The 72,089-nt window shown below is 41.3% G+C and overlaps 1 protein-coding gene across 1 annotated transcript; it reads right to left on the reverse strand.

Annotated features, from left to right (window-relative positions):
* Positions 1 to 8,992: 8,992 nt before the first annotated feature.
* On the reverse strand, positions 8,993 to 39,922 carry LOC148032436 (ankyrin repeat protein SKIP35-like). Its single transcript, XM_087683106.1, has 3 exons — positions 38,872 to 39,922; positions 38,212 to 38,656; positions 8,993 to 10,134 (listed from the first exon to the last, which is right to left on the reverse strand). Exons 1-3 carry the CDS (start codon positions 39,531 to 39,533, stop codon positions 9,283 to 9,285), a joined length of 1,959 nt encoding a protein of 652 aa, XP_087539232.1. The 5' UTR covers positions 39,534 to 39,922; the 3' UTR covers positions 8,993 to 9,282.
* Positions 39,923 to 72,089: the final 32,167 nt, after the last annotated feature.

The raw sequence follows: 72,089 nt of genomic DNA on the forward strand, positions 1-72,089 counted from the left end.
TTAACATAATTCAACACGTAGTACTGCACTTGCAATTGTGTAAGTGTGACGATAATGTGGTATGTGAATGACGCATCCGCATATATTAACATAATTCAATGCGTAGTACTGTACTTGCGATTGTGCATAAGCAATATCGTAACTTGTATCCATACGTATTACTACTTTTGATGTGTTCGTACGTTAAACAAAAATTAAGAGTCATGCGTTTCAAGAAACAAAACAAAACAACTTTACTCAATATTTGAATTCAGTACACATCACATGAGATATTATGTATATATAAATAAATATTCCAATGTGGCAGACTATACAAAATTTTTGAGCTTCCAAGATGTTATGGTGCTATAACACTCATTACAAACCTTGCATAATTAATCTAATAAACTATGGTGGGGCTCCTTGCCGTGTCAAAGCCAAATGATAAAGTTCATGTCTTTATCTGTGATTGTAACACGCTTTGCATGGATGGCTGCAAGCTGTGTATCATCGAACAAATCGATGAGAAACCCCTCTACAACGGTTTGTAGGGCCTCCATGGCTGCAACAATCCACCTTTCTGCCCTGGTGGGCCATCCCGCACTCGTGCCCAAAATCTTCCAATCCCTTTCAGCTCCAAGTCTTGCATGACTTCTCGAACAACTTTATGAAAAGAACTTTTCGGGATGAGAAGCTTGTATCCGCATTGGATTCACCTTATCTCTCGAAGGGCGACAGTACCCGGTTTCCATCTCCTCTTCTTCTATGGTGGTCCTTGTGCTCTACGGGGGAGCACCTGTTGTTGCACTAGAGGAGACTCCACCTTGTGCTCCAGGTGGTGGGCCTTGGTGTGATGTCTTCCCGAGGCCAAAATGGCGACATGCTTGCTTGGTCCGTGCCATACAAGCTCAAGGAGGGCAAGATGGAGAAGAGACAGAGGTTGGGGATGTGAAAATGGAGGAAGTAAAGAAATCAAGATGTGAAAATGAGAAGAAGAATGAACTTTTAACCCATTTAAACCCCAAAACCAGGTTAATGCAGCTTCATACGCATTGTCCATCGTGTGATTGTAAATCCATAACCTTGTATCGGAATGCGGCGAAACTTCACACGCACACTCGTTAGGTGGCCAAGACACCAGACTTCGGACCACAGATCTGCACGCACTTTTTTTCAAAAAAAAATAATTTGGGCTCTTGGCGACCTAACGAATGTGCGTGTGAAGTTTCGTCGCATTCCGATACAGTTTAGTATTTTAAAATTTATCCCACACCAAAATTATGGATGGATTGATAATTGAGAAATCAACATCGCGACTACTGACCCTTAGAAACTTTGCACCACATAAACTATATAGAGACATTAGGAGTAAAGTCCAACAAGAAATGGCTTCGCATGTATTGCACAATGTTGAGCATCAGTCATCAAGTCAACTAAAAAGGCCTCTACAGCACACTGTAGAGCATGAAGACATTCTTTGTGAAGCGATCAAGTCTATCCTGACCTTGTGCCAAAAACCACCTCCTGCTTTCTGTGCGGTAGAGGTCTTGCACAATCTCGCGAACAAGTCTCGAGAAGCTCGCCTTTGGAATGATCAGATCAAAAGAGCGTTGATACCTTCTAATTTCTCTCAATGCCACTGTATTTGGCTTCCACTTGTGTTTCTTATGGGGATGCTAAGGAGGACCCTTGTGAGGGAGACTTGAGGAAGGTGGATTAGGTTGAGAAGGGGGTGTATCTGAGCTAGTAGATGCTCCAAGGGGTTGAACACGATATGGGGCTCTGAGTGGAAGCTTATTTGCAACTACCTTAGACCTAGCCATCTTTCCTGCACAAGAGATGTGAGAACTCAATTAATAAGATAGAAAGTGAAACCCTCTTTTATATAACCCTAAACTGTGAGACTCATTCACATAGATGCACACTCTCTCTTTCTCTCTTAAACTATGAATTGCATTCGCACTGACTCACATTATTCATCTTACTATCTTAGCTCTTTTCGAACCCATTGGTTGCCTTATCGAAGCCTTGTTTCTAGCCACTTGGCATGGTTTTCTTTGAGGCTTCATAACGCACTCTTTTAGTGACACGACGTGATTCCATCATGTCTGCAGCCGATTCATCAGCACTTTCATTTGCTCTCTTTTGCAAGATTTTAGCTTCATCCGCTACTATAATCCTATACCACCAAGATAGTAATTGGATCATTGGATTGCTACCATTCACCCCTCCACCATGATCAGTTTTTCCTTGGTATGCACCATACGCTATCCAATGTGAATTTTCCATCCCTTGTGTGGACCAATTTCCGATGCTTCCCTTTTCTGCAAAGTATGGCCCATGTGCCTCAAGGATATGCTACAAAGACACATATCACACATGAGTAAAACTATGCTCAATAGTTTATACAATTTTAAAATATTAACTTAGTACACACCATATAATGTGTGATAGAGCTTTTGCCCCATGCTTCCACCATGTTTTCGTAGAAGCTATGCACAGCATTGATAAGTTCTTGCTTATCTTCATTGTTAAACACCATCTTGCAAAGTAAGGGAGCCAATTTGCTAAGACTTATCCAAACCTTAGCTTTGGCCAATCTTGTTATTCCTCCATTACTTCGATCAGGAACTGCAAAATGTAACTTTTTCCACCCATCATAGTCCTACGGCCTACAAACCATGGCATTCCCTTTCTCATTGATGGGTACTGAGAGAAACTTCCTAGCCTTTGCTCCTCCAAAGCAAGGCTTTTTTTGCAAGTGACCAGATTTTCCTGATCTCTTCTCATCTTTTTCAATCGTCACTTGATGCTTGTGTAGCCCAATTTCTAATAGCACTTGCTCCACATTCCTACACGTTGCAATGGCTTCTTTTTCTGGTTGCATCCTATAAGCAAAGCAAATGTATTCATATACAAGTTTCTCCATGATTCTGACAAAAGCATGCAATGAACAAATGTGAATACAATCCAAGGGAATGTTGAAGATGGGCTTCCAAGTGGAATCTTCTCTATTGCACATCGGTGCAGCACTTGTCACCTTTCACCAGTTCTTCTTTCTGTCCTTTTTTCCTTCACAGCCTTAAACTTACGATTGCTCAAAGTGTTTTCCAGTGTACTTTCCTTCAACAATCTACTAATACACGATCCAACCTCACCCTCACCTAGGCTCTCTTTCTGAGCTACCTTACATGCTTTGATACGTCACTTCCACTGGCCACTATTCACAATTAACTCATTGATTGGCTTCCTGAGAAAGTTGAAGGCCTATTGTTTAAGGGGTCAATTGGGTAGATTCCCCCATCAACCCACAAATCCACATGTTTCAATCCCATTTGCCTGTAACTCTGCAAAACCTGAGGGTTGACACTGGTACGTTGGGTTCTTTTGAATAATGGGGCATATTCAATCTCTACCTCAATATGCAACTCTTTCTTTCCTGTATTCATTTTACTATTATTAGAAACGGGGAGCCTACTTGGTTGTCACAAGAGGTAGAGTGGAGATGCACAGAGAGGCACACAAAGGTGCCAAGGAAAAGGAGGGTGTAAGTAATTCACTCTGTTAATGAAGGTTGCATAAACACAGAGAAGAGGTCACAATAGAGCCATGAGAGAGTATAGATATGGGGGGAAATAGCTCAGAGGGTAGGGATGTCCAAGATTTTTCGTATTTTAGATATGTCTATTTTGCCTCCAAAAACATCTCCAAAAAACACGAAATTTGACTAGTTGGCTTGTTTTTTGACCAAAAGCTAGGATATAAAAAATCCCCAAAATATCTTAAAAGGAACTTTCGAAATTTTATTTTCCTTCTTCTCGATTAAAAAATCAATTACCTCGTATCTGCTAATCATTTTGCATTGAAAATGAAGCACCACACTCCCGTAACTAACTCCTTTTTTAATATAAAATTTGGTTGAAAAAGACTTCTTGAATGAGGAGAGAGAAGGAATCTGAGTATATCTAGGCAAAACAAGATTGCAAAAGTGGAGAGAGAGGAGGATTATTTTACTATTCTTCTCTCCTCTTTTCCTTGTTTTAAGGAGGAGAGAGGGGGGGCTAAAAGGCCCATTTATGAGCTCATTTTTTTCCTAATGCAATTGTTAGCCATGGATTGACGAATTATTGTTTTCATGCAAGTTGGATTCAATCAATCCTAAGTGAAAGAGACAAGCAAGGAAGTAATTACAATTGAAAGAAGTGATGGTAAGTGTGTTGTCAATTTAAGAAAAAATGGCATGATTTTTCCTTCATTGATTTGTCTATTCTTTTAACTAAAAGTCCAGGCTCAATAGCAAAGTGCATCTAGCCTTGTTTTTCTCAATGATGATATTGACGATTTCATGGTCATCCAAGTAAAAAGCTAAGTGAATCACTTACATGAGAGGGATATATGTTGTGATTTAAAGATTAAAATGTTGTATTTTTTGGGGTGCTTGTTTTTTCATACTTGTTTTTTCATATAAGTTCTCAACTAGAATACAATAAGATTCTTGCAACATGTTTGGCATGATCAAGCCGAAATAAGAAGGGAACAAGTAGATATTTAACTAACATAGTGGAGATTATGAAAGGTGGCGATGTGTTATTTAAATCCAGGTTGAATTCAAGGGCCCCTAAGCAAAAGAGATAGGCAAGGAACCAATTACAATTGGAAGAAATGATGGTAAGTGTATTCTCAAAAGCAAAAGTGGCATGATTCTTCCTTTCTTTGATCTGTCAATTTCTTTCAACGAAGAGAGTCCATGTTCAAGAGCCAAGAGAATCTAGCCCTATTTCTCTAAATGATGATAATGATGATTTCATGGTATGGAATCCTTTGTATCTTTTCAAGATTATGTCACTCTAATATTGCTATCTTAAAGCTTGAACAAGCATGTTGATACAAGCTTCAAAGACACATTGGTCAATTTTGCAAATATTTGTGATTGTGACATCACATGAAGAGTGACCATCATAAGTTGCTAGATTCTTGGACACAAAGAAGAAGCTTCAATCAAAAAGTTTCTAATCATGGTTTTCTTTGGCAAAAGAGGAGAAGGTGCAATGGTGCCTTCAATTAGAAATGAGAAATTTGGCAAGATCAATACCTTCCTTTCCTCATAGATAAGCTTGAGATTGAGTACACGAAGAGCAGGGTTGTTGTGGCTTAGGCTGCTAACTTTATTCTCTTGGATTTTCCTATGGATGCATCCTTGCCAAAGAAGGCTTTACACCATGGAACAAAGTGCACTCTTGAAGAAAGATATATCGTATCAAGTTACATTGCAAAACAAAATTGATATGTAATCATCTTTGAAACAAATAATATTTAGCAATCCCACCTTGTCTGTCTTTGCATTGTTCTTATGATGCTAGATTTCTTCATCCTTTCGTATATTGATAGTATTCAAATGAAAAGCAATTTATTGGTTTCTATATTTTCTCAATCCTGCCATGCTCAGCCTAAAGTTAAATTGTGTGTGTGTGTGTGTGTGTGTGTGTGTGTGTGTTAGCAAGAGGCTTTTTAATACTAATAACAGTCCTCTTTCCAATGTAGCAAACACCCAAGAAAGCTAACAATAGATTAGCATTCATATTACATATTCCATAGTAAGGAAGCATAAAGTTACAATAAAACTTGAGACTTAATTTCATTCATGACCACTACCGACATGATACAAATCCAAGTGGAGGAAATGATGAGCATGTTACCTTTTGTGTTATGTGCATTTGCATGCATGCCTGCACCTAAGCATATGCAATGTGAGTTTCTCAAACACTAAGTTATGGTGTATAAATTGTTAATTTTTTGTTGCTACCCTTGGAAAGACTTCAAAACCATGTTTAGATTAGCATTACATGAATCATAATGAGTTAAAGTTTTGGAGAGTAGTTTCAAATCTACATAGTGTATAATCATATGAGAAAAAGGGGCAAGAATTGCCTATCATGAAATTAGTAATTACCACTTAGTAAGTTATCATGTAATAATTTTGGTGTTTCACATATATTTTGCCTAAGAAAATAATAGCTTATTGTGGCTACTTCCAAGGTAGCCTTCATAGCTAAGTTGAGCATGTGAGCACAACTTTAGTCTATACCTATACAAGGCAACTTGCATAATATCTAATAAAGCCTCTCTCTTATAACATGTTTGAAGCTTTATGCAACACTTTGAACCTACTGTCCTTCTTAAGTTAATCCTCCATATCCCTTAATTATTTATAGAATCACTTCAAGGGTGATTAGTGTATATGAGCTATGGTATTGTTTTGTGATTATATATAGGACAATATGGTTGTTTTCCTCCTTAAGAGGCTTTTTCCCTTGGGCTAATACAAACACTAGTCTTGTTTATTTTAGGGTTATATAGTCATTTCTTGTATCTCTTTTTTGGTTTTCACTATCATTGACAATAGAGCAATGAGCTTTGCATTGCCCTTGCTCTGCCATCTTGCCATTGTTTCAACAAGTGTTTTGTTTATGGAATTTTGTAGTTAGTGGCATTGTGTAATTGGGTCAAACCTCATGGAAGTATGTAGTGTTGTCCCACACTTGAGGACCTAGTTTGTGTACAGGGAAGATGCTATGGATGTGACTTAGGGAGACATATCTAACCATAGGCGAGCACAAACTCCCTAGATGTGTCTCGCCCTTGATATGCCCTAAGTGTGAAGTGAGGGGACATGAAGGGCTAGGGGGTTAGACACGGAGCCATCCGACCAAGGTTTCACTAGCGCAGACTGCATAGTGAGGTAGACACACCCCCAAGTAGTGCACTTCCTTTTTCTTTTTCAAGTACTACAAGCATAGGTTGACACCACGAGGGAGAGTTAGGCACAATCATGTGTAAGTGAGTTGCATGTGCCCAATTAGTTATGCAAAAATTTCATATCAAACATCTTGAATGTGAAGTGCAACTAAGTTCAACATTTTAGCCTCATCTAACCCAAAGAGCAACAACCATTCACATATGAGTTGACCAATTTTTTTGTCCTACTAGGCAACGAAATAACCAAGTTTATATCTTAGTGTGTGTCCTATGTAAAGAAATAGCCAATTCAATACCGCAATAGTTTATAAAGCCCATTTAGGAAGCCATTTTGACTACTACTTTAAAAACAAAACCTTTGAATTTAGTTTCAAAGGGTAAAACCATGTATCTCTATTGGAATCATCAGCAAAGTTACAAATAACCACCAATCGAAGGGACCATTACAAACCACAAACATCACTCTCTGCACTGTAATGTTTCCTATTTGACCATCCCTCAGAGAATACAACCCTTAGATACATACTTTTTTGGAGAGTGCACGTGGCAAATCAAACATCACGCCTTGCCTAACAAGACAAATCAAAAACCCATACATATAAATGTGAAAAATGTGCATGCCACGAATTAACATCATATGCAAGACTAGTGACAACACATGAATGCCCAAGCTGCACTTTATTAACACCTTGAGCAAGGGATGAGGCTTTGGTGGCACATTGAATCAAGCCTTTCTAGTTATTTGCAGAGAGTAAAACAAATCATTGTAAGGAGTAATATGCTTGCTAGTACCACCATTAAAACACCACACATAGGAATCAGAAACTATTATATGGAATCCATGCAAAAGAGAACTATGGCTGTAATGTGTGTTGAATACACTCTTCCTAGATAGTGTACAAAATTCTTCTCAACAGTAATATCAAATACGTCATCAGCAATTGCCAGATCTTCCTCTTTCTTCTCCTTGGTCTGGAGCTACTAATAGCCCTTGATAATGTTAACTTCAGATTTACAATACAAGAGTCTCTTCTGATTACTATGGTCAAAGCTTTACTATAATTGTGTAAAACAAACCTTGAACTTTCAGGCACCAGCAAAAGACGTAATTCTCTTGCTTTTATAATGGCCTGCTACCAATGTCCAATAAACTCTACATAACAGGACAATATTAGTTTGCTGAAATTGGAGACTACACATGTGACTTGGTGCAAAAGTCAGTCACTCAATGTACCAAAATAACCCAAGAATTTGCAAATCTTAGGCAACAAAGATGGGGTTGTATTAAGCACCTGAAAATTTCTTGCTAAGCCCAAAACCCAACCAAAATGCATACCTTTTGTGAAGCATGCCTCAAAAACATTACCTAATTTGCATGAAGAAAAGCTAAGCTCACCGAGAAGGATTTAGCACTTTGATATCATTTGCACCTATACCAAAAACAAACCGGGAAAAAATTTGGATTTAAAAACAGCAAGTAGGCAAAGCAAGAACGTGAGTATTAAAGGAGCAATAGGAAGCCAGGCAAAGCCTCACAGCTCTATTACAGATAATGAAAATACACAAAAGATGAGTACACCATTGAATAAGAGTAGAGAGAGTACGAGCCGGAGGGAAAAAACCTGTTAGAGGAGGGAAAACCCAGGGACTCGTTACTATCACTACCATAGTATTCGCTCTCCAACCCCTACGTTTTTGTCACCATCAAAAAAGCATGTACAGTGCAACCTAATAAATAGAGGCCTGTCCTTGTGGGACAGCTTGCTCTCAAAAATTGGGACTAACCGACCCTTTTGAAATTTCAAGTGACTATTCTATTTAGTATTCATATTCAACAAAAAAAAAACGAACGCTGTTCTCCAACAACCATATTGAGATTTGAAGTGACTGATCTATTTTAGTATTCACATTCAATAAACAAAATGAAATGCACCCTACAAGCTTGACAGAATATTTGGACTGACTGTTCCTTAGAAGATAGCAAGAATACAAATACAACTTTCTGGAAATAGGTAATAAAATTTAAGCATAAAAGAAGGTGTCATTTATTTACTGCTTCTGTCCATTGTACTTCAACATTTTCATCTTTCTGCTTCCACAAAACACTTTACAAACCAAGAGGAATTGACAATTGGCATTATCACCTGCATGCCTAGACCGAACTCTTGCTGGGGAAAAACATGGCACCAAAACCTTTACACAGAAGTTGGATTAGATTATGACTTGTACCAATTATGATGGGCTAGTAGATCTGATATACAACCAATGTACTAAAGATTGGCTTCTCTGTATGTCCATTACAACAAACCCTGATGAGTAAGCCATCCTTTTCCAAATCCAAGTCTGAACATGCAGTAAGATACAGAAGAGAGTTTTAAAAGGTGTAAACATGGTGCTTGAAGTGGAAAGAACTAGCTAAACATTGCTGCTTGCTCGTGGGCTTTTATAAGCAGACCTTTTTCAGTTCAGCCATATTTATTCTTCAGCTTCGGCTGTACCTAGTGAGCACAGTTCATACCTTGTGGGCAGACTGTGCCATTATCTTCATTATGTACTCTCATGGTGTTCCTTAGGCAAAAAATTGGAGCCAGTATTGTGAACAATAAATGATGGCAATCTTGACTCTAATATGCCAAGAAGCTGATGTTTGTTGAAACTCAATATAGTACTTATTGAGTAATCAGTGCCTCCTGCAAGCCTTACAGCAGCCTCCACAAGTTGACCTCTAAGTCGCTGAGAAAGCAAAACACCACAGGTACTGGCACATTCTTTATACAAAGGGACATAGACTATGGCAGCCTGGAGCTGTAAAGGAAGATCCTGCAACTGAAGAGGTGATGAACCCCGCTTGATGGCTCTCATTGCATTCAAGTGGTGTGCTTCTCCCACCCTTCTTCCTAGATGAAATGCCTCTTCTGACCAATCCTCTTTGAAAAATGATTTCAAGTCTGAAGAGAGAGCCTCATCCCCCAGTTTGGACACGCTATCCGCAACTGCATAAGTTGCCTCTGGGCTCCGAAGAAAGTCAGACTGTAGAAGAAAAGCTATTCCTGTAAAAGAACCAGTACTTCGCTCCCCAGCTGCCTTCAAAATATCCAAGCTTAAAACATGTAGAACATGCTGAGGTATATGCTTTAAAAGGAAGTCTGTGATTTCAATTTTACTGCCCGATGCAGCTGCTGTAAGTGCAAGACAGAGCTCCATGTCCTTGCATCCTTTGTCAACAAACCATTTAACCACCTGCATACAGCCTCGGTCTGCAGCTCGCATTAATGGGCCCAGGAAGGCAGCAGCATTCCCATCATTCACAAGGCATTCCATGGTACTAATCTTGCAATAATGTGATGCAAAGCCCAATGCTAAATCCACATCTACCTCAATTCCATTTCTTTGAGCTATCTGAAAAGTATAGCCAACATTAGCTAGTAAGCACATCTTTCTGAACCTTCAGACATACAGAAGCTCTTCAAAGGAGAAGTAACACTACTACTTAAAAACAAACCAACCAACTTTGACCATTTCCACTAGTTTTTGACAAGTTTTTTGGTGATACTTGGATCATAAATCCTTAGCTAGCCAAAATTATTTGGCATGGACAGCCACAGTTTTCTACTTCACAGAAGCTATTGATTGGTAAGACTTCATTAAACGTGAAGGATTTTCCACTTTAGCATGCACAGCCACAAGAAGATCCAGGAGCCTCAGAGGCTTGGTTCAATCAGACTGCTGAATATTGGAAACAAAAATCTTTGAAAACTGTTTAACTTCTTGACCATAATCTAGATTCTAGAACATGCTTAAATGGGATTCCATACTCAGTTACTTGATGCACGTCTGTTTCAACTGACTGTTTGATCTCATGATTGGAAAGTAAACCAATGGTGGTTCCTTGATCTCTAAAAGAGTCACATGTAATTCTCAAGACCAAATTTCTCATCTCAAAGTCTTCAAATTGATCAGACCTGCCAATCTCAAGACCAAATTTCTCATCTCAAAGTCTTCAAATTGATCAGACCTGCTGATCTCAAACCAGTACACATGGAACAATTTGTGTTATGGAAATAGGCTTGGCTACGACCGAACCGAGAGGAGAATGTTTTGGCACTACGGTCCTACAGAAAAAGCAAGGTGAACAAGATCCAATCCAGAATCATCCCCTGACTCTTCCTCGTAATGTTATCTCACCCCAAGCCATTTGAATGAGTGCATGGATTCAGACCTCAACACCAAATTGCAGAATATGAAATAGATTGTCTATGAAATGTACAGTCTAAATGCATAGAAGATCATACCACTGATACAGTTTATGGATAAAGGATTCATTCAACCCAATTTCAGTTTGAAATTCTCCAGTGAGCTTGGTCTTTAGCATAACTGATATATTACAGAGTGGATATCATCACATCGCAATTGCTCCTAACAATAGTTGCACTGTACGAGAAATCCTCCATCTCCACCTTAGTCTCCCACCCCCTGGTCCCCCGCCTGTATCATCTGCTCCATCTTCAGCCTATTGCCATGGGTTTTTCTTTGTCATGTAGGCCACTGTGACACCACTGCCTCCGATTAGCCTGATCCAAACTCCAGATCTGCACTTCCAGCTGCTGATTGCTTTCAAAGGCTGCCTGCTGCATTTCGGGATAGGTATGAAAAATACAGTACGGTATGGTACGATAAAATACAGTACTAAATGGAACCTTAAGATTTTTTAAGGTGCGCTACAATAAAAGTATGTCATTCTATCCCAAAAGCAACTTAAAACCCAATTCCTTTGACAAAATAAGGTATTGAAATTGTTTAAATCTTAAATAACCTAATCCCATGGGAGAATCATATTAGTGTAAGGAGCATTTAGCTCATCCCAAAGTGTTCGGACGGGAAAAGAAGTATCCATTAAGTTGGTACCTTTATCTAAAGCAACCTACGCCAAGAACCAAGCAAGAGTGGCACACAAAGCTTGCTCCTCAAGATTCCGACACAAGTGGAAATACCATTGACTACTTTGGATGACTTGATTCTTACCCATTGATCCCAACGACTTATCGAAGGTAACACTGACTCTTTTCCATAGATGATGTGCATAAGTTTGAAGATGTTGCAGGATCGTTGGAGCCTCCAACTAGGCTGGCCCACTATTGGAGAATAAAACATCAAGTATGTACCAGTATGTACCCTTCTTCCAACCTAATCCATCTATCCCATTGCAAATTACACAAATTTCTACTACAGTTCCTTCTTCTTTTGCTCCTAGATTGATGCAAGATTCTGAAACTAGTTATGAAGAAGATCAATTTCAGTATGTTCGCTATGGGATAAGCACAAAGAGGACTGGTTTCTGTGTATTAACACAAGAATGTGAAAAAAATAGATATGCTCTGATACCATGTCAAGAAAATGACAAAGAGACCAAAGAGAGAGTTGCATTTGCGGGGAGAAACATAGAGTGTGTGCGGCAAACATTGAGAGAGAAGAAAAACCCAAAAACACAAGAACACAATGATGATGCACTGAATCATGCTATGAGAAAAAAAAGCTGATACAACAGAGCCAAAGCTTAGAAGATAACTACGCTCTCCTATCTGAATCAAGCGGCAACACCTGTGGGAATTTACACAGTGAAGGGAGTGAAACACAATCCTTTGGGCAATGGGCTATCGAAGTAATCACTGGAATGTGAAGGACAGCTATCGAGGGAGTGAACTACAATCCTCTAATGCCGTCAAAGATTAGGAAAACGATCACCAACTGTCGAGGGAGTAAACCGCAATCCTCAAATGCTAGGGAGATGAGCCAGGGCAGCAAAACGCAAATCCTAGAGTGTGTTGAAGCAGTCAAACACGAGGAGAGCAGCCCAAATGCTGACGCCAAGGGAGGGATGATGACACTAGATGAAGGGACAGCCACCACGAGGGTAAACACAGCCTGTGAAGGCCTATCAACCCAAAAACGCAAGTATATGGGGCTGTAGAAACTGATGCCAAATATGGGGTGACGCCAAGGAGAAAGATCATGACACCAAGCTAGGGAAGGTGATGCCAGATGTGGAGGAGGTATCCAAACAACCAAATGCAAAACCAGTGAGGCCTAAAGGGAGTGGAAGAGGTCAACACGACCTAAGTGATGGAGCAAGGCCCCAATACAAGAGAAGAGGAAAGGTGACCAAGAACTACGATGTTCTCCAATAGGGGTATGGGCAGCAGTGGAGTGAAGAGGAAAGAGTATGGAAGTGACCAAGGAAGAGGGGTGAAGAATGACTGAGGTGGTGGCGGTGGTGGTGGTGAAGAATGAATGAAGTGGCTGCCTATTTATAGGGATAAGTTGTCTAGGGTGGTGCACCACTAAGTGGACACCCACTAAAAAAGCAGCCAAAATGTGGAAACCAACCCTATTTGGGGCTATCAGTGCGAAACCCTAAATGATGTGTGTAAATTGAAGAAGTGGTTTCTCAACAAAGAAAAGGTGGTTATAAGGAAAAATTAAGTAATTCTTTTTTGAAGTCTTCCTTAATTAAGTTTTTCACCTCCTAATATGTTTGATATTGGTTCTTCACCTTCACTTCCTTCTTCATCTATATTTCAATTTCCATCATTTAATTCTCAAGATCAATCTAATGCATTCACTTCCATTACATCGATACCTCAATTTCAAATCTTGCCCTCCTCTTCCATTGCTTCCACACCTTCATTTACACCTTCATTCACATCACCCATCACTATTACACCACAAACTACACTAGGAGATCTTCAAACATAGGCACATCCTTTCCTTATAGATCCTCAGCTTTTGCACACCCAGGTGTGGAGGTTTGGCAATGGTGGAGGCTCATCCTACAAACCATACACGTTTGGGATGCTCTTCACATGGATTACCTAACCACACATTTCACCTCTTGAGCGTTGACCATTTGATACCACAATTTGCCAGCATGGCATTACCTACTAGACCTTCTGATTATGTACTTGTGCCACGGTCGATAGTTGGACAAGGATATTGGGCTCCAATGCCTCCTCCTTCAACACCCTATGGAAACTCTACTCCTATTCTTACTTGCCCATCTTCCCACCTTACTCTCTTTACCCCTCTTACCCTTCTTACACAACATCTCAGTTCTAGCTCCTCATCCGCATTTGCCAAGAACACAATCGTTGATAAGACTCAGTTTTTTTACATGTCTAATTACACCACTTGATTAGATTTGATGAGACATATACTTGATTCATAGAATTTGCGGGACTTAGTCCAAGGACTAAAACCCTAACTAGACCCTTGCTTTGCTCCTCCAAAGGTTGTCTGCTCTTGGAAAGCCCGAAATGCTTCAACAATAGTTGAGCTAATGCAAAGTCTACTCCCAAAATTCCACTTACACCTACAAACTTCGAGTGGCAAAATGTATCCAAGAAAAACAAGTACTGCAAACACTATCAAAAGGCTAGCTATTTTAATGGTGAGTGTCGCTCAAAGGCTAAAGGCACACAACCTAAATAAAACCAAGATCAGACCTTGCCCCTCAATCTCAAGGTAACCCCCAACAAGGGAGGCAAGGTGGTGGCAATCTCACAATCACAATATCAATCAACCATCACAATTGACACCGTTTTGAACTCCAAAGGGCATGTCCAACTAGTCTCCATGACCTTGAATGGACTTTCTATTATTAATCTAGTCAGCTCATATGTGAGTCTAGGCTATGCTTGACATTACTGGGTATTTTAGGCATTTTATGGTGACCATATTAGTGCTTATTTAGGCATTTATTGCTGGCTGACCAGCATCAAATGCTGGCTGACCAGCTGCCATATTTGGGATATTTTCGCCCTATTTATTCAGTGGCTCCTCCTCCTCTCATTCAGTGGCCATCATTCTTCAGGTGGTCTTCCTATTGGAGAGAGGAGCCAATGCTGGTGCCCATGCAGCCACTGACTCACTGTTGTACACGTCATTCTCATGTTTGGTATATGGATTCCATTTCCCGAGCACATCTCTAAGTCTTCCTTTGCAGTATTCTTTTATTCTTTTGTTTTCTTTTCCTTATGTCTTGTGTTCAGCAGCTTATTTCAGCACCTATCTATGCTTCCATTGCTGCACCACTTTTGACATGGTATTAGAGTGCAAGACCTTGGTTCTTGCTGCGATTTTTCTGCTGATTATAGGTCTTTCTTCCTCCTGCTGATCAGGCTTGCGTTTTTCAGACCAGCAACCTACGTTTTCAGCCTGCACTTGGATTTCAGCCTGCAATCGTCAGTTTGCTACATTCAATGCTCTACCAGCTTGCGTTTTTGGTTTTCTGCCCCTAACCACGGCTGGGCAACTATTTGTACACGCAATTTTTGCTGTTTTTGGCAGTTCTTGACTGGTTTTTCCTCATCTTGCAGTAGTTGGCCTTTGTTTTTTTATTAGATTTTTGGTTGCATTGCGTGTGAACTCTCATTTTGTGAAGGCTCTGCTGTTGGTTCGGCTATATTCTCTCTCCATATACCCTCTATCCTCTATCTTCTCTTCTTCTCCTCTCCAGATGGCTCCTCCTTGCACTTCTACAAATGATAGGTTACATGGACCAGACTATCTTACATAGAGTGCTATGATGAAAGCTTGCTTTGTGCAAAAGCAGATTTGGTACATTGTATGTGGAGCTATTCCTTGGCCTCAACATCCTTTTCCTCTTCCTGAAGATTTTGATGAGGACAACCATGAGGAGGCTGTGCTTTCATGGGATTGGAACGATATCGGTGCATATTCTGCACTACTTTGGTGTATTTCTAAAGAAGTTCTAATGACAGTTACCTCCTGTAGAACATCACTAGAAATATTGTCAAAGCTTCAGATGTTGTAGGAGGTACCTTTCCCCATGCGTGTCGTGACCCTTTATGGACAGCTTCAGCAAAGGAGTTTGAGTCCAAGAATACCCTTCAATCATTTTTGCTTTGTGTTACATAGGTACATGACCAGCTTCGACACATGCAATCTGCCCTTCTAGAGGCACATCTAGTAGGCATGGTACTCTACAAGCTCCCCTCGAAGTTTGATAGAGTGGTGAATGCTTCGAGGGCACAGACATCCTCTACACCTGAGAGCTTTACACAAATGTCCTCAATGCCACTTGAGCATGAGACATCTTTGCGCTTACAAGGGAGGCTCTCATCTCATTATGGATGTTCTACTAAGGCCTTTATAGCTTCAAAGAGAGGTGACAGAAAGAAAGAAAAAGTCTAAGACCCAGTGTTATCATTGTGGTAGGAAGGGCCACTTGTGAAAGGACTGCAAGGAGTTAACAGCCTCATGGAAGAAAAAGGCGAAGAAGAGGAATCGGGATACGGACTCCTCTAACACGTCATCCTCTTCCTCACACTCCAACTCCAATCCTCCTACCAAGGAGGAGTCTGCGAAGCAGAAGGGATTCACTTCTTCAGACTACAGGAAGGGTTTGCTTGCCCCTTTCTCACTTGCTTTCTAGTCCAAGTGATGTAATCATCCCTCACAACTCTCTAGTACCAGAGAGGGAGTGTGAGAGGGTGGTGAGATGGGGTAGCCGAGCCTCATCTATATCAGTATACAAGTACACAAATTCCAGAGATGGACGTTTCTGACGAATCAACTGCACGTCTGGTAGGTTCAAACACTAGGATTGGGATTGGCATCCAAGTTCATGCTAGGTTGTTCCTTAACAATGAGCAAGATTGGCTCCTAGTCTTGAGCTCACTTGAGGGGACACTTTGGCAGTCTTAGCCAAAGGCAGGGAATCCATGGTCACATATGTTCAAAGACATTTTTGACAGAATGGTCTTGTGTGCTACATTGTTGATAGACATTTGTTATGACTCTTCTCTATTTTCAAGAGCTGGTACAATTGACATTGATCTCAAGTTCTCTCCAAGGCACCTTGGTGGTGGCTTGATCACCCACTACTTGGGTATCCAAGGTTCTACTCTAGTGGTTCTTTGTTGTATATTATTATCATTGTATCATTGTATTATATCAAATCACCCATGATCTGAGAGAATGTGTTATCAATCTAGTCAGCTCATATGTAAGTTTGGGCTATGCTTGACATTACTCGGTATTTTAGGCATTTTTTGGTGATCATAGTAGTGATTATTTAGGAATTTATTGCTGGCTGACTAGTTATCATATTTGGCATATTTTGGGCCTATTTATTCAGTGGCTCCTCCTCCTCTCAATCAGTGATCATCATTCTTCAAGTGGTCTTCTTATTGGAGAGAGGAGCCAATGCCGATACCCATGTAACCACTGACTCACTATTGTACGCATCATTCTCATGTTTGGTATATGGATTCCATTTCTCGAGCACATCTCTAAGTTATCTTCCTTTTAAGTATTCTTTTAAAACTTTGTTTTCTTTTTCTTCTATCTTGTGTTCAGCAATTTATTTCAGCACCTATCTATGCTTCCATTGCTGCACCACTTCTGACACTTTCATCCTCAAGTCCACCTCGTCTCTATAGAGACATCTAAGGTTGCCAACTTAGTCCACACCTGTGAGTTTGCCATCCATTTAGGCGACCACAAAAGCCTACCCTACACGACCTTATGGTTCTCCAGTTGCTTGGATTGTGGACAATGAAGCTACACCTCACATGATCCCACTCAATGACATCTTTATATCAAGAGCCCTTGCAACTAGGAATGTCCAATGTGAGAATAACTCCTTGGCCAAGATCTAGGGTCTCAATCACATCAAGTTTGATACTAACACAAGCCTTGATCTTGCTTCATTGAACAATATTTACTATGTCCCTCAACTTGGGATGCATCTCTTATCCGCCTAACAGCTTTACCGATTGGGGCAAGCAACATTTTTTATAGTGACTAGAATGAACATCATTGATACTATACTATGACTAGTTTAGCGATTGCTCACACTAAGGTACATGCATGACATACTTTCTTTCCCAATCAACATCGAAGGACTCTGAGTTCTATCAACTTCATGCCCTAGCCACTACTAGGGATCCTATCAATAATGAGCATCTTTGGAACTTGCACTTCATGTCACGAGGACGTGAAAATTTGATGCTTTGCTTATGTTTAATTGACATTTGATTAAAGGATTAATCAAATGTGCAATTAAAAGATGCACATGTGAGGTGCAAGCTACTTTTTCACAATTGAAGGCCGAAGGACCCTGTGTAAAAGATGGGTGTCAAAGGCAAAAGTTGTAACAAGTTACACTTGTTAGTTTCTAGGTGAATTTTGGTGTCAGTTTGCCCCTAGGACCATTAATTGGCCATTAAGTGTCAGTGGTGACACTAGGGACTAGGCATTAATTAATGGATTAATACTTGTCCAAGGGTCAATTAATGCATGGGACCACTTTGGGTTGCAAATGGCCTAGCCAATTAATTTTTGGATGGGCAAGGTCAATTTTCTGGGCATGGATTAAGGGCTGAATTAATTTTCAAAATTAATTAATTCTAAAAATTAATTAAATGGCTAGAAATTGCTGAAAATGGATTAAGAAAGCTGCCACTTGGCAAAACTTTCCCATGCAAGTGGGGGAAAGGCTAAATAGGGCTGAAGGGAGAGGAAAATCTCGTTTTTTCATTTTGGAGCTGTTGGGAAGAGGTGTTGGACTGCTGCTGCCAGCTTTTGGGGCTGTTTCCCAACCATTGGAGACCATTTTGGTGATGGAGATTGCATATTCTTGACCTTGGGAAGCTGACAATTGCTGCTGATGCACTTCCTCCTGAAGATCACAGCCTCTGATGCTCCTATTGTTGTTGGTGCATCCGTTTGGGGCTGGTACAGCAGGGCAGCAACTGATTTTGATCAGTTCTTCACGACAAATCTCAGAATTTTCTCTCTACAGCATTCTCTCATCTCCTTCAGCCTATGCTCAGCCATTCTCAGCAATTCTTAGCCATTCGGAGGAGATCTTAGCCATTTTTGGTGGACTGATCTATAATTTCTGCAGTAAACCCTAATTTACAACAGAAATTACGGTTCAACAGCCACCTTGGGATCCGTGCCAGAGATTGAAGGCTCAAGGAACTGAAATCGGCAGCTGATAATTGAAGATTATCAAGGGATTTCAAGAGCCAGCCCATCCCGAATTGATTTGGGGCAGCATTTGGCCAGCCAATGGGTCAAATTGGAGAAGAAGTCATGGATGAATCAAGGCGCAAATGACCCAAAAGGCTTGCTGGTCATTTATGACAGCAAGAGCAATTGGTTAGCAGGAGGAGATTGAAGAATCTCAAGTTGTACTCCTTCCAATTGAATGAAAGCTAAAGAAATACCACAAGGGGCGCCAATTTTGGGGCCAACAGGGAGTCTACTGTCGAAGAATGTTATGGTAAAGTGTGTATTTCATTTTATGTGCATTTATTTATTGCTGTAATTAACTCTTAAATCAGGTTATCACCACCCTATCCGAGAAGGAAGGCTGGTTTCACTTCACATACCTTGGATATGACCCTCTTTATGAGTTGTCCCGTTGTTAGATGTTTGAAGGCCTTCCATGCCTCAAACTGTCCAACGACTTATATAAAGCTTGTCAATTAGGGAAACAACACCGCACTCCATATACTCAATAGCTCACTCGTAGAGCTAAGGGGCCTCTTAGGTTAATTCACATTAACCTTTGTGGGCCAGCACCTATAACAACCATATGAAGAAACTTTGCACCGACTGCGTGGCTGACTTCATTTCGTTTGTTGCTAGCCTTAGCCGCTCATCATGGTTGGTTGTTCTGCAGTGTATGGGATACAGAAAGAAGGGGATGCTATGTTGGTAATCAAACAAGTCCAAAATGTCTGGAAAGCTCACATAGAGATTTTAAGAGACTGGTTGTTCAAGACAAAAGGGTTAATTAAGAAATTATAGAAGTTTGAAATGTGGCATATTTGTAGAGAAAATAACACTAGAGCTCATGAGCTCGCAAAAAATGCTCTGTTAGGTTATGTTATTACCATGAGGATAGATAGTCCTAGATATGAAGGCAAAGATAGTGTTCATTTGATGGAAGAATGTTTGAAAACTCGTAAATTGAATTCTTTGGTTGATAAGTACTAAAGATAAGTAATCGTTAGAAAAGCCAAGTCATACACGCTTATGGACGACCAATTGTATATAAAAGGGGTTGATAATGTACTTAGAAGGGTATTAAATAGGTTTGAAATTCCTCCTTGTTTATGTTCTTGTTATAAAGAAGTTTATGGAAATCCCTTTCACGTGACCTGCATCACATACGATACATTAAAGGAAAAATGATGCTAGTAGGACTTGTGGAGGTCAAAAATGCCTTTTTGAGTGGTTATTTGGAGGAGGAAATCTATGTGGAGAAACTGCCTGGGTTTTCTCTTCCATACCATGAAGACAAGGTCTTTTGCTTATGGAAAACTCTTTATGGGTTGAAGCAAGCATCACGTCCCTTGTTTCATAAAATGGATAAGTTCCTTCAATCTCTGTTGATCATATTTTGATTAAAGCCATTGCAAATATAAAGGCTAAGCTTTGCTCTACATTTGAGATGATTGGTTGTCCTATTTCTTGGGCATGGAAATTGTTAGACATGGGAATGGGATCTTTGAAGCTTTCTAAGGATCCTCATAACCAGTCCTTCAATTAGCACACCTATCAATCTGTGGTAAGGAAACTTCTTTGGTTGATTCATACTACACCTGATCTTGCATATTTTGTTTCTTTGCTCAGTCAATATTTCAATGCATCTAAAATGTCACATTGAATTGCTTGCTTGCATGTTTTGAGATATGTTAAGTGTACTTATTCATTTGGCTTATACCATGATACCAATTCACTTTTGCAATGATAAATAATTCTGATTAGGCTGGTGATCCTAACACCCAATGTTCATGGTAGTTATATCTTCTCCTTGGACACAACTCCCCTTGTATGGTCCAGACGCAAAAAAGAGATCATGGCTACCTTCTCTACCAACAAACACTAAGAGAAGAACACTTAGAAGAAGAAGAAAGAATGATAAACACCAAATCATGTCGATACAATGGAGCAAAGCTTTGAAATGACCACATTGTCTTGGCTAATCAGGTGGCAACACCTGAAGGGAATTTGCACACTGAAAGGAGCAAAACCCAATCCTCCAGATAATAGAGTATAGAAGTAAATGTTGAATGGTGAAGGATAGTTGTAGGGGTAACAGAACACAATCCTCTTGTGATGGCCAGCAAAAACCGCACTCTAGGGGATGAAGAATAGCAAGGCAACCTGCGGCAGATTGAAATGCAACATCAAGATGATTGCGAGCTACAAAATGCAAGTCAATCCTCCGCCAAAAGCCATGTCTATCACCAGAGAAGAGATCAGCCACAAAAATGATCGTCAAATCTGCAAAAAATCTAGTCATCAACAAGGTGAAATCTGTCACCAGCCAACTTAAAGGATGTGGACAGCTGTGCGACTTGATTAATGTCCTCCAAGTTGGGGTGTGAACAGCAAAACAGAGAGGCTAAGGAGAGGAGAAGAATGGTGGATGATGAGAGAATGAATGTGTGTGTCAGAGAATGTGTGAGAGACTCTGCCCTATTCATAGGCACTACGCAATCTCAAGTGGCACCCCAAAATGTGAAATTATAAGTGTGAAACCAAAAGGAATTAAGGAAAAAAAAGGACTTAATGAATGGGTTTCTCTCGCTAGTAACCCTATTATCAGTCTAAAGACAAATCATGTTGGTGTGCACTATCATTTCACCAAAGCAAGTTAATCTAGGTACCATCCGCCTAAAGTTTGTGCCTTCATTCGACAATTTTGCAAATATCTTAACCAAGCTTGTCAACAAACCGATCCTTCAATACTTGCTTCCACAGATCAGCATGGGTACTTCCCCCCCTTCTATTTCAGCCTAATAGGGAGAGGGAGTCCCCATAGCTTTCCCTTCCATCGTCTAAGAAGGGGGGAGGGGGACTTCTTCTCTTCGTGCTTACAAGATTTTGGTCATTCACCATTTCTTCAATAATATATGTACTTTGTATAATCATCCATTTGCATCTTGATGATCATGATTATAAAAAGGTGCTCGTGACAAGTGAAAAAATCCCCTATCAAAGAGAAACACTATCCAAGTAACACTATTGCATCACATTGTGCTTGAGCATGACACTTTGCATTGCCCTATACATTGGCATTGTGTTTTTGGGAGCATATATACATGCATATTTACCTCTTTTCCTTCATCAAAGAGTGGTCAACTTGGATCCACCATATTTGTGGCAACTCACATGGCAATTTCTCATATGGCAACATACGGCATATACTTCTATATTTTCATGATCACCAACACCCTGCATAGGTGGTTGGGATAGTTTCTCTGTTTAGTGATGTTGGATCTGACCATCCCTTATTTTCTCCCATGGGTAAAAATACTCCCAAAAAAATAGGATACTTAAAATCGCATTCGCAAGTCTTGGTAGGCCACTAGGCAACCAACATGCACCCTTTGTGTCCGATGCTTTGGCCTCTCTAGGGTGGCCTTTTGGGCTCCCGAGGTAAGATTAAACACCATTGCCGTTGTAGTCTTGGTAGACCACTAGGCAACCGACATGCATCCTTTGTCCGATGCCTTGCCTACTTTGGGGTGGGATGCCTTGAGGTCATTATGGGCTGAGCTATTCATTTTGCAGTCCCTCCTAGGTTTGAATTTGGGGCTCAAAGGGGTGTTAAGCTAAAAAGGTGCATTACAAACTCAAAACTTAATTAGCTCTTTAAAATATCCCAAAAACTCAAATTTCCAAACTTTATTAAAAGATTACCCAATTTTTGGTATTTCATAAGCCAACACCAAAACTCTAGGAGTATCCACATCTATAAATAGAACGCTGCCCTTCCACTCAGCCGATCCTTGTTTTGCAGATCGCTAATGCGAAGTTTCCACTGCTGTCTGCACCCCTCCTTGTATGGATACTTCAGTTCATGGTACAACCAGCTCATCCTCAGCCCTAGGTGACCTGTCCCAGAACTCCACACTACTGCATTTGCTGCAGGCAACAGCTTTTCAGCCTGTTCCACATGACCAGCCAGCTGGCGTCATCCCTAGAGGCTGCATTTTCTGCTGTACAACCTGCCTACCAGCTGACATCATCATATCAGCAATTGCCATCATTTTTCCAGGCAGCAGGAGGCTGCATTTTGCTGTTTCCAGTAGCCACTTGCATCATCTGCTCCATCTTCAATCTGCTGCCCTAGCATTTTCTTCATTGTACAGGCCGCTTTTTTGCCACTGCCTCCGATTTGTGTTGGAGTATTTCTTTATAGGTGAGGCAACTTGAGACTAGGTGGTAATTCCCTGTATTGTAGCCACCAAGAAGTAAGTGCAATGTGCATAAGTTGGATTCCCAACACAGGAGCACCATCCAGTAGAGCATTGTCACGCCATTAAGCATCTAGAATTATCAATTACATCATCCTACTTTTCTGGCATTATTTTGGCTCTTAAGAAAGCCCTAAATGGCAGTTATTTCATTTAGATAACACTCAAGACCTTTTGGTAGGTCAACTAGCTCAAAATGTTCTATAAAAGCCTCATAGTGCACTCCCACTTTCATCTCTCATCCTTTATCTTCACCCTGATCGGTGCCAACTTCCCTCCTTCGATTGCATCATCTCTCCATTTAAGCTACCATCCACCTGGAGGTGTTGTCATTCTAGGGGGACAACACTCCCCCTTAGCCCACTCCTACAAGAGATAATAGCTGTTAATAGGCTCTGCTCCTTAAGCACACACAATTGCATCTCTTCCCTCCATTCATCAATCATTCATTACCGCATTCCTTCTTCATTTTCATTCTTGTCTGAGTTCACAGTTTGTTAGCCCTGTTCATGAAGTTCTTGTGTTTTCTCTGTAAACCCTGGCATTCCTCACACCACCAAGGAGAAGGGTGCAAGGTGTATGAGTGGGATTCCCATCGCAATGAAGCACTGTAAGGTAGACAGATACTCCCACAAAGAACTGTAAAACTGCATTAGAAAAGTGAACAGAACCTACAAGAGCTACCTAGACCCAAACATATTACAGAAAATGCAACTAAAACTAGATGAGAACCAGAAAAGGGTAGGAATGCAGGGAATTAAGATTGGGATGCACCAACAACAAAACTATTTGAAGTAGAATATATGTTATAAAATTTGCGGTATACTTGAACCGCATCTTTTACATCTAAATACTCTCTTTAAGTTTACATATCAATATGAATCTCTGTCTCCCAAGTGGCTTACGGCCGGTACCTACACATCTAAACCAGTAAGAAAGATAGAGAGAACTCATACAAACGATAGTGTATACAAACCTACCATTGGGTTGTGAGAGTGCACAACAGAAGAAGGAACACCAACACAGTAAGAAGGGAAGAGAGAGACAATAAGATGAAGAAGGGAGAAAATCTGCACTGACTGAGAATGAATGCTGAATGCTGAATACAAAGGGGTTGAGTTTGCTCCTCCCTTTCTTCTTGTCCACATGGACATATGCCTCACATTCAAAGATGCGAAAGTGGAAAAATAAAGGTTTCTTCCCAAAGAAAGCCTAGTAGGGAGTCATATCCTTCAATGCTGAAGAAGGTGACCTATTGCAAATATGTACTGCATAGCCACTACTTCACCCCATAAGGAAGAGGGAAGACTCATGTGCTCCAATATCAATCCGGCCATTTCAAGCACGGTCTAATTGGCAAGCTCCACCACACCATTTTCGGATTGTGTATTTGGATGGAAATACTCCACTCGAATACGGTGAATCGTGATCCCTGCAAAACTCAAAAAATAGGTTAGAACAAAACTTGCCACTGTGGTCTGCTCAGACACTACAAACTTTGAAAGAGGTTTGCTTCTCCACAAACACCTTCCGCTCGCAAAAGTGGGAGCACACCTTGCTCTTGTACTCCACGAAATAGGGCCACACATAACAACTAAAGCCATTAATAATCATCAACATATGATACTTGGTCTTCCCAAGAGAGACCATGCCCATAGGTCCACAAAGATCGATATGTACTAACTCAAACAGTGTAGAAGCCCTCCAAGTAGCAACCTAGGAATGAGATTGTCTATGATGCTTACCCCTCAAGCAACTAGGTCAGAGAGTGTGCACGAGAGGGAAATCTGAATGTCCCTCCACCATCTTCCTCCGAGAAGTCCGTTAAACAGCATAACGAGCATGCCAAAGTAGTCCAAGCTCATGGGAAGATCGCGTAGCAAGGGCTGTGAGTGTATAGAGTCCACCCTCCTATGTACCTATCCAAACAGCAACTCCCGAATATACATCCTCCGCTGTGACTAATTCTTGGGTAAGATGACTCGAATATCTAGCTATGTAAGACAATAAACAAACAAGAACTTAAAACCCAAATCTGGTATATAGAGAACTTTGATCGAAGAAGAATGTCCATCAAGCAATGAAGAAATGTTTCCCACTCCATGCACGGGGACTAAAGAGTTGTCACCAATGGTGACAGATGCCCCTCTAGATCTCATGTCCGGAAGCCAATCCTAGCTACAAGTCATGTGGGAAGAGGCCCCACTATCCACAAGCCAAGGCTTCTCCTTAGAAGAAGAACCAAACACCATATCCTCCACCTCAAGCAAGTGTATAAAAAACTCAGTGGTAGTGGATGTAGCCTTTGAATCCTTGGATCCCTCCTTGGGCTTCAAATGGGGGTACTTCTGCCACTACTACTACTCATGATGAGTGTCCTTCCCACAATGCGAGTACTTGGGCGTCTTCTCATCCTTGGAATCATCCTTCTTGTCCTCGTGTTTCTTCGCCTTGGGCTTCCCCTTCTTCTCTCACCTTCTTGAACCTATAGTAAAGGCATTTATGGAGCCGGATCCACTAGTCCCCACCTCTTTGATATGCTCATCATACTCCAATACAAGCCATAAAAGCTCCCCTCAAAGAAACTTATCTTAGGTCCTCAATATCAAAAGATTAATGTAGAAAACATCGTATCTAGGAGATGGCAACTAAGTCAATAGAATCATGGAGATATCATCCTCCCAAGGGATGCATGTTCTTCCAATATATCCTCCAGTTTGTCGATGTGGTCCTTCATAGAAGGAGAGTCATCAACATCAAGCATCGGAAGATTTTTCTCCTATGGGCAAACATCTTCTAATCTACAAATATGAACCAAGATAGAATCCTATAAACTCATAAAGAGAGAGAATTGGGCTCAAGAGTTAAGCCAATCCTAGAGAGCGGCACGATCCATTGATATCCCATGTGTGAGATCTTCCATGATCCAAGGAATATGGAAAACTCCCAAAGGTTGAAGGTGTCGAGAATGCACTCCACCATACATGACCATAGAAAATAGTTGGAACTATCCAATTTGTCCTCTTTGGGCAAAGTAGGAAGCACGAGCATTTGAACAGTGGTGCCATGTAAGTCATCTTCAAACCAATAAACAAAGCCTTGGGGAAACATAAAGGAAGGGAGGAGAAGAGGACCGCTCGAAACAAGGAGTCCGAATGGGAAACTCAAATCTCCGATAATCTTGCTATCTCTCAGAGGAATGATGAGAGACCTCATCCTCTTGAGTCATCAAAGCAGAAAAACTAGTGATGAGACATCTTCAAGAACCCGCAAGCACCCAAAAAAGCTGCATTTGGTACCAATAGCATAGAAACGGGAGAAAATCAGCTATAGGGGATGTGTAGATATGCCGCCTAAACAATAAATGTTATCGCTTGCCACCAAATGATGTCGCCTATAGTCAAAGACTGTTGCCAAACAATAAAACTATCGAACTAAAAGCAGAAACCTTGCATTTGATAACTTAGGCAAACACTAGCATAAGCGGCAAAACCCTAGAAAATGCACATTGAACAATGCAAAGATAGAGAAAAGCATACGCAATTATCAGAGCTCCTCTATCCCCGTCAAACTCTAACAGAAGCTCACAACTAGGAGATGATAGACTAACGTACAATGAAATAGGCAAGCTAACATGGGTCTAGCTATCATAAACACATTAGAACCTCACTCTTAGCTTTGGGATGATCAAACAAAGGATGCTATGAAGGGGCTAGACTGAAGCCCAACAGGGAGGAATATGTAGAGGAACAATGGATGGAAAAAGGTGAAGTTTGTTTATGCTACTCCCCAAAAGCCTAAAAGATGGACATGATAATAGTAGTAATGATGTTGATGACAAAACCCACTCCAATGAATCAAGGGATATCCACCTTTGTTCCATGACCAAAGCATATTAGGACACTAGATGTTAGTTTGTGCTCACGGTAGCTTAGTTGTCAAGACCCTTGCTCTAGTAACCGTACGAAAGCAAGAGGGATAAGAAAGTACACAAAAAGTACACCCTCTGCAATTAACAAAATGAATGCTCGGATAAATGGAGTGAAAAGACATGAAAGAATGAATATGATGATCTCCGCACAAACCAGGTACAGGGTACACCAAAGAAGCTGCCAGCAAGACGGATGCCAAGAAGCTGAACCAGGACGCAGGCTCGAAATGCAAGTAGAGAACAGGTGCCAAGGACACTTAGAAAGGCTGTCCAGGCTGTGCAGCACTGAATGTAATTCAATGCCACAAACTTCAGGGTAAAGTGTGCCATTACTCATATGGTTGCCAAAAAGAGCAGCCAGCCAGCACTTGAAGGATACCGAACTGCACACAAAGAATGCTAACTTCTAGGGCAGAGAGCAGTCTGAGAACAGCAACAACTGTGTTTGGTGGTGCCCACAAAGAATGCTAACTTCTAAGGCAGAGAGCAGTCTGAGAACAGCAACAACTGTGTTTGGTGGTGCACAGACTGTGTTTGCAGCAGGAGCAGCGGCATGAATGACTGAGAGAGCTGTGGGCCATAGGGGCAGTAAAACCTGCATTTTGGCAGCAGGCAGCAGAATGGTGATCTGGAGCAGCAATCTTGTAGCTGACCTAGTACAGCAATATGGACTGCTGGCACAAGAACCTGGGAAGGGAAAACTGCATTTTGGGCAGTCCACAGCCGTGCAACAACAGTGGATGATGACACAACAGCTGCAGGATATGTCATGACAGCCCTCCAACAATCATGGCAGCAGCAGGGTCTGTTGTGGCAGTAAGATCCAGCCTTGAAAGGTGGATGATGATAACACTGAAGCACAGAGTAAAAAGGATGCGAGATGTTAGCATTGGAGATCAGGCACTCAAGTATAAATAAGACGGATGAAAGGTTATCCTCCCTGGTCCCATTGATGAAGTTTTGGAGGCTTTTGTAACGCCAAAACTTGAATAAAACTTAAAGAAATCAATTTGCTTTCCTTTAAGGGGCTGTACGAGAGCTGATTTGGCCACTAAACACCTTTATGGGCTGTACGAAGCTGATTTGGCCACTAAACAAGGAATGAATTAACTTTTTAAGGCCTAATTTTTCATTGCTTAACAATAGCCTCCCTAGGAAATAAGGCCCCTGTAAGAATACTGCTAGGGTTTGCATTGAGAAAACACGGAGTGTACACCCTAAACACAAAACTCAAAACTCAAACACAAACAAAAGAAGGAAGAGAAGAACACAACCCTGAAGTGAATGAATATTGCAAATGAATGTAAGAGTGTACAGTTACTCAAGGGCAGAGCAGTGTATCAGAGAGTGGCCTCCACCAGAAACGGATCCCAAGTGTTGTGACCACCAATTGGAGTGACGGAGAGAGAGAAACAACAACGACTGCAAAGGATGATGCCTAATGATGTGGGTGAAGCAGCAAAACGTAACAGTAGAATGTCGCAGTAAAATGCCGCAATAGAACGTCGCAATAAAACTCGGCAATAAAACACAGCAGTAGAACGCCGCAGTAAAATGCCATAGTAGAATGAGGTGATGGCAGCAATCACAAAGGCTTTGGACTGCCACGTGGTGGGAGACTGATGGCTAAGATCTGCACACAAGGGTGAGAAACCTACACAGGAGGGATGAGGCCGAATGGTAGCAGCCTATCTATTTATAGATGTTGAAGGGTGCCCCAAAGAATTAGGGTTTTTGGGGGACCACTGAAACTCTCTTGGACTGCTCCCCACTTTAGGGTTTTTCATTAATTAAATGTGTTTTGGGACTGTTTAAGAATGCTAATCAGCTAAAAAGCATGTTTTAGCTCAACAGCCCTATGTTACTCACCCTCAGACGAGAAGTACAAAATCCTAGACTCTTCTTGAGTCTGAGCAATCTAGCTACCTTCTATAAACTGAAAAATGATGTCCATACCTCTAAAGATATAAGCTAGCCAACTCCACAAGTATAGCCATCATACCAAAGGCCGTAATATGCCAACTGCTCTCTGTCAACTCCAATGATAATAGGAGGTAAGTTCATAAAGGCCACCCTCCTAGACACCTCTAGCTGAATTCTCCCATGTAGCAAGACCAATAATTTCCACACACTGATCATTTGCCTCAAGTCACATTGACGTGCAATTGGGACAAGGACTGTGAGTGGGCAACTAACAAGACTTGCCATTCCCTGTGACTATATAGTTACATGGATGAAGAGAAGCTAACATCCCAATGTTACTAATTGCAAAAATGACCTTTCCCTTTGACTATGCTTTACTTATCTTGGCAATGTAAGAGACAAAAATAAGATGATGCCCACTTCGAAAACCGACAAAACATCCTTGATACACACGGTGAATGTTCAATTACTCTAATGTAATAGTGTTTTGCCTAACAAATCAATCAGCTAATGTCACCAACTATAATCTTGTTAGTAAAACTGACCTCCATGAATTTACAAGCAACATTAAATGCTGACACATACAAAGATAGCACCACTATCCCTAACCCTAAGCAAAAGATGCATGTAACATGAACTCTAAGTGTGATAAGCAGCCTCTACAATGCCATCTTGAGTGTGATAAGCTGTCTCTACAATGCCATCTGAATCGATCACATACATGAAAGCATTCTCTTGAACAAGAGTAGAATCACATACTTCATATCAAAACCAATGAAAGCACTCTTCTAAATGGGAAAGAAGCATATACATAAATTGTTGAAAATTTGCTACCTTTGAAATTTTATTGCTGTCAAAGCTTAGGTTCTTTCTTCATCCACAAATAAGACCATTTAAGGGTAGCTAGTTTTGCTTAGAAATCATGACTTATCAATTTCACTTGAGTCCTCAAGGAGAACATGTAACGAAGGAAAGCATTTGAATAATACTTAGTGTCACATTGACCTAAGTATTAAAGGTGTGAAGGACACTTGTACAGGCACCATTTAAATAATATTAGTATGTCCCTTCATCTCCTCAAGCTTCTCTCCTATCCTTTCATAGCTACCAACCATATCTCTCCTCTTCCTATTTTTCTCTCTCCATTTCTAGACTTTCTTTAATATTACTTGTTAAAAAGAGACCTAAGAGGAGAGCAGAAGAAAAGAGAAAAGACTACAAAAGAAAGAGAAAAAGAGTACAGAGGAGAGAGAATGACTAAATGAGAAGAGAGACTAAAAATGGAGAGAAATTTTGTAAGAGGAGAGAGATGGCTAGCACCCATGAAACGATAGAATAGAAGCTTGACCCTTTTCATCCACCTCAATCAAAGGGAAAGGTGACATCTATACCATCCATTGGATCATCACCAAAGAAAGCATAGTCAAATACAGTTAAAATAAGCAATGTCTCATGCAATAAATCTTCAATGATTTGCATATTATCATTCGTTGTCTCATCCTTTGAGTCGTTAAGGATCATCATACCATGTGGGACTAAGACATATGGAGCTGAAATTATCACTGCATTCTCATGGTCCTGCTAAATCTACACTTCACATTTGGAAGGAAGGTCGTTTTTCTCATGAAGCTCCAATAAGCTACTCTTATCATGGCTTGAAGTAATCAAGGTTAACTGAGGTTTAGTCAACTCATTTTCCACTTGGTCCTTGTAAACGCCCCGAACAACGTAGTATGCTTAACAATTATGATATTCGCTTGTTTTCGAGATTTAATATAAAAGAGAATGAACACTTAAAGCTGAAAATGAAAATTACTCACAAAATTACAGCCATGAAAATGTAAAAGTAATGGAGACAAGATTAAGGGTTGAAGATAGGCAATCCCCCCCCCCCCCCCCGGGAAAGAATGTATTTCTGCTCAACCCAAGTCCCTTAGGGAAGAGCTCAGTTACAATCAACCTGAGAGTGAGAAGAAGTAATTCTCACTCTCACAAGATCATGCAAAGATGTACAAACACACATGCATTATCTATTATGCAATGATAAGAACTGATTTCTTTACAGTATGAGAGAAGAAAGAGGGAAAATCAACCTTTCTCCATCGTTGAACAGTAGTACATGGATAGGGCTTGCTTCTTGTTGCTAAAATGGAATAAAGAGCTTGAGAAGGAGGTACTGTAATGAATTTACAAGCTTGTTGTCCTGTAAAACAGCAGTGATAGAAGAGGGAATATGGAGGAATTTGATAATAGAGAAGTGGGGGATGATGATGGGGATGGATGGGGCCAGTTTCTGGCTATCTGTGGGTGCTGTACATGAGTTTACAGCAAAGAAAAATGATGCTGAATGAAGAAAAACGAGCTCTTATTTATAGAAGAGGAAAGAGCTAATACAAAAGGGAAAAGTGGAGTAGCACAAGACAAGTGTCCAGCCACATGTCATGAGATGTGACAAGTGGTGGGACACTTGGAAACTTGTGTGACAAGTGTCTTGACACTTGTCTCTTCTCTATGGCCTTCCTTTTTGGGCTGAATACTGTCAAGAATAGAAACAACCAAATTTAGTAAGCACAGTCAGAGTACAGAACTTACTATTTTTAGAAAGACATCCCTATTTTTTAGGACCAGCATTTTTAGGCTAATTCGAGGCTCCTAAAATTTAGGGACCTCCTAAAATTTAGGGATTTTCTAAAATTTAGGGACCCCCCCAATATGGGTGTCATATGAAAGCTTTTTTCGTGTACATCGCAAAAATGGTATCAGAATCTTCATATGACTTTCCTATGCAAAGAAATGTGCTTTTCAAGCTTTTAGCCCACACATGCACATTATACAAGCATTTCATGATCATGCCATCTTGTTGATTGTAACTGTCTGTTCTGGTGGATCTAGCCCACACTTCAAGGCATCAATCCTTTCTATGTGCGAGTCTAACCCTGATATGCGTGAGTTCTAGTCACAGGCGCCCAATCGGGCCATATAGGTGGAAGTGTGAACTATCTTTCTCTAACCCACCGCATGGGTCCACCGTAACCTGTGACCACTCATCAATGGCCAGTTTCAATGCACTTTTCTTTATATCTAATTAGTGCAAAGAAAATAAATTTAATAAATCATTATATAGACAAATTAATGAAAAAGGATACAAATTCTGTTTCTATAGAGTTGTGACAGTCCTCCTCTTTATCAGTAAACTCTAGTACAAGTACTATTTTAACATTCTTTGCCCTGCAATTGTATTTGCAATCAATAGATGTAGGCTTAGCACACCTATAGTATAAGCCTTGGGCATGCATTTTCTGCATCTTATCTCTATTGAGGTATCTAACTCAAGTAGCATTAGACAAAATTTTATCCACAAAATCATTGTCATTGATTGGTTCAGCAATAGATCTAACATGTTGATGTCCATGGTGCTCATGCTGCCCAAGAGAATATGCATTATCGGCATGTCTTTGCAACCTTAAGAAAATTATTGAAGAGGGTGATGTCCACAAGCATTTACTTACGCTACCCATGTACATACTACTGCCTATGATCATGCTGCCCATAAAAATTTGCATAATCATCAGATGCATCCTGCTGATCATAGTATGTATCACCATCATATGAATGATGACCATAAGTATACACATGTTGCTGCCTTTGCTCATTACACCCATACCAATGGTCATGACACTGATCATGGTGCTCATACCATTGCTCATATTGCTGCTTATACCATTAGTCATGTTCATTGCAATCCATATCTGCTTCAGCCATTGCCCTGTTCTCTTGAAGCACTGCCCAATTTTCATTCTCAACCTTAAGAAGTGCTATCCACTGATCAATTTGGAAGACTAATTTATCAATGGAATCCTTTGTTTGAAAAGTCAATTCATCAATAGAATCCTTCGTTTGTGACCCACTTAAGACCATTTTAAGGATCATTTTATCCATCTTGGACATTAATTCATTATGTCTTTCTGCATTACTGGCTTCTTGTCTACACAAAGTGGCATTCAATGTACTCATTTCAAAGTGCCAAGATTGAGGAAAGGAGCTGGAACTATAGTGAGCCACGACAGAGTTTATCTAACTGTTGCTCACTGCTGCTCTATTTTTGGCTGTTGCATTCAACCACAAACACATCAAACAATGCATTTTCTGCCACTGATCAAGCTACATTCGATACTTTATAAATGGTCACAGAAGTTTGAGCTTTTAGGCCATGTTGGCTCCATGGTATTCTGTTGAATTTTACTGCTACTTACTACTCCCAATCAAGAGAGTATTGCCTCTATTCCAGTCCAGAGAGTACCCCTAAGGCTGATTGATTGCACAAATCTGGTTCTTTTCACATGAAGGGTACAAGCTCAAACTGGCAGCTAGGTTTGCATGTATCCATTGCCAATACAATTCCAGAAATCATGCTGCAACTAGCTGCTAATGAGGCTGAACTGCTGCTTACTCACTGTTCACCAAGCTAAACTACGCTATTGATGCCAATCAAGCTGTTGCTGCTCTTACTCTAGCTGCTTATAATAAGACTGCTCAGCCCCTTGTCATTATAAAGCTTGATGCCCAAGCTTGATGCCCCTCTAACTGATCATCATATCTCCTTTGAATAACTATGAGTATGAGCTCAGTTTTACAGTTGCATGAGAGAGGGCATTTGCTTCTCTAAAACTTTGGTAAGAGTATCACAAAGTGTCTTTTTATCCAGCCCGACATCAACACGTAGAATGCAAAAGGTTTCACCACTTCAAGCTGTCTTCTCTGCAAACTCAGTTGCAAGCTATATTGCTGCTTGTAAGTTAGTTTCACCTGCAGCCTTCTGGGCTTCTTGATTTGCTCCTGTAGTACTGCCAAATCACTTCTGAATACTGCTTTCCTGGCTACTGGGAAAACTCCATGTCTACAAAGCTTTTCAGTGTAGCTACTTCCTTTTCAAGTGAAGCACCTTCAAGCCTTGATGCAGCTGCAATTCTTTCAGAGCATGCAACTGAAGTATGGAGAATCAAAGCTTTGGTAGAGTCAGGAGGCTGGATGGAGTGTACCACTGTGGAGGACATGGACATTGCAGTACAAGCTCATTTGTGTGGATGGAAATTTATTTTTTCCAATGACATCAAGTGCTTGTGTGAGGTGCCAAAGAGTAATGAAGCATATTGTAAACAGCAACATCGCTAGCACTCAGGTCCAATGCAGCTGTTCAAGCTTTGTTTACCTAATATCATCACCTCAAAAAATCTCATGGGGAAAGAAAGCCAATCTAATATTCCTCTTCTTCTTGCTCAAGAAGCTCATCCTTCCCTTCTACTCTTTCACTCTTTTTTGCATAATCCTCCCATTGACCATGTTTGTTCCTAAAGCTCATTTACCTACTTATGTTGCTTGTTATGTTCCTACTCTCATATCATTTCTTAACATTGTTCATGCTCCAAAGTCAATCCTTTTCATTGTACCCTACCTGTTTGTGGCACTCACCGAGAAATCTCAAGAGTAGACCAAATTACGCAAAGGTGCTTCTGAATCTGGCCTTGAGCTCTTTCAACTCTTAGAAAATCACTTGCTGCAAATATCACTGACTCACTGACTGATACCTGCAAGTCTGCTGCTCATTGTGATCATCCAAAAATGAACTTTATTCATTGCAATCTTGTATTGCTACTCAGATTGTCCAGGAACAACATCATAATGCTGCACATGTTGCAAGAATGGAAACATCTCGGAGGGATTATCCTCGTCTCTCTCAATCCCTGCCAAGGAAACTAGATCATCAAGGTCAGAGTTGCAAGCAAAGGGCCTATGCAATCCTTCAAGAATGCTCAAGAAGAAGAAAACATATTCACAATGGATCTCACAAATGAAGATGGGACCCAAATCCAAGCAACCATGTTCAAGGAGGCTACAAACAAGTCCTTCCCCAAGCGAGATGTGACAATTACAAATGACAATCTGAATCACAATGTCAATCACTGATTGCAGTCAAAAATGGATAGGATAAGTATAGCATTGCTGTAGGCAGAAGTACTCTTCCAGCACATCAAAGATGATTGACTAGAGTACTTGGAGGAGAGAGAATTCCTTGCCATGACCTTGATCATGTATGAGGGGAAGAGGGAATTCATAACATTGAAGAAGAAGGACAAAAGAAAGAAGCTAAAGAAAATCTTGTGCAGCCTAAACCCGGGTTTTTAAAAAAACATATCACAAGAGGCTGAGGAGAAGATAGTAATCTTAGAGGAAAAATCTGTGGAGGCTACAGAAAATAGTGCCAAAGATGCTGATGAGAAAGTTAATAATGAAGAGGACAATGTGGTTGTAGTAGCCATCACAAAGTTTGAGGTAATCCCAAAGAACAAGAAAAACAATAAGCCGAAAAATGAGCTTTTGTTGTCACTGCCTCTAAGGGCCTGGATCTAACTGGAGTAGTGAGGCACATTGCCACAGTAAAAATATGCACGCACTACCTCTAAAACATCTTCCTCATGCATAATGAATGCAAAGAATAGGCCCACTCCCTCTTAAAACTTCATACTTAGAGTCCAACCAATTCTGCACTTGCTACAAAGTTACTTGAAGATCTAAAACTACTAAAACCTGTTCTCAAGCCACATGTTATCTCACAGCACATGCATGTTCCAAAGCAAGACACCTTCACTTATACAGATCAAATCCTGAAATTCACCTCGCTCCTTGAAAGACAGATTAAGCCCCAACTCTTATATGGGCTGGCTACCTCTTAAATCTCCTTGAAATTCTTTAATTTCAACTGCTTGAATTCAAGTCTTAGGCCCTTAATTCTGAGCATATATCCTAAGGTGACTCTCAAAACCCTAATTTCTATTACAAATTAAGGTTTACATCAGAAATTTTCCAATATCTCCACCGTTGATGACTCAAATGGAAAAATTTTGCTGAGATAACTTAAGAAATGGCTATAGGATGAGAGAGAATGTTGTAGAGAGAGAAATTTCAAGAGTTTTATCATGAGAAAGGCTGAAAAACTGCGGCTGCCCTACTCAAACAGCCATGGAAGTTGTCATCTACAACTTAGGACTACCAACAAGACTCTTGCCCCTTCATATATGATATCAATTGCACCAGGAGAACCTTGACCTGTTATCACCTGCACCTAGAGAGCTCCGAACTACTATCACCTTTTGTAGAACTAGTCCTTGGTGGCTGCAAATCACATCAGTAGCACCTTCTTGCTCTCTAACAGCCTTCTTCTCTCTCACAATGGCTGGAATGGAACATCACTAACCCCTAAAAACGTTTTTTTCACTTGCATGGGCAAGTTTTTTCAAGTTGCAATCTTCTAATCCCAATTTACAGCATTATCCAACTTATCAGATTAATTTTTAAAATATTAATTCAAAAAAATCATTTAATAATTATTCTAACGCCCATAAAAATAATTCCATCGACCAATAATTGAATTGGCTAGGCTAATTTGTTTACCAAATATCCCTACGGAATTATTGACCCCTAGATTAGTATTAATTAACTAATAAATGCCAAGTCTCTAATATCACCACTAACATTAGTGACCAATAAATTAGTGACAACTTTTGCCTTTGGCACCAATTGATATCTCAAGGTCCTTGGTCCCACACTATGAAATAATTGATATGCAAGTCACATTTGTACCTTTGATTAAGTTTTAATCAAATGCCAAGCAAAGCACTAAAATTTCACATCCTCATGATACAAGTACTTGAGAAGTACCTTATGAATGACTCCAAGAAGTAGACAATTTGAAATGCTTGATAAAACCTACTATTATCCAATGCAAATTGTACCTAATGTTTAGACTATCCACACACGTCAAAGAGACTACTTGGTCAACTACTTATCGCCAATGTTTCATAGAGAAGTAAGGTAGCTTAAAAGTATCGACAAGCCTTGATCAATAAGAAATATGATCTTGTTTTCATATTGTGTATAGAACTATGGACAGCACACACTACTGTGAATAGTCTTGGCTCATAGGATGATGAATACTCCTTAATATGGTGCTTGATATGTAGGTAATGATCCTAAAAAGTTGATTAAAGAAGGCTTCATAGCCCTAGAGCAATGTCTTGCAGATTATGGAAGATTTTACCCATGAAAGCTTCAAGTAGAAGCTTGAAAGAGTAAAGGATAAGCCTTGTCTGAAAAAGTAGTAAAGAGAATAGGCTTAACCAAGTCCAATAAACCCTTCTTTGTCCACCTTTCTCTAAAGATGCCTTTTAAATTGGCCACAACTTGCTAAAATGACCTTGTTGCTCCCAAATTTATTGTCTCTTGTGTAAGCCTTCAAATGTGGAGTCTCTTAACTATAGATATCTTGCTAGTCACAGTCCATGTCATGTATTTATAGTACCTCTCTAAAATAGAGTTTTAGAAGTGAAAATGAGACTAGACATGAGGAAAAGGAAAGAAGAATGGACCAAAGACCTGTGCTCTAATATCACTCATAAAGAAGAGATCTAGGAGGAGAAAGAAAGAAGAGAAGACTACAAAAGAGAAAAAAAATGCAGAGAGAGAATGATTGAACGAGAGAAAAATACTAAAAATAGAGAGAGAAAGCCAAGCAAAAAAGAGAGATATGGTTGACAACAATAAAAGTATAAGAGAGATGCTTGAGAAGGTGAAAGGACAAAGTTGTATTATTCAAATGGTGCTTGTACAAGTGTCCTTCACACCTTTTACACTTAGGTCAATGTGACACTAACTATTATTCAAATATTTTCCTCCAATACAAAGCATACGACACCTAATCATGTTGCAAACTCCATGCAAAGAGAAGAAGAGCCACAACTACCAGAAGAGAACCAAAACCATCACTATCCTAAAAGGAACCTTAATAAAGAAAATCCTCTACTAAAAGAATGGAATCTTCAAGAGGGCTCTCTTTCTTTTCAGAAATTCTTTTAAGAAATGCCATCAACACCATCTTCTTTCTCAGTTCCAGAGAATGAAAAGGCAATCTAAACAGAGGATGTTCAACCCATCTCAACAATTTCTTAATAACAACACGAAGAGGTTGGCAAATTTTTCTCAAAAACGATTTTTGACAGCAAGAAAACGGTTTTTCTACATAAGGAATGGCATTAGCGGCAAAACCTAATAATGATAACAAGAATAAGAGACTAATGGTGTTCTATTAGGCTTATATAGAAGAATTGAAGGCATCCATTGTCCTGCAATAGGACTGTCGTTGAAGGAGACATGGAAAAAGTCAGATAAACTAACAATAATGAATACACAGGTCAGTGTAATTGAATTACGGCAAAAGCTTTCCATGCAATCATGCAAATAATGCCAATGTCAGAAACTTATCCTCACCTGCAGTAACATGCGAACCAGTTCAGTGCTTCCAAATCTTGCAGCCTCAAGAAAACATTGGTTGACATTGTCAGCACCCCCCTCCACTAGCATACCTAGCAGACCTTGTATGGCACTAGCAGCAATACCTGATGCCCATCCAGAGTCGACCGTTGATGGAAAGAGAGTCAGTGGAAAGCATGCTGCATCAAATGCCTCTGTGTAATCCTTCCCAGTAAGTCTATCCCCTGCCAGTTCTAGAAATCTCTTGAAGGCCTTCAGCTGAAGTTGTGCTTCTATGGAAGAGTTAAAAGCCACCACCTCGTCTCCTCCATTACCCTTTCTTCTTGCTCGAGAGTGTGAACCAATGCATTTCAAAGCCCACTCGGTGAATCTCTGCACTTTCATTGCCGCTTCTACCTTCAGCATTTCATCCCCCGTGCACTCTTGAAGCCTCTCCTGCAATCTGTGACGCAAAAAGACTACATAAACATAAAGTCATTGTGGCATATTATGTGCCCTCTTGCTAATGAACTGGGGAATGTTCAACCTCACCATTCAGAAATTTAATCAGTGTAGCTATAGATGATCAAAATACTGAGGAACATATGCAGCAGTCCTAGACTGTAAGCATGTGAACAAAGAGTTGCTTCAGTCCATGTTCCAATCATACATGCTTACCTTTGTGCCATAACTGTCACTGTGTCAGCAAGAGACATTGTTCTACATGCTGAGACACAAGATGCCAAAAAGGAAGTCCGCAAAGCTGCACGTGTAAAATCATGTGCTCCTGCTTCAACAAGTTTCTCTATCAACCTCGTCACACCTGAAAGCTCATCATGTGTACACAAGAACCATACAGAATCAAGAGCAATACACAATCCATCGTTGAGCCTCTGCAAATCTGCTTGAGGTATCAAGCTCTCTGCAAGGTTCCAATCGTGTGCACCCACAGCAAGCTGGAAGGATCCCCCAATCTCAGCCTTATCGCGCCGATGCTCAAGCTTTGCCGTGGATACCTGTTCCTTGCACTGGCTCTTGCCCCTCGGTTTGCCTGCACCACCACCATGGCAATCTAATCCTTCAATCGGTATACTGCAAGCCTCAGGGGCAGACCAAACATCGGATATACACGTGCCATCTGAATCCTGCTGGGCAGGAGCTAGGCTTCCATAGACGGGATCAACCTCCTCCTGCACAATTTCGGCAAAGCTCTCATCAGGACATTCAGCTTTCGGCCGCACTGCAAAGCTTGAAGTGTACTCGGAAGGCGTGCAGGAAGCCATGGCCGGAACAGGCCGTTGCTCGTGTCTCACAATCTGGCTAGAATCATGCTCTGCCATGAGAGTACTCCCTCGTCATTCTCGTCTCACCATCAAGGCAAGCTGCACAAAACCATGGCGTCACAGCGCATTTACGGTCCATAATACACAGGTTAAAGTCTTGCGGGCCTCAATCATTTCGTGCCGGATCTTTGGGAGCTGCACTTGAATGGAAGAAAAGATCGCAGGTTGGAGGATATGGAGACTGAGGGGGGACCTTGTAAGGAGAGAAATTCTGAGAGACGTAAAGCAAAATATCGATGGGCTGAAGGTCACAGGAAAACGAGGGACGTAGAGAGGAAAGGGAACCTGTCGGATAGTTGATTGCAGTGGTAGTGGAGGTTGTGGTGGAGGTCAGACGGAGCTAGCTTTGTCCAGGAGCCCCACCATTCTCTGAGAGAGAGAGAGAGAGAGAGAGAGAAGGAGAGAGGGGAGGGTCGGGCGGGAGAGGGGGGGGGGAGGGGGGGAGCAGAAAGGGACTCATGACAAGCAATCATCGCCTCTCTCGTAATTCGTTGAATTCGATAAATAATACTAAATATAAAAACACATTTGCCCATATTTTAGAGAAATTTCGAAACGCCACATGTCAGAACCTTAGAGCACGTCCACGCGCTGGTTACAACCGGTTCCCCCTTGTGGCAACTGATGGCCCCATCCTCGTGGCTTTGATGGCCCTTCTAGCCATAGTCGGCGAACCACACCCCATTGAACTCCACTTTTGCTGAAGTCTATCTACATAATGGAGTTATCAGCCGCGTGGGTCTGTGATTTGAACTCTATTTACCTGAATGTTGGAACTGGTAAGAGTGAATGGATTACCTTCAAAAATAGAGGAATTGCATTTCTTCTTCCAATTCAAAAGTAAAGGTGACTATAAATTTAGTAACTAAGAATGAAAAAAGGCACGTCACACCTAGCAAATTTTACTTATTTGATATATAAAACGTTTGGCATGTATGTATGCACACGACCCCACTCTTAACGAACTGAAGTTTACCCAAATGGCATCACATGAATGGTTGATAGACTCTCTTTCTTGACTCAATACAAATTCTCTCTCTCCGACTCAAGCCATTATCTCTCCTCAGTCAAAAGTAGGGTCCACAAGTCCTTGACTTGTGTATGGAAGCTCAAGTGACATTTAGCCACAACTTACACACACAAGTCAATGACTTAGGTGCGTTGTGGCTCTCGATGTTCACAATTGACATTTTTGGTGGCAGTTACAATATTTTCTAAAAATTGCAATACATGTTATAGTGAATGTCAATATTTCAGAAACACTACTAATTCACAGCTAACGTCAAACTCAAAATCACAATGGGCTATGGGTAAGAACATGGCCCAAAATATTTGGTGATGAAACATGGCCAAAATCCTCCACATTAAATGGTCCAAAGTATCGCTTATTCGAACATGTAGCCGGTGGTGGTAATGTTTGATTGACCCTTTTTTCCTTTAAATTAAACATTTCAAAGCTTCTCAACCAATTGCTAAAAGTCATGTTATAGCAACTTTAAGCCATGCTCTCAAAGCATGACACTTAAAATCTACTTCTAGCATCAAGCTAATCCTAATCCCTAGTTCAACATCCCAAGCCCAAGTCATGAAGTCAAAGTTTTGGTGGAATAAGTACCATACCATAAGCTTATCAATTTGACCTATGCATAAAACAATCCTTAGCCACACAAGTTGCGAGCAAATGGTATTAAGATCCCTGTAAGAAAATAACTAATGAGATGGTGTTCTTTTATTAGTTTAGCCAAGGTAGGCTATTGTCCCATATAACAAGTGTTGCTCTAGCTAGTAAAGCCTTACATAGCAATATTAATTGGTTGTGAGCTAAATACAAATAGATTTTAGAATTTTCATTTTCATTTTATATATTCTCTACTTATCAATTAGGCTAGAGACAATCATATCTCCTTTTATTTACACATAAAGCTCTTATTTTGTTTTCTTATTCAATGTTTTTCATCTTCTGCATATGTCTCCCTTGTATATTTAAAACAATGTGCTCACATAGTGATGGTAAATACAACATTCAAAATGACAAGTGCCTACCATCTCAAAATGTTCTATATGAATAAGAACCAAAGCTCCTACAACAAACGGGAGAGAGAAACAATTGTGCATGAAGCCTCTTGCATTATAGCATTGGTAGTTGAGAGAGAGAGAGGGGGGAGAGAGAGAGAGAGAGATCATGCTTTCTCAAATATTATTTCATGCAAATATGATAAAAGATAAAACTTTCAATGTGCCACATGTCAACTTGGACTCACTTTTAGGCCTTTTAGTTTTAGGGAGAACTAGTGCCGGAGAACTAGGTTGACACGTGCAGCTTAATGCTTGTTGAAGCTAGCTATTGTCTTGCAAGATTATGCATATAAATTCATGTTGATCAATTCTTTTGAACACATGTCATTGGTTGGGCTAGACTATGTTGCTACCAAGCAAAGGATAGCATACTTCATTTTTTGTTTTTAACATTGGGTCAAACTAGGATCTTTTGCAATGGACTTCTAGAATCCTTTTAATGGATTAGTCGTTGAGGATAGAAAGACCTGCCTTTGGATGTGGATATTCCGCTATTGTAATATTTTTTTAAATCACCGGATTATACATAATATTAAAAGCAAACACATTAGCCATGTTAGATATTGTTAAGTAAGTTTGGTGGATGGATGAGCAAGCGGTGGATCATTTCAAGGCACTAAAGTATTGTCAGGAATGGATCGTTGATTCAATGTTCTATTTGTGATTGCTCTTGTCATTTTGGAGGCAAAGACCAATACATCAAAGATGCTCAAAAACTATAGTTATAATGGTTTAGCATGGAGAATCCTTTTCGTATAGTCGCTAGTAATAGGGTTACTATGTGCTTGTTCCAATCTCTATGTGCATGACATGGTCCACATTTTATTATTATGATGTCAACACTATGTTGTTGGCATGCAAGAATGATGATAGTGTTTGACAAAGCTATTGAAACTTACATTTGTTCTATATATCTATCACTTATTTGTGAGACAGTGATTTGACATTGCATTGTGAGTACTCCACAAGTTGAATATATTGTTAGTGCATCAAGGATGCTTGCACATTCTGTTACCTAAGATAATTCAAAATTGTGTACATCATACCAACTTGTGGCACATGGTTTTAGTGATGTTTTTCTAGAAGTTGTAGTTTTCCTTCTCTTAGAAGTTATTAATGAGGTCCTAAGATTCGGCATCTACATGGATTCCATTATTATTGTGTATATTATTAGTATAAGAATGTATATCTACTCATCACAACAATATGATTCTATGATTGGATATAGTTTTACATCTAATTTTTATGTTTGAAAAAATGATAATATGTCTTAAACAATATTTAAAGAAAATGGAATGTCTCTTTTAAAATATGCATTAGATCAATAATATTCACATGTTTTTGGAACTAATCAAATTTGGATAGAAACTTATCGTACAGCTTGAGAACTTGTGTCAATGATGAAGAGCACCTTGCAAAACATAGAATGGACAACAAAAAAGTTTTATCAAATTCTAAGATTTTGTGGTTTTTGCAATTCACTAGTTTTTAACACATCTTGTTTGATACTTAACTGATCATTGGCAAATCTATGATATATAATAGGTAGCAAATAGGGAAAGGAAAATAGTTTGGAAAAGTTGGGTTGAAAATTAAAAGACATATAAACATGCTATACAAGGATAATGCCGAAGAGCTAGCACAAGTCTTCTTCATCATTGTTTTATAATTGTGGGGGAAGGTGTCGTTCCCCCAACTCTTTGAGAAGATATGCACTTTTCCTTGCTTTTCTTTGCTATTGATGATGGCAATAAGGAGAAAATGTAAATAGAATCTAACCTTGTAAGAGATTGTATGTACGAATATTGTAGTTGCCTTTGCTAAACTAAAGCTTGCAATGATCAAATAGAAGCAAGTGAACAAACAATTATTAGTTTGACAATGGAAAACAAAGTGCAAATAATGAATTATTAGTTTGACAATGGAAAATAAGTGCAAATAAGTATCTATTTAATTATAAATAGCTACTTATTTAAAATTATTTTGTTAAGCCTAACACCTAACTAACCTCTTCATAATCCATTTAGTTTAATGAAAACTAGTAATTAACTAATCAAATAGTTTAATTAAAACTAAATCTTTTAGTCCCTAAGTAATCCCATTATTCAAAACTAACCCATGGAGCGCTAACCCTCTTATTTAAAAGTAATATGTATCACTAATTACCTATAAAAGTATAACTACAAGAACTTCTAATAAAAATTGATCGATAAAACTAAATGCATAACTACTAAAACTATTAGTATTTAACTACTATTAAAATTAAAGTAATGATACTTTTTCAATTAAAGTAACCCTTCAACTTAACACCTAACTAATCCCCTTATAACTCAACTTAATTAGTTTAATTAAAATTAACCCTAACTATAAACTACTGTTAATAATAAACATTAATCACTAACTAATAACTAATCGATCAATGCTAAATGTTAATAATATTAAGGCTAATTGATCAAGGCTACTAAAATTACTACTAAAACTAAGCAAATGCTAGTTTCAAACTAACATGCAAACTAATGTTAATAATAAATCTTAATAACTCGCTAATAATTAATCCATCAATGCTAAATATGAATAATATTAAGTTTAGTTGATCAAGGCTAATCAATTCGTGCTAATGAACTATAGCTAGCACTAATAGTAATCAATTAACTAACTAGCACTAACACTAACTACTATTAAACACTAACACTTACACTAATCAATTAAAGCATGCTATCTAACCATTATTAGCTATTATTCATACTAACTATTACTAACTACAACTATTAAGTAATCATTGCTAACTATTCACACTAACTATTAACTTTATTAACTAATCAACACACATAATTATTCATGCAATTATTCACGCTACACATAATCGACACACAATGTATGCTATACTAATCACTATATTCATACTACGTATAATTGCCAACACAACATACAATATACTAATCGTTGTACTAATTATTCACACTATCAACAATAATGTAACAACATTAATAAACAATGTACTAAGCAACTACCTTGTGAAGGTCGTCTACCTCCTCCTCCTCCTCATTGTCATTGTCAACATCGTCTCATCCCTCTTCTCCCTTAGTACTTCACCTGGGCATATCTCAAGGCAGCACTAAGATAGTGTCGTCTAAATCATTATCCACTTGCTTTCCACCCCACGTAATTGCAGGTCCTACCACGTTGTGAGAATATATAAAAACATCTTCCTTAATTAGTCCTTTATACACATTTCATTGAATGAACTTCCTTTAGGAATGTACACCAAGACAAGTGAAAATAATGTTTTCGAATAACATTACACCTTGTACAATTGGTCTTCTCCAAAATCAATATCTCGCCATTGGATATCACAACCCATTCTTGAGTTGCACCCTTGCATTATGTTCACCAAGGATTTCTTCTCTATAATAGGATCGGCGACATGGGTTTACCATTAGCATGACTAGAGTCCCCTTGGTCCCATGTCGCCATAGGAGGGAACCTTCCTCTAGCGGTCAATCTCGTTATTCTAGGTACTGGTACCTAGACTCTAGGTGTGGTAATTCTGGCTCGAGTGATAGAGCCAAACCCGATGAAAACTAGAGGGGGAGGAGGGGTACAATGCTAGAATATTCATGTTTAGTTTATATACACAAATATCACCATAGCTCTTTCCAATCATAATTAAAAACAACCATGCCAAGGCACAAACATTTCTTCTAATTATTAAGTAATGTTCAATTAATCCACTTACATAGTCTCCAACTGTTTCAAGTGATACCATGATATAATCTCTATCTAGGTATAAAATCCAACCATACAAGAACCTGTTGCCATTCAAGAAAACAAGAATCTTATATGCATACTTCTTGTCTAAACTATCCCCACTCATTTGAGAAAATAAGCATATCTCTTAAGCCATCATTCATTGCACACTTATGAACAATGCTATTCTCTAACAATGGTAATAGTCCGTTGACATGAAATTAGTTTGTAGTGGCGAGCTCAAGCTCAACTGCCAAGATTCATGGACCGCTTATTTTTTCAAGTGTTTCAAGCCGAGCACTAATAGCTACCTCTCACATAGCTGACGCACTATCTATCTCTACGAGTGTGGTAAGCTTACCTTCATGCCCAATCAAGTTGCCTCCTCTCCCGAGCACTTCGGTAGCTCCACGATCCAAGTGCAAGCTTCAAGCGAGCTCGATCCTCAAGCTCCATACTCTAAGCTCCATTGCCACGAGCAAGAGAAGAGAGAAGAAGAAGAGAGGAGAAGATGGAGAGCTTCTCCACCACGGTCCCTCACCCTCACACACTCACTCCCTTACACTCTCACACTCCCTCTCTCAAGCACAAGCTCAAGCAAGCAAGCAAGCAACAAGAAGAAGAGAGCTAATTTTGGCCACACACAAGAATGAGCTTCTTCATTCACTTTTTGCTTTTTATACAAAACCCTAACCTGAATTCCCTTTGGGCGGTCATCCCCTTTTTGGTCTTGGCCCATTCCTCCAACCCTTCTCCTCCTCTTCCTTATCGGCATGGCCTCAACCCGTGCCTCTAACCATTTACAATTTGCATAGGTGATGCGCTTTTACAAAATAAATCATGGTGCGCTTTGCACTCTTTTACAAAAATACTTTTGCTTTTTCTTTTTCTTGTGCGCCTCTCTCCTTGATTTAGGACTTTTTTACACTTCTTGTGTTTCCAGATTTTGCTTGGCACGCCTTCGTCTTCCATTTCACTTTTGCCTTGGCCTTGTCTTCTGCTTTAGATTTTTCAAATTTTTCCCCTTGTTTGTTTGAGGGTTAACATTACCCCCCTCCTAGACGAGTGCCAGTCCCATGGCACTCTCCGTTGTAGGTAGCATGCTTTGGCATGCACCGAAGATGTGGGTGGAAGGGACTGCTGTGGTTTGCTGTGGAGGAGTTTTGGTGGTGGTGCAGATGAAGGTTATTGGTGGTACTTTGTTGGCATGATTGGCCGGTGATAGGGTTGTTGTAGTTGGTGATAGTGTTGTTCTCTGTTGGGAGTTATACTCATGACTGACACAAGTGGTTTTTAGGGATTTTGCACGTGATGGTGGACTTGCATGGTGATAAAAGACAAGAGTTTAGAGTTGAGTCCTCGTAGCAATGTGTGGATGAAGCGAGGGTTCAATGGGGTGGAAAAAATTATCGATGTTGAGGAGAAGTACACTTGAAGGCTTCTTGAGACATCATTTGTGATTTTGACTACACGATGTAGCATAATTGAGCTCATTGACACCTTAGCTTTTGGTAGTTCGTGGCTATTTTTATTGTTTAAAGAGTATGGTGTACTTTCCATGGTCTTTTGTGCCTTGCTTACCATTGTTGATTGTGATGGCATTGAGATGGAGTGCGAAAAGGAATTATGCAAATGGTTCAGGGTGACAAGTCTAACCATAGGCGAGACGAGCTCCCTAGGTATGTCCTACCCTTGATGTGCCCTAAACAATTGTGGGGGATGTAGAAAGAGCTAGGGGACTAAGGACGGAGCTAGCTCACCAAGGTCACTGGATGTACCTAGGTGCTGTGTTGTGATCGTTGGTGCCTTCTTTTTTTTCTTTCTTTCTTTCTTTTTCTTTTTGTTTTCTCTCTCCTTTCTCTCTCTTTCTCTCTCTCTCTCTCTCTCCCTCTCTCTCCCTCTTTATCTGGATAAAATGAATACAATCAATGCAATATGTTGAAACTATCAGCCTTTCATTTGGATTGGGAAATGCCGAGATCCAAAGGCTGTGAAAAATGGACATTAAAAAGATGATTGTGTTACTAGCCTTGATGCTAGGAGGAACAGTTGTTGAAATGAAGAGATACACTTGAGATTTTGCAAACCTCTTTGTAACATGTGCGACATCATATTTTGAGGTAGCAACTGGAGTGAGTTGTGCATGGACAAGGGACAAAGCATCTGGCAAATTCAATATTGGTTGATGAAGAAATGGTTGTCGTTGTTAGAGTTTTGGTTGGCAAAGTGCTTTGTTGAATGTCATAGTTAAGCTAGTTTGTTGACTTCCTCATCAGAGATGAGTTGCATCCGTTCATGTAGTAGGAGCTTATCATAATGCCCATTAAGATATTCTTGCTCTTCCTAGGATGGTGGATATGACAAATATTCCTCAAGCTGCTCCCTAGGAAATGTGCCCATGTCCGCAAGGACAAAGGCACGTGTGAATAATTTGAGTTTAGCATCCAACTTGATCAAGCACTCAGTGACACTTCTATGTTCGACGAGGGCTTGCTTTGATTGCTATCTCATGCAAGGTTCTGGGAGTTTCCCTAGACTTTAGCATAGTTGGGGGCTGTGAGGTGCCCGCCCATCGGCTTTCTAGGCACTCTTTTAGTGGTCTATCGAGAAACGAATCTAAGCATCGCTGCCCAGTACTCCTAGGGAATGTTCTGAGTTTTGTCGCCTAGGGTTTAATCTGCCTCGCAACGGAACATTCACGACCAAGCATAGAGATACCCAATCCAAAGTAGACCCATGCCGCACTTGGTTCAAAGAGAGTGGAAAACAAGAAAGATGCTGTTAACCCTCAGACGAACAAGGTGGAAAATCTGGAAAAGCTAAAGCAGAAGAAAAAAGCCAAGGAAAAGTGAAACGGAAGACAAAGGCGCACAAGGAAAATCTAGAAACACAAGAAGCGTAGAAAAGTCCCAAATAAGGGAAAAATGCGCACAAGGAAAAGCATAAGTCAATACTTTTGTAAAAGAGCGCAAGCGCATCATGATTTAATTTAAGGAGCGCCAAGCTCTCACCTGTGCAATTTGTAAATGTAGACGGGCAGTGGAAAGGAAGCTAGGAAGATAGAAGGACAATGGGGAAAAGGGCCTATGGTCGGCCATGTAAAAAAGGGGATAATGGGATGACCGCCCAAAAGGGATTTAGGGTTTTGTATATAAAGTTGAAAAGCGAATGAGAAGCTCATTCTTGTGTGTGGCCAAAAGTGGCTCTCCTATTCTTCTTCTTCTTCTTGTTCTTGCTTGCTTGAGCTTGTGCTTGAGAGAGGGAGTGTGAGAGTGTGAGGGAGTGAGTGTGTGAGGGTGAGGGACCGGAAAGGAGAAGCTCTCCAACTTCTCCTCTCTTCTTCTCTTCTCTTCTCTTCTCTTCTCTTGCTTGCGGCGATGGAGCTTGGAGCGTGGAGATCAAGGATGGAGCTTGCTTGAAGCTTGCACTTGGATCATGGAGCTACCGGGGTGCGCGAGAGAGGAGGTAACTTGATCGGTGTGGAGGTAAGCTCACTACACCCATAGATATGGATGGCGCATCGGCTATGTGAGAGGTAGCCATTAGTACTCGGCTTGGAACGCTTGAAACAATAAGTGGTCTGTGGGTCTTGGCGGTTGAGCGAAAGCTCCCACAGATGCGCTGCTCAACCTCTTTGCCCATAGGGCATAGTCCCATTCCGGTCCCCTAAAACGGCATGAATCGGGTTCTAATCTAACAATACCTAAAGGTCGAATGACGATACAAAATTGTGAGAAGCCTCCCAGTTCTCTGGGACCACCCTGCCGTAGGACCCATCGGGGGTTCCGCCCACCCGCTTCCCTTAATAGCTTTAGTTTTCTAATTAGGTCCTACCACATTTATGTGTGACACTTAAAGTCAACTTCATTAATTAAGCCTTTTAGGGAACAGGGTTCGTTGGCATAACTTATAGCACAGACATGAAAACAGAGCAAAGCAATCTATTGACAAACAAGTTCAAACAAGTTCCTTAACTTATCTTCAAGTTAATCTTTGTCTCCCGCCCATACATGAGAAATTATGTATCACTTCTGTCCAATAGAAGTATCCCTTCTGCCTGCAGAAGTAATTGGTCCAATTCACATGGCACCACAAACTCAATCCTTTATCTAGAATAGGATCTCCCAACATACCCAGATGTTGGGGGCCACTGAGGTCTTCAACTCCATTCTAGACTTAGCAAGGGGTGTCTAGAGCTCCAACTGACCCGCAAGCTGTTTAGGAGTGAAACATCATTCCCGTGGTTGGCCTTTTCACCACTCGACCTTCGGTCCATGAATTGAGTAGTGCCCTCTCAGGTTAATCCATGGTGCGATCATGGAGGGGATCCACCCGTGCAATATATCCTTCGTTAATTAAATCCTTTAAGAATCAAGCACAAACAAGGCATTCAGCCCTAATATCATTCTCCAAGAAAACATTCCTTTATTCCCATGGTGACTCTTCCTTAATTAAATCCTTTAAGAATCAAGCACAAACAAGGCATTCAGCCCTAATATCATTCTCCAAGAAAACATTCCTTTATTCCCATGGTGACTTGTCATCACAGACCCTTGCCATGCATTTACCATAAATCACAAGCACTTGGAATAATCATCCAAACAACAACTAAACCAATTGAATGTAAAAGCATTTAGGATGTTGTTCGATCAATCAACAAAACCAATCGCATTTTTTCAACCAATGCAAGAATAGACGATATAACATTTCCATCGTATATTTGCTCTCCCCCTTAGGATCTAAGAGCAATACTATGCAAAAATGTTTCTTAACACTTCATTCCTTCGGCTAGGACATATGTTAAGGGTTCAAACACTTTTCATAATGTAAGTTCTATAGGTCACTTACCTTGATTGATAACCCAACCCTGAATTTGGATTGGCAAAAGTCATCGTTATCTGAGGGAACTCAAGACATCTTAGTTTTAGCCCTTATGATTAATTCCTTGTACTAGCTCTTAGTCAAGTCATGAGGCAACTAGAAAATTATCCTCATATATCAAACATGTTATAGGCATAACGTGTGAATACTTAATAAGATAAGTGCAAGATGATCTCAAGTAATTAGACTCCAACATGGCTTGCATTGAGCTAGAATCTAGTTTTTCTTAATATTTAGGCTCTTAGGCTAAGTACTTTTGAAGTATCTAAACTTTAAACTAGTACTTTCTATTCATGATTCTCAATGTCAAATTCTTTTAGTAATTATGCTATTTGTAACCCTTGACTATACTTTAATCTAGCACTTGTATGCACAATCTTTTAATGTCGTTCTTTTGACGACTATGCCATTCATGACCCTTGACTAATTCTTCCTTGTAATTGCTCTACCAGCAAATAAGTCATATGTAACTAGGTGCAATTATCTTCCCTTGATATATGCACTTCACAAACTCCATCTTCCGATTAGGTGAGATGAAATTTATCATTTCCCATGACCTATACTCGTGCATCGTAGTATGGGGCCTAATGTATCTCATACGAGAATCAAAGCAAGCATCTATCCTTTACTTGAAGCCTTGTTGTTGCTAGTTGCAGGATTGTCATCCGCACGCAACATTCTTCTCTTGGAGGCCATCGTCCGCAAGTAGACTCAAGAGATTAAGAAGGTGGAATAGATTCAAGATGGGAGAGCGTAAGAGAAGATGGTTAAGTCGAGGATCGAGATAGAGGGAATTGGCAACCTCTCGAGGTAACTCTTCTCTCTCTCTCTCTCTCTCTCTCTCTCAAGCTTTTCCTCACAATCTCTTGGAGGGGTATCCTTCTCTCTACCTCTCTCTCGCAGCCTCTTGGGTCTCCTTATGCTTCCTTATGCCTCTCCCATGCCTCATATTTATAGTGAATTAGAGAAGAGGGCTTGTGGTTGAGAAGTGGAGCTCTTTGTGGAGGGGGATCTTGGAAAGATCAGTGATCTGATGCTCAAATCATAAATCTGATGGTTCCATTGGCTCCGAAAGGGGGGTAAAACTCCAAGACACTTGATTAGAAAGCTCTTAGTTCACTCCTTCTTCTTTTCTTTGTTCAAAGTACTGTCCATGCCTGTGTACTGTGATCGCGGCACGCGCGATTTCGCAAATCCTCTCTTTACTTTTTTCTTTTATAAAATCTCTAAACTTACTAAAATATCACTTGTCTTTTCTTTTAAATGACATCCAGTTCTAAAAATCTCCATATCTTTTTTTAGGATAATATCTAAAATATCTAAAATATACTAGTTTTGCCCAAAATCTAATATTTTTGGACCATCCAAACTATACACATTAACCTAGTGATTAATATAACTCATAAGTCTCGTTTACGTTGTAATTTACGTGAAGGGTAGCTACGGTCCTTTTCAATCCGAGAAAAATATCGGATTTATGACTTTGGATTTTTATAAATAAAATATTTTAAATTAAATAAAAATTATTAATAATTAATATTAGTTAGTTTTTACCTTAGTTTTTTTTTAGTTAGTAATCTTACTAACTTATTAATTGACTAACTAACTTTCAAACTAACCAACTAACTTTTATTGTGTGGAAATATTACAAGGGCTCAGGCCTAGATGAGCAAGATTGGTCAATGCTAGGATTTCTCATATCCTCGAGGTTTTCATGTTTCTCCTGAGACTTTGTTGCTATTGTGTCATGGTTCCTCTTGAATGTGATTGGTATAGTTTCATCAACATATTGTGACAGTGTTGTATCCACTCTTGATTGGTCAATGTAAGTTCTGCTATCGATGGATTGAGTGTTACAAGCAACCGTTGGTGGTAATGGTTGATTTGATTTATTAGAATACAAGGATGTGTTTGAGGTTTCACCATCGTTAGGAGAGATGACAATGGGTTCATTTGTGGGCTCAATGCTTTATTCCTCAGCACTTTAGTACTCTTAGTCTCAATCTTCTTAGCATCTATAGCCACTCGCAACTGCCATTGTTTTCTCCTCCTTTTCTTGGGCAATCGAGGTGTATCCTTTAAAGACTCAGGACCCTGAACTAGGTTAGAAGTCTCATTGATGTGCTTCGTTGGGCCTTAGCATTTTCTTTTTTTGGTGTGTCCTCATGAGACATAGCCACGGCCTGTTGAACAACCTCGCTAGGTTGTGAGGGTACAACTGCCTCTCTTGTTGGAGAGTCTAGCTCTTCAGCTAATTCCCCTCTGTTTAGCCCCTCATCCGATTGCATTGGCAGTTGCTCCTGGTCGAGTATTTGCTCTAGACTCTTGTCCTTACCCATTGAAACATGCCTCTATTGCTTCTTATCAAAGCAAGTGTTGTGTTTAGAGTCGTTTTTCTCTTGCTCTAGAGGTTCGGGTGACTAGTGTGTAGAAACAAGAGAAAATTTAGGGTTCATGTCATGTAGGCTTGGATGAAACCAACTGAAGAAGCCAGGATTGTATTGATGGGAAGCATAGAGATCAATTGTGGGAACTTGAGTGAGGCAAAAGACATATGCGTCAACATCAAGTACCATGCTCCCTACTCCTAGCCTGCTAGCCATGTGTAGATATTCTTCTAGAAGTAGTTTATTGTACAAGGGATGTTTTTGGATAGTGGGGGTAGAAAGATGGACCTCATGGACCATTTCCAACACTCTTAATGGGGTTGGGGCAATGTACGTGGGATCATGTATTGATGTCCAAAGGGTTTTCTTTTGCTCAATGAGTGTCATTAGTCGATGGCCAATTTTGGTTACCAAACTTTGGTTGGAGTACCATTTCTGCACAAAGTTACCTTTTCCTTTCCCTTTTCATTTGATTGCTTCAAGCTTTTCCTTGTTTCTCTCACATTGAGTAGTGTAGATTGAGGGTATTAAGCATAATTCCCTAGCTGTGGCTTTTGGGATGTCCTTTATGACTTTTTCAGTGCGACTGCTACATAGTAGGAGCAAACATGTTGTTGCTCATCCCAAGTTAGGGGTTCCGGCTATGAGCTTTGTGTGCTCTGGTGTTGGCCTTCCAATGTCCATATGGATGTACGCACGTGTGATGGCTGTCGGCTTATGATCAAGCTTCACCAGACACTTCATCTCTGGTTCATTGGTCAAATGCACTATCTCTTTGACCAAATCTTCGAGAGATTTCTCCTCAAGCCTAGGCTTTAGATGCTTCGAAAGTGCTGGAGGTGTCAAGGATATTGGTTGCAACATCTCTTTTGCAAGTGAATTGCTAAGGACATGTTCCACTAGTCACGGTAGACTGGACAGGCATATCCTTAGGCTGAGAATTAGGGGTGGTGTCATGTTCTACAACTTGGACATTTGGAAGCTTAGATGGAGATAGAGACTGGGATTGAGCAGCTACACTTGACGACTGTTGTTGTGCTTCATGTGTCCATTTAGGGAAAGAGGGTGTAGGAGATTTGGGACTCCTAGGTGGACTTGGCACTGATTGGAAGATTTGCTTATGGTGGCTGTTAGACGATTCTGCCATTTGCTTTATTGAGCAATCAACCTTATCATGAGCAACATTGTGCATGTTGTGCTCATTATCCTCTTGAGATGTCAAAGGCTCCTTGGGCACTAGTGATCTTTGTGCACACTTGACGGTTACATCTAACATCCACTTGTTAAGCATGCTAGGTTGAGGATCTACCTTTTGAATAGTCATATTTGGTTTCTTGATTTCAATTGTGAGGGGCTCAATCACTCCAATGTTTTTGGTTGGAGACTTGGATTTTCATTTAGATTTCCTATTGTGCTTCTTCGCTTTTGATACGATCGACATAGGTGGTTTAGTTGGGGGTTTTGGTACTCAAATCCATCGGTTACCTGTGTAATACCCTTGAGCATGTAGCAACATTTTGGATATCCATCACGGAGTTGATTTGGCTCTCCATCGATACCTTCGTCTATAAGGATTGGGATTCTTTTGTGGTCTTCTATGATATTTGTAAGTCTAAAGCCTATCCTTGGCATTGTCTCCTAACCTTCTTATTTCAAGCATGGCCTCGCTCACTAGTTCTCTCTATTCAACATGCGCTTGTATTAACTCTTTTAACAAGTCCTTGCCCTCATTACAAGACTTTTTTGGGATGTCTAAATATTCCTTGTCTTTCCCTTGACGTTGGATGAGGTCACCCTTACTAAAGGTTGTAATTATCCTCACACCCGACAGTGTCAAAAGTGTATCCTCTGTTGCTACATAGTTGGCCTCACACTTCATCGCCCTTTTGAAGGGTCTTTCTAGGAGGATTTCCTTTCCACAATTAGCACTATTTGGAGGAACATGGAATAGGATAGGCAAGCTTTTAGTCTCAATAGTTACAATATTTTTGCACTTTCCTATAAGTACTCGTGGGTATCCCCCATAAGGATTAAGAGTTGTATTAGTTGGTGTGAACTTTGGTTGGCCTAGTAGGGTCCATGCTTCATAGGTCAAGATATTAAAATCTACTCCTTCATCAATGAGAGCATCAAACACTGTGCTCTCTTTTTGTGGTGAGTTTGAACCTAAGATAAGCATGTGGTACTATGTCTTCATCTTTCGGGCCTTGGCTTATAAGTTCAAGCCTTTTGATACATGCCTTTGAGTCCCCAACTGCACGACCAGATGTGGATTCTCTATCGATGTCTTATGTCGTATGTGCAGTGCCATTCAAGATGCATCTATCGTCAAGGCTGTCATGTCTAATCATCCTTGCAGTTGTAGCTCGATGGTATTGCATTTCGCTTTGACCAGATGCAGTCCGAATGCAACATATACATGTTTTTGTGGTGTGGCCTTTTTGCTCTTGTTGGCTAGATTGGCCCATTGAGGTTCTAGGGTCTTTGTTTGTCTTTGTTTGGGTATGGGCTTTTGGTTGCTATTTTGCAAGTGAGAATCTATGTTTATGCAGACCCATTACTACACTAGGATCTAATTTGAAGGACTTGTCCCCGCGCGCGTTTTCTCTCCAGCTTACTTAGGGGAGGTATGAAGGCGGCAGAGCCTTCTCTGCGGGGCAGTCCCCCCCGGCCCGCAGGGCTGTAACATTAAATACCATGCGCGATTTGAAGGAGCATTTATAGCCAACTTCTAAACTACTTTCTCTAGATTTTAGCCTAGTGATAGATTTATGATATGCTTTTAGCTCTATATGATCTCTGGGTTGGTTTCAGGGGTTAGATGTGTCAAATTTGTATTCTGTTCACCTATCTGATTTTGACAATTTTCTGTCCCGATTCCCAGAGGTTTGATTCTCAAGATGAGACGTTCGATTTTGGGGTTGGTTCGATCGGATGATCGGGTCGAGCGGTCAGTCCGATTTAGGTGGTCTGATTATGGGTAGGTCTGATTGTGGATAGGTTTGATTTTTGTGTGTTCGATTTTCGTGCGTCCGATTCTGGGAATCTGATTCTAGGAATCGGACGTCCAATTTGACTAATGTCCGATTTTCGTGTGCGATTATGGGATGTCTGATTTTCGAAATCGAACTGGGTATCTTCGATTAGACAAGATGGATTTGGTCATGCGATTCTCAGAATCGAATGGGTGTAGGGTGTCTGAGTGCTCGATTTTGGGAATTATACCCCTGGAACTGTGTCCGATTCTGTCGGCACGTAAACAACAGTAATGAAAATCACTTCGGGGCAACGATTTTTTGCCACACCCATAAGCAAGATTCTCCAGAATCCAAGGGTAGATACACAGAAAGTTTCTACACACCTGATCCCAATAAAAAACTCTTATGGTTACCGATCGATTCATCGGAAGCTCCAAGTCTTTCACAAGCTCTCAAGTTCTCTCTCTCTCTCTCTCTCTCTCTCTCTCTCTCTCTCTCTCTCTCTCTCTCTCTCTCTCTCTCTCTCTCTCTCTCTCTCTCTCTACTGTAGAACTAGAAAATGAGGTCTCCCTTTGCTTCCCAGGGTCTTAAACCCTTGCTGGGCTCAATCTTACTCTTCTTGATCGCTCCTCGTCGATTCTAACACCTCTAAGAACTCTTTTTTCCCAAAATTTTTCCCTATTTGGGCTTGTTTCACAGTACAAACCCTAATGCTTGTTTTCCTATTCTTCTTTGTTTTTTCCTATCCTAATGGATCCAAATCATAAAGCAAACACCTACACTACTTCAACCTACTTTTCTAAACCCAAAAAACCAAAAACTTAATTGCTAAGGATATTGAATACCTCTTTAAACTCCCTCGCTTCTTACCTATTTACCTCAAGCACTAATTCGGGAAAAACCCTACTTCAATGCTCGATTTGGAGCATGCAAGCACCTAAGGCTTGAATCCATTGGTCTTGACAATGAAACCAAAATGTAGTGGCCAGCTCAAGCTTAATCGCCAAGACCCACGGACCTCTTATTCTTTCAAGTGTTTCAAGCCAAGCACTAATGGCTACCTCTCACATAGTCAACGCACTATCTCTCTCTATGAGTGTAGCGAGCTTACCTCCATGCCTGATCAAGTTGCCTCCTCTCCTAAGCACTCCGTAGCTCCACGATCCAAGTGCAAGCTTCAAGCGAGCTCGATCCTCAAGCTCCACACTCCAAGATCCATTGCCGTAAGCAAGAGAAGAGAAGAGAAGAAGAGAGAAGAAGATGGATAGTTTCTCCACCACAGTCTCTCATCCTCACACACTCACTTCCTCACACTCTCACACTCCCTCTCTCACGCACAAGCTCAAGCAAGGAAGAAGAAGAATAAGAAGATAGCTACTTTTGGACACACAAAAGAACGAGCTTCTTCTCTCTCTCTCTCTCTCTCTCTCTCTCTCTCTCTCTCTCTCTCTCTCTCTCTCTCTCTCTCTCTCTCTCTCCTTGATTCCGTATGCATACATAGCAAGCACCAGAAGGTCCCCAAGAACAAAGAACTCTACTTTTTGCTCAAAAACTAGAATATCTAATGGTCATAAAGTCGATATCTAGAATAGTCTCAAGTTCAAGGATTTCAATTTCTTCTTTTAACAAAGGGAGGTTTTCATAAATGGGATGGACAGGTAATTCGCCTTTAAAAGGTCGTAACAAACTAATATGAAAAGTGTTGTGGATTTTCTAGTGTTGGGGTAGTTCTAGTTTAAAGGTATTATCATTGATTTTGTGAATGATTTTGAAATGTCCATAAAATATAGGAGCTAACTTTACCATAGGGTGTTTCTCAACACTTTGTAGTCTTCGCTTTTCAATTCGTAACCAGACATAATCATCAACTAAAATTCATAGCTTTTATTTTCTTATTTGCTTGTTTAGTATATGATTGCTAGGCTTTCGCAATCATATCTCTAACTTCATAAAAAATAGTAACATGGGCAATATCATCAACAGCTTTAACTTTGTTTGACAATGAAGTAAGAGGTGTAAGCAATCTATATCCATAAATGATTTCAAAAGGTGCTTTTCATTAGCTGTATGGGGTGTGTTATTGTATACAAACTGAAGTAAATGCAAGTGTACATCCCAGGTTTGTGGTTTTGAAATTGTGTATGCACGTAAAAGATCTAAGATTGTGATGTTTGTAGCTTCTGTTTGCCCATTTGTTTCAGGATAAAATATAGATGAAAAATCAATCTTTGTTTCTAAGTGAGCAAACAAAGTAATCCAAAAATTATTGCAGAATCTAGAATCTCGATTAGAAATAATAACTTTTGGTAAACCATGGTTAGTGAAAACAATTTTCAGAAACAATTGAGCAGCTTGAGATGCTGTTAATATTTTCTTGCATGGAATGAAATATGCATGTTTGCTAAATCGATCTACAATAGTCCATATTATATTGTGTTTAGCTTGAGTATTAGATAGACTAGTAATAAAATCCATTGAAATATGCTCCCATGGCCTTTCAAGGATTGGTGAATGTTACTGTGTTTCCCGCAGCACAGAGGAGTGGAAAATGAAAAAAAGGAAACAACAAAAAAGGCGCCTTGACCGGTAACCAAACCCTGAAAATTTTAAATGTTCAGGCACGACCCTCAGAAAGTCTCAGTGTCGCCCCGAGACAACAAAAGAGTAAAAGGCGCACCATTAAAATGTGGAAGCGCTCCCGAATCCTTGTAAAAGAGTGCCAAGCTCGCTCTTGTGCAAAGTGTATGCATTAGTTGAGAATAGGATAAATTAGAATGGTGGAAAATGGGAAAAAGGGCCTAGGCTACGGCCGGCCATGTAAAAAAGGGAAAAGGGGATGACCACCCAAAAAGGATTTAGGGCTTTGTATATAAAGTTGAAAAGTGAATGAGAAGCTCATTCTTTTGGTGTGTGGCAAAAAGAGTCTTCTTCTTCCTCTCTTCTTCTCTCCTTCTTGCTTGTGTGTGCTCTTGAGAGAGGGAGTGTGAGGGAGTGACTGTGTGTGGGAGTGAGGGATCAAGAGGGTGAAGCTATTCACCATCTCCTTTTCTCTTCTTCTCTTCTCTTCTCTTCTCTTCTCTTCTCTTGCGCGCGTGGCTATGGAGGATGGAGCTTGGAGATGGAGGAGGCTTGAGGATGCTTGAGCTAGCATCAAGAATCGTGGAGCTACTAGAGTGCAAGAGAGAGGAGGGTACTTGATCAAGCATCAACGTAAGCTCACTACACTCGTAGGATCGACGGCGCGTCGGCTAGGTGAGAGATAGCCATTAGAGCTCGCTTGGAATGCTTGAAACAATAAGCGGTCTGTGGGTCTTGGCGGTTGAGTGAGGGCTCCCACATTTTGGTTCCGTTTGTCGGGACCAACGGATTCAAGCTTGAGCACTTGTGCGCCTCATATCGAGCATCGAAGTAGGGTATTCATCCCCGAAACGGAGCTTGAGATAAGTAAGAAGTTTGGGTGTTTTTGATCTTCAAAACAGGTAAGTATTTTGGGATATTTTGGTTGTTTGATAATTGCAAAATATAGAGAAATTAGTTCAGTGTTTTGCTTTCGATTTTTGCTGCATTTAGAGTAGGTTAATAGTAGGAAATCGCACCCGAGAGGCATAGGTTTGCTGTTGTAAAACAGGGAGAAAATCGGAGAAACAGGTGGAAAATGGAGGAAATGCTCATTTGAATGTGTAGGAATCGCAAGGAGAGTGATCGGTAACATCAAGGTAATGTCCAGTAGGGTTATAAGTTCTTGAAGGGCAAGGGAATCCTCATTTGCAACCAGCTGAGAGAGAGAGAGAGAGAGAGAGAGAGAGAGAGAGAGAGAGAGAGAGAGAGAGAGAGAGAGAGAGAGAGAGAGAGAAAGCTTGGGCGACCCGTTCGATCGATCAGTGCAAGGAGTGATGTTGCTATCGGCAATCCCCAGGTATATAGATCTCTTCCCCATCACTCCAGCATCATTCCTGTTGAATCTTGTAGCCTATAATAATAGATATCTTAAGATTTTGGATGAATTTATGCTCGAAAGTGCGTTCGGGTCGGCGGAATCGGACACCCAATTCAGTGTCTAATTCTCAGAATCAGATGTCCGATTTTGAGAATCGGACATTCGGACAACCGTCCGATCGGACCAACCCATCCGATTTTGGGACTCGGACCACTCGGACACTCGGACCAACCCCGTCTGATCGGAGGCTTAGCCCGATTGCCCGATCGAGGAAATCAGACTCACGAATTAGGACATGTAAGCAATCGGACCACACGTCTGGTCCGATTGGACCACTCGTCCGATTTTCGAAAATCGGACACTTAACCCACGTCCGATTCTGAGACTCGGACAGCTCAAACTTGGATCCACCCGGTTCAATTCCTGGAATCGGACCACTGGTAAATCGGATCACTGGTAAATCAGACCACTGGTAAATCGGACGTCCGATTCTCAGAATCGGACACACCCTTAGGCAAAAAAGAACAAGAGAACATAAAAAATTTACCCCCATGACCGACTGGAAGCGCAACCCGCTCCAAGACAACATAGCGAATGCCTTGTAGGCAGTTCCCGACGTAGGAGTTACCACCAAGGGACAGGGGGACAGTGCTGGAGTACTCCCCAGCGACCTAACGCATTGAGAACAAAAATCCAATCGAAGGACCTGTAATCGACCCCCTGGTGAACAGCAAGAAGCAGCGCAGACCCTAGAACCCACTAGAACGGCCAGGACTTGAGCGACGAAGCTTATCAGGCCCGAGACGAGACAAGAGGGCGTAAGCATATAGAGATTGTTACTGCACTCATATTGAATTCCACACTTGAAGTACACATGAGGAAGCTGAAAGCCTGATTGACCACAAGTGCACGAGAAAAGACACACCCTAAGTGAACAATAATTGAGGATTGCATTCAATAAGTCAAGAAACTCACCCAGATAAAACCACTCAAGGAACCCACCAGCAAGAGAGAACCAAGACATAGACAAACTATCAAAGCGCAGAATAGGACCAAGCAAGGAGTGCCAACAACGAGGATCTATCAAGTCTATTCAACCTGATCGACAGCATAGTGGAGCGCGAGAACTCGATCATGACGGAAGAGAGCTTCGACCATCGGTCTAGTGAGAAGCTCGATTTGAATGTATTTCCAGATGCTACAGCTGGTGAGCAATTACGACGCGCATGCCCGGTACGAGCACCGCGGTAGGACAGCAGACGCAATCATTGCAGATCTAGAGGAGGAGAGAAGGCTAGCCCGCAAGGCATTGCAGGGAATAGCTGAGTACAATAGGGATCGATAGACTAGGAGCCAAAGGCAAAGCATGGAGCTGCATGAGGTGCAGCAAGTGCTGAACTTGGCTGGCCGAAACCGAATGGACCATGAGAGAGCACTGGAGGGAGACTTGACGTTGAGCGAGCTCCTCATGAAACGGCTGCTTGATAACACCGTAGTAGAGCAGAGTGCCACCGCACTAGCGACGTCGCTACTTGCAGGATTAGGGGCAAACTAAGGCTAAAAAAGCCATGCCAAAATACCGATTGTTGCCAAGCAACTCGATAAGTACCAACCTCATTGCGACCCATACAGCTTTGTTGAGTAGTTTGAGCAAGTCTGCGAAGCCAATGGCCTCAACGACCAAACTCAATGCTCACAAGCATTCGGGCTTTGCCTAGGCGACAAGGGTAGGACGTGGTATACGAGCCTAGATGCTGCAGAGCGAGCCAACTTCAATGACCTCAAGGATCTCTTCGTCAAGAGATTTGCCGAGCCCGGATACTCCGACAACCTACTAGTATGCTTGATAAACGTCAAGCAGAAAGAGAAGGAGGACATCCGCGACTATGTGACCCATGTGAGGAGTCTCTTTAAGAGAATCCCTCTAGGCGAGCGACCGACTGACAGAGCAGTTTCGACTGTATTCATCAACGGAATTCAAGATGAGGAGTTGTATAAGGCTCTGGCAGGCAATTCAAGCTTGCAGCGGGACGCGATGGCTAGAGTGTTTAAAAAAGCCATCAGAGTCGATGATCAGTTGAAAGAGCGGAGCTCCAGGAGCTCAAATCTAGAGGAGACCAACTCGCGGAGCTCAGAGAGAACGTCAGCCTCTAGTGAGCGGTCAATCCCATCATCCCAAGATAAGCGGAAGGCCACCAAGATAGACCAAGGCTTGGCTGAGGTCAAAATGGAATTAGCCAAGTTACAAGACATGTTGAGACGACCAACGCGCCCGCACGTCCAATGCATGTACTGTGGTGGAAATCACTTGCCGGCCGAGTGTCAAGACCCTAGGTCAAGACCTTGTGCTAACTGCGGTAGGTTCGGCCATGATGTCGCGCATTGTAGATTACCAAGAAGACTTCCATACTCGCAACCCTACGGCCAGCCTTACCTAGTGAACAAGCCGCATCCATTCTTCAGAAGAGAAGCCCCATTGGCTCTTCCCACGCCTAACGATATGAAACCAGCCGTCCCTAGAATGGACATAAATCCTACAGGCATTCCTAGACCGCCTGGTCCTTACGTGGCCCACCCATCGAGCGATGATCCAGTACACTACGTGGAGGAGCCGAATGATGAAGAGACCTACATATACCCTTACGTCTTGCATGATGATGAGGGCAACGCGGTCCTCATGGATTATCGACCCGTGCCGGTGATGGCGTTAGGACGAGGACGAGGTAGAGGCCTAGGAGGGCAACCGTAGGACCCAGTCACTTGTTGGAATTGTGGTCACCCCGGTCATGTCTCATCACGCTACCCTGAATGAGAGTAGCAAAACAGAGACAAGGCTGACCAAAGGTGCGCAGAGTGCGGAATCACACATCTTTTCATAGATTGCCCAAAGCGAAAGCCATCCTCTAGCTCAGCCCACTTGCCATCTGTCCCATTGGGGCTGTTTGGTGTCAAAACCCCGATGGGGAGGCCACACCTATTCCATTGCGGGTCATGACCCGAGCCCAAACGAAGCACGCCGGCATCTCTCTGCCATGACCTAGCAATCTTGACGCAACCTCCATAGGAAAGAAAAGCCGCAGGCGGAAAAAGAAGAGATCAGAAGCTAAAGTTGCACTAAAAACCGAGAGTGCTATGACTCTGCCTGTGGGAAAGAAGGTTTCAGACGATGCAGAGGCAGAGACTTCAGCCCCCAAGATGGCCGAAAAGGAAAGCACTAAGGTAGGGGAATACCCACATCTGAAGCGATAGTTAGAGGCCATAGAAAAGGTGAAGGAATGGGTGAAGGAGGCTCAAGAGCATCTCAAAGAGGCTGAGCCCATCATAGAGGACGAGATTGATGATCTCTCCAGCGTAAGCACGCCAATATCACTGCCTCAACCTAAGTCAGCAGAAGCAACTGTGCCACAAGCAGTGCTGCTAAGACCAAGCCTTGACACGACAGAGCCGCAGATCAGCCACCGCAGCCATTGGCCCGGACAATCTAGGTTAGGGGAAGGATGAGTATCCAACGATCTCCTGACCACGCTAGTGACTACCCCTGTAACACTTAGCCTGGGAGATCTGCTTAAGCAGCATCCTACCCTATGGCAAGATCTTAAGCAGTGGGTCGAAGGGTCACAAGAGCAGGTCACGATAGACCTTTAAGACCATGATGCAGAAACGCAATTACCAAGTTTGACGCTGCACTCCATGCCTAAATCCTTGCACGTCAATGCCTTTTGGGAACGCTCTGAGATGCACGCGGTCTTACCAGTCCTAGCCCTAGGTGACACAACAAGAAAGGGGATTGTAGACACCGGAGCTGGGGTTAGTGTGCTTAGCCATGCAGTGCTTCAGACTTGGGGAAACCTGCCTGTCAAAGCTGCTAAGTTTAATGTCACACTAGCAAACGGTATGAGAGTGAAGCCATTCGGGGTACTGAAGAATTGACCAGTGAAGATCGCAGGTGTCCAGTTCTCTATCGACTTTATAGTCATGAAGGGAGTGGACTACGATGTCCTATTAGGCTGACCCTGGATTGGAGCCCCAAGAGGAATACCAAGGAAAAGGGAATTCTCTTGCAAGAAAATCTATCTTGTAACATCAACAAACTTGTTTATTAGGTTTTATATGATCATAATGAAGAAAAGAACACCAGGCACAACAAATCTTCATGCAGCATCATGTAGATCTCCCACGGATTTGATAGAATCAACCATATTCTTCAATATCTTCATAAAATCCATCAATAGAACAAAGAAAGCAAAGGAATACACCATCTTTGAATGGAAATACATCACATAGTATTCATCTTTAATATCTTCATAGTCTTCTCTCTCAATCTCTCACATACAATCACTCTGTTTGATTAGATTTGGCTATCTCTGACTCTCTCTCTCTCTCTCCATTAATAATACATCATATCCTCATTACAATCTCTCATAATCACTCTTAATAATCCTTCTTAGGTTGTGGATACCCCTCCCAAGAGGTATGTCTGATATGAAGAGTCACCAGAGCCACTACAGTATCCTTTCATAGCTCACTACTGTCACTTCACTCCAGTCTTTACTTGAGTCTTCAGCAGCTACTTCTTTCACTTCTTTTAGCTCTTTTGCACTTGTATTCACCTCTTTCCAAGGTTAGAAAACTTTCCCAAGCTACACATACATTCAACAGAACACATACAGAAGCATACAGAACAGTCACAATACAGTACCAGAACAGCTACAGTACAGAACAGAACAGAGACAGAAGCTCTACAGAAGATCTACAGAAGGTCATCAAAACCACTTAACTCATACTCAAACCACTCTAAACCATCAAAAACTATTCAATAAGCTTTCACAAGATCTCAATCCCTATCAATTAATACTCCATCCCTCCTTTCAGAGAGAAAACAGAACAAAACAGAAGCTATACAGAAGGTATATAGAACCAATCAGAACCTATCAGAACATCACAGAACCTCACATCTCCACTGATAAACATCATGAACTTCCAAAACACAATCAATATCATCCAAAACACTCTCAAACCAATCAATCATCTCATAAAATCAACCATTCAGCTCTCAAAAACAACAAAAATCAGCCAAAAAACAAGTCATTTCAACACTCAACATGGATGCGTGACGCTAGAGTCATCAAAGATTGGGGTAACGGCTTGATCTTCCTTGGCAATAGAACGGACGCCATAAAAATAGAGATGGACACTTGGAAGACCTCACCAGTCGACCTAGACGCTATCTCTGCTATGCTTAAGGGGAACACTCAGGTCAAGAAGCCCTATAGGCCATTGACCAAGTATATCCCATGCCCAGAGGATGAGCAGGATTGGATGCACGTTCTTGCTACAATCGACCTGCCATTCTCGGATCATGAGGCATATGAGCAGGCCATCAAAGATTGGCAAGTCTAACAAAGCATTCTCTACACCAATCTACATGATGGCAGGAAGCCACTGGGGGAAGCCTGAGCCTGTCTCCTTCCAAGAACCATCCAACAAAAGGAAACTTCAGAGGATACTGGAATACCTAACGAACCAGCTAGCTGGCAATCCAGGTGCAAATTTCAAACCACTCAAGGATCTCTTAGAGGAATCCAAGTGGCAATGGACTAGAGTGCACAATTTAAACCTCATGTATAACTGGGCCCTAGTCCCCGACCAACGGCACGAGACATACCAAACCCTAGGAGACAACGAGCAATCGGACGACAAAGGTTCTAGCGATGAATACGAAGACTGCCAATCCTTCAGTGATGAGAGCAAGGGTGAAGTAGATACCATAGAATACAACACTGAAGGATGAGAAATTGAGCAAATACGAGCAGACGCCAAGCTGCAGAAAAGGCAGACCCTTAGAGTAGAGCAAGGAGTCATGCGCATGGAATGTGATCGCGCTTGGTTGGAACGCATAGGAGCCATAGACCTTGAGCAAGCGGGCCTAGCCTAGCCAGAAACGACATCAATACTTAGGACTGAATCACCATCTGAACTGCGGCCACTAGGGGAGACCACCTCTTTCAGCGAAGATGGAGGGTTTGACTCTGAATCGGAAGTTAGTTCGGATAGTGATCCAGAGATCCCTAGGCCACCCATGACCAGACATACCAAGGGGGACCTACCCGTCCACCTGAGGCGCAGATGGGTAAGGCAGGAAAAGGCAAAGCAACCCAGGGATACACGATCAGAAGAACAGCGAAAGCCGCAGGACCTCCCTAAATGCTTCACAAAATTCAAAAAATGGGATAGGGTAGTAGTTTTGTTAGGTGCCAAATGTCAAGGGCAGACGAGCGAACCAATCAAGGGACCAACCAAAGTCAAGGAGGTAGGCTTAGCCCAGGAAGGGGAAACACCCCGACCAATGTTCATTGCCGACGACTTAACATGCAAGGAAGAAACGAGCCTTGTCGCTCTCTTGCGAGAGTATATAGATGTGTTTGCCTGGTCCTTAGAAGAGCTACAGGGGGTAGATCCGAGTGTTATGACTCACAACATACCCATGGTATCGGACGCAATGCCGGTCAAGCAGCGACTGTACCCTATGAATCCGAAACACGCTCATGCTATCAAAGAGAAAATTGACAAGCTGATGAGAGCTGGATTCATTTACGAAATTGAGCACACAGACTGGGTATCACCCATAGTCATTGTGATGAAGAAGAACAGAAAAATTAGAGTGTGCATCAGCTACAAGAAGGTGAACGCTGCTACGAAGAGAGACAACTATCCATTGCCATACACCGAGCACATGCTTGAGAGGGTGGTAGGCAAGGAAGCCTACAGTTTTCTGGATGGCTTCTCAGGGTACAACCAAGGTGCAAGTGCATCCTGCAGAACCTTTGCCACTAAGTGGGGCGTCTTTGCATACATAATCATGCCCTTCGGGTTGACCAATGTCCCCATCACTTTTCAACGTCTCATGTGCACTATCTTTAAGGACATGCTTCGCAAGGAGTTAGAGGTCTTTGTCGATGACCTGTGTGTCCATTCGACCTGGATCAAACACTTAGACAAACTCCCTGCAGTCTTTGAACGGTGTCGCTTATATTGTTTCTCCTTGAACCCCTTGAAGTGTCAGTTTTGGGTAAAGCACGGATGCATCTTAGGACACGTGGTGTCGAAGAACGGCATTGCCACTGACTTCTTGAAGGTCAGGGTTATTGTTGACCTTCCACCCCCAATTAATTACAAGGGAGTTCAATGCTTCTTAGGCCATACAGGATATTATCGACGGTTAGTACTGAACTATGCACTGATCGCCAGACCATTGTACAAGCTGCTGATTGTCTTCGAGTGGACCGAGGCATGCCAACAAGCATACGAAGAATTGAAAAATGCTCTAATAACAGCACAAATTCTACGAGCCTCAGATTGGACCATTACCTTCCACGTGCACATTGATGCTTCTAAGTTTGCTCTGGGGGCAGTGTTGTGCCAACATGGTGAGCATAATTTAGATTATCCAGTGAGCTTTGCTAGCAGACAACTCACTGAGATGGAGATGAACTACTCGACAACAGAAAGGGAGGGATTAGCCATGGTGTTCGCTGTGAAGAAATTCTGGCATTATCTATTGGCCACACCCTTCATCTTTTTCGTGGACCATCAAGCCCTACTCTATTTAGTAAACAAACCTTGTGCTACAGGGTGCATAACTCGATGGCTCCTCCCACTTCTAGAGTTTGACTTCTCCGTGGTAGTACGAAAGGGAAAACAACATTACATGGCTAATCACATGTCATGCATCCCCACAGGAGAAGCCGCTGGACAAGGCATTTAAGGCTGATTTAACACCATATTGGGTAGATAACATAGTCCAAGTACTCGAGCACGGACTACTCGAGCGACCAATAGAAAAAGCCCGACTTAGGTGCTTGATCTTGAAGATTCAGTCCTATTAGCTGATTGCAGGCCAACTCTATAGGCTGGGGCAAGACGGATTGCTGCCTAGATGCATGTGTGACCATGAGATATATGATGTGCTCTCAAAGGCGCATAACGGCATCGCGGGAGGACACTTTAGTGGAGACACAATGGCAGGGAAGGTGCTGCAGTCTCAACTATGGTGACCCACACTTTTTCTGCGACGCCAAGCGATTCTCAAGCATTGTGATGAGTGCCAATAGACAAAAGCCCCGATTTGTAAGGATCAAATGGAGCTGACCCCGATTATTGCTCGTCAACCCTTCGAAAAATGGGGAATCGACTTCATAGGGTCTATCAGTCCTGCGGCGCAATACTCACAAGCCAAGTACATCGTTGTGGCCACGGATTACCTCACAAAATGGGCAGAGGCAAGAGCCACACGAAAAAACGACGCTAGGATGACTGCCAAGTTCTTATGGGAGCAAGTGATCTCGCGCTTCGGCTGCCCCATCGAACTGGTTAGCGACCAAGGCACACACTTCATCAATGAAGTGATAGCACATCTTCTATCCACCTTTCTCATTATCCATCGCAAATCCTCACCATACTACCCTCAGGCGAATGGCCAGGCAAAATTGACTAACAAGATTCTGATCAATGCCCTGACTAAAGTAGTCTCAGCCTCACGCAGCGACTGGGACAACAAGCTGATGGCAGCCTTGTGGGCCTACCGTACATCATATAAAACGACTATCGGCCAAACCCCCTTTAGGATGACCTATGGAACTGAGGCAATTCTACCATTAGAATTATTCGTTCCTAGCTTGAGAATAGCACTTCAAGAACGATGGGAAGGGAAGGAGGCATGGACGCAACGCCTGGTCGAGCTTGAACGCCTATCAGAGACTCGTCTTCTAGCCACCCACGCGCTTATCTATGAGAAAGCCCGACGCAAGAGCTGGTTTGACAAGCATATCAAGTAGCGTGAGTTTGAACAGGGTGACTTAGTGCTCTTTTACTCAGTTAAGGGACATAAGCAAAAAATAAAATGCAGAGATCTCGGACCCTTCAAGGTTCGTGCGATCAACCGAACTGACAATGTCGAGCTTGAGACACTAGACGGTGAGGGAATAGGTTTCTTCAATGGCAGTCATGTCAAGAAGTACTACCCTCCCATGCATCCTTGGCACGAGCCACCATTGTTAGAACCACTGGTCAAAGTATGGGTAGCTACAATCACCGAAAGCAACGAAGAGGATGAGGAAGCCGTAGAACCTGCTTACCTCCGTATCATGGTCACTGCCAAGCAAACATGCGCGTTCAATGCCTTGATCGACGAGGGAGCAAACTTCAATGTCTTAACCCACAATCATTGGATCCAACTTGGCAAACCACTACTTCAACCCACAATTGCCAAATTAAACCCATATGGGGCTCAATCATACGCACTTCTCGGCAAGTGCAGAGTTGCCGTTTCTATCGAGTCTGAGACTGTTCCAATGCTCTTTTACGTATTGCCAAGTGCTATAGACGCAGGCACGGAGTCACTGCTGGGGTGAACCTTCAAAAAGCAGACTCACTGCAATGTTGATTATGAGTCGCAGCGCATCTACCTAGCAATAGGCAACGTGCGCATTGTCACAGCTTTCAACAAAAGGCTGTGTGACACCATCACCATCCGCAAAGCCACCGGTAGAAACATCCATAGGCAAGACTAAGGAGGGGGGTAGGGCGCGACTGCCACTCCCCGACTTCCATAAACCGCAACCCGCAATGGCCAAAGCTAAGGCCCAGCAGCCTCGCTTTCAATGGGTGCCTAAACAGCCGCAACAACCGCCTAGGAGTCGACGCTCCTATCCTCATAAGACCCAGAACTCTAAACCTAGGAGGCCAAGACGCAATCACAGGAAGCGCCACGTGATCAAGCAAAGATGGGTCCCTAAAGCCCTCTTGCATGCGCAAGGCTACTACGAGGGAAATACCTGGCTGTGGATCCCTAAGGTCCCCACGGCCAAAGGCACTATTCATGCTCCACCCTCAAGCTTGATCAGCCCATGTCTCACAACACCTCAAAACCATAGGCCGTAGTGCTCTCCAGAGCCCCAGCCATCCGACTCATCTACGCTTCGGCCCAAGAGAGTTGCACAAACCTATCGGCCCAAGCAAAAGCCATCGTCATAGGAGGCATCATCCGACCAAGTCAATTTGACTTCCCAAAGCAAAGTTGACTGCAACAGTCCAGCTGTTGTGGCTGACCCTAACCCACCCATATTCCAAGCAGCCCAATGGCAGGCTCAAGGAAAATCCCAACTGTAACTATGTATTGTCAAGGCCTCTAATTCTAACAAACCTCGGCCACCCGTCGGCCTTACACCCTCCTATGAACGAAAATCCTTTCTAGCACTAGCCGCTGACCTTGCTGAGGACACCGGGGATGACGTGGTGGAATGCATTAAACGACTTGATGCCACCTTCGTGTCGCTAGCCCTCATGACCGCTTGGACTTAGGTCTATTAGAAGAATCCTTTGCAACGGAAGTGCTCAATATGCCTTGCTCTTGGGAGACATTTGAATTCGCATTTGCAAAAGGTTGGAGTAAGCTATGGGATGAGAATCTTGCATAAGGATAGCTCCTATACCAGATCCACTAGCATTAGTGACTACTAGGAAAAATGCTCTAGTAAAGTCAGGAAGTTGCAATACAGGAGCATGAGTTAAAGCATGTTTCAGTAAATCAAAGGACTTTTGCTGATTTTCGGACCAATGATACACAATACTTTTCTTTAATAATATTGTCAAAGGTAATGCAAGCAATGAAAAATTTATCACAAATTTCCTGTAAAAGCTAGCAAGACCAAAGAAAGAACGTAATGCATGCACATTTTTAGGTATCAACCAATTCAAAATTGCTTCTATCTTCTACCTTCAGATGAAACAATATGTCCTAAGTATTCAATTTGTGTTTGGAAAAATTTACTATTTTCAGGATTAGCATATAATTGATTCTCTTTCAGTAATTTGAAAACCAAAGATAAATGTTCATTATGCTCATTTTCATTCTTACTGAAAACCAATATGCCATCAAAGAAAACAATGACACAATGCTGATGCTTCAAAAAGATGCGATTCATCATACGACAGAATGTAGCTGGTGCATTAGTTAATCCAAAAGGCATAACTAGGAATTCATAATGTCCAAATTGAGTTCTAAATGCAGTTTTAAAAATGTTAGATGTGTCCAGTCGTAGTTGATGGTATCCAGATTTAAGATCTATTTTACTAAATATTGCAGCCCCTTGTAGTTTGTCCATAAGATCGTTTACCTTAAGAATGGGATATCTATTTTTGACAGTGATTTTATTTAGGGCATGATAAGCAATGCACATCCTATAAGTGTTGTTTTTCTTTTTAACTAATAGAATAGGTGCACCAAATGGAGAACTACTAGGTCTAATGAGTCCTCGAGTTAACAAGTCTTCAACTTGAGTTTGAATTTCTTTCTGTTCAATTTGATTGTGTTGATAAGGTACTTTACATGGTGGTTGAGAACCTGGAATTAGGTCTATTTTATGATCCTCAAGACGTGTGGGTGGTAAACCAGGTGGTAAGTTAGTAGCAAAACAGTCTTTAAATTGTGAAAGAAATTGCATGTGCCTAGGATGCATCTTATTTTCCTTAACTTCAATTTCAAGCAATGGAAAATTATCAAAGGTGTGCATACCATGCAATGTAATTTGTTTTCCATGAGAATGTATCTTCATTGAATGCATAGAATAATTGATATCAGGATTATACTGATGATGCCAAGGCATGCCTAGAATAATGCCACTAGATTGCAAAGGCACAACTAGGAAATTTCTACGTTCAAGATAATCACCAATTTTAATTTCTAAGTCATGCACTTCTTGTGTTCCATTGTATCTAGTGCCTAAGAATGCAGCCTTGATGCAATAATGATTAGAAACAGTATGTAATTTCAATTATTTGACCAATTTTGCAGAAATATAGTCGTGTGTACTCCCATCATCATGTAAAATAGTCTTTTTCTTTATCATGCACAAAACATTTCATCGTTAATAATGAATGGGGATTTGGTATACCTGGTATAGTATCTAAAGTAGTACCATTATCGTCATCGTCTTCCGTGAAATCTGGCATTTCTTCATGGCCTTCATCTTTAGTTGCTCCCAAATAGTTGATGTGAACAGTTGGCTTTTTGGATTGACAATTCGCTGCTAGATGTCCAGGTTGATGGCATTTGTAACAGACTATGGATTTGGCCTTAGACACATTATTGGTAATAGCGGGAAGTTTAGGAATGTTGGGATTTGGCTGAAGAGATGGTTTAGGATTTGGATTTGTGTTTGATGGTAAAGTAGGGGGTCGTGTCCAAGATTTATGGAATGAAGATGGAAGGAAACGGTTTTGATTGAATCTTCAAAAATTAGAATTGAATTGTTTTGAACCGAAGTTACCATGGTTTGAAAATTGTTGTGGTCGCTTTTCTCGTTCTCGAATCTTATCTTCAGCATCATGAGCCAATGAAATTGCATCTTTGAAAGTCATTGGGTTAAACATGTTCACTTCCGCATAGAAGTGACCAAGTAACTCAGACATAAACTTGCGCTTATTATGAGTAGCCTCAGGTACATCTTCAAGCATTCGTAGTTGCAATAAAGCATTCCAAAAACTCTCG

The sequence above is a fragment of the Lygodium microphyllum genome, chromosome 8 (genome assembly GCF_053477565.2).
Source record: "Lygodium microphyllum isolate KBCC chromosome 8, Lygodium_microphyllum_v1.1.10, whole genome shotgun sequence".
NCBI lineage: Eukaryota > Viridiplantae > Streptophyta > Polypodiopsida > Schizaeales > Lygodiaceae > Lygodium > Lygodium microphyllum.

What these genes read in the sequence shown, in the direction of transcription:
- LOC148032436 (XM_087683106.1), bottom strand. Translation starts at nt 39,533, where the DNA reads ATGGCAGAGCATGATTCTAGCCAGATTGTGAGACACGAGCAACGGCCT. An exon ending in GTGACAGTTATGGCACAAAG is followed by an intron (nt 38,657 to 38,871) that starts GTAAGCATGTAT and finishes TTTGCGTCACAG; the next exon opens with ATTGCAGGAGAGGCTTCAAG. An exon ending in TGGTTCGCATGTTACTGCAG is followed by an intron (nt 10,135 to 38,211) that starts GTGAGGATAAGT and finishes TATACTTTTCAG; the next exon opens with ATAGCTCAAAGAAATGGAAT.